General features: G+C 44.7%; 7 protein-coding genes across 11 annotated transcripts in view; 5 read left to right on the forward strand and 2 right to left on the reverse strand.

Annotated features, from left to right (window-relative positions):
* The window catches only part of glis1b (GLIS family zinc finger 1b), a gene marked incomplete at its 5' end in the record, with an annotated part of 65,611 nt that extends 62,086 nt beyond the window's left edge, over nt 1-3,525 (reverse strand). Inside the window, one exon of the mRNA XM_079740046.1 lies at nt 3,255-3,525. Within this exon, the coding sequence (XP_079596172.1) occupies nt 3,255-3,525 (271 nt within the window). The remainder of the gene's footprint in view (nt 1-3,254) is intronic.
* Nucleotides 3,526-5,578: 2,053 nt separating this feature from the next.
* On the forward strand, nt 5,579-7,689 carry LOC307077692 (type I iodothyronine deiodinase-like; the record flags this gene model as incomplete). The annotated part of the gene is given in 5 exon segments (XM_079739142.1): nt 5,579-5,915; nt 5,994-6,081; nt 6,083-6,135; nt 6,477-6,676; nt 7,258-7,689. Coding segments are annotated over 5 exon segments (744 nt in total). The 3' UTR covers nt 7,324-7,689.
* A 2,717-nt stretch (nt 7,690-10,406) lies between these two features.
* On the forward strand, nt 10,407-13,935 carry LOC307078245 (type I iodothyronine deiodinase-like). The gene is made up of 4 exons (XM_079739966.1): nt 10,407-10,811; nt 10,890-11,033; nt 11,399-11,598; nt 12,183-13,935. The coding sequence occupies exons 1-4, from the start codon at nt 10,475-10,477 to the stop codon at nt 12,246-12,248; spliced, it is 747 nt and encodes a 248-aa protein (XP_079596092.1). The 5' UTR covers nt 10,407-10,474; the 3' UTR covers nt 12,249-13,935.
* Nucleotides 13,936-13,952: 17 nt separating this feature from the next.
* Nucleotides 13,953-28,823, reverse strand: ssbp3b (single stranded DNA binding protein 3b). 2 transcript variants are annotated; one of them, XM_079739962.1, is made up of 18 exons: nt 28,680-28,823; nt 27,920-27,992; nt 27,660-27,721; nt 27,482-27,566; nt 21,779-21,868; nt 19,247-19,321; nt 18,900-18,962; nt 18,739-18,802; nt 18,461-18,534; nt 18,250-18,314; nt 18,109-18,157; nt 17,415-17,450; nt 17,245-17,299; nt 17,062-17,126; nt 16,245-16,323; nt 16,038-16,066; nt 15,840-15,941; nt 13,953-15,580 (listed from the first exon to the last, which is right to left on the reverse strand). In XM_079739962.1, exons 1-18 carry the CDS (start codon nt 28,733-28,735, stop codon nt 15,551-15,553), a joined length of 1,152 nt encoding a protein of 383 aa, XP_079596088.1. In that variant the 5' UTR covers nt 28,736-28,823; the 3' UTR covers nt 13,953-15,550. The 2 variants fall into 2 exon arrangements, with proteins under 2 accessions (XP_079596088.1, XP_079596089.1); XM_079739963.1 differs by lacking the exon at nt 19,247-19,321.
* Nucleotides 28,824-29,597: 774 nt separating this feature from the next.
* acot11b (acyl-CoA thioesterase 11b) lies at nt 29,598-36,236 on the forward strand. Of its 3 annotated transcripts, none has more exons than XM_079740279.1 (16): nt 29,598-29,677; nt 30,665-30,863; nt 31,151-31,220; nt 31,642-31,702; nt 31,838-31,939; nt 32,180-32,315; nt 32,479-32,635; nt 32,742-32,861; nt 33,020-33,158; nt 33,328-33,383; nt 33,510-33,576; nt 33,680-33,763; nt 34,033-34,166; nt 34,471-34,602; nt 34,812-34,938; nt 35,213-36,236. In XM_079740279.1, the coding sequence occupies exons 2-16, from the start codon at nt 30,674-30,676 to the stop codon at nt 35,369-35,371; spliced, it is 1,734 nt and encodes a 577-aa protein (XP_079596405.1). In that variant the 5' UTR covers nt 29,598-29,677; nt 30,665-30,673; the 3' UTR covers nt 35,372-36,236. The 3 variants fall into 3 exon arrangements, with proteins under 3 accessions (XP_079596405.1, XP_079596404.1, XP_079596406.1); XM_079740278.1 differs by having other exon boundaries at nt 29,648-29,789; XM_079740280.1 differs by having other exon boundaries at nt 29,648-29,789; nt 32,482-32,635.
* Nucleotides 36,237-39,971: 3,735 nt separating this feature from the next.
* On the forward strand, nt 39,972-42,946 carry fpgt (fucose-1-phosphate guanylyltransferase). Its single transcript, XM_079739175.1, has 4 exons — nt 39,972-40,109; nt 40,259-40,426; nt 40,519-40,611; nt 41,001-42,946. Exons 1-4 carry the CDS (start codon nt 40,040-40,042, stop codon nt 42,425-42,427), a joined length of 1,758 nt encoding a protein of 585 aa, XP_079595301.1. The 5' UTR covers nt 39,972-40,039; the 3' UTR covers nt 42,428-42,946.
* Nucleotides 42,947-43,340: 394 nt separating this feature from the next.
* Nucleotides 43,341-57,816, forward strand: tnni3k (TNNI3 interacting kinase; the record flags this gene model as incomplete). 2 transcript variants are annotated; one of them, XM_079739174.1, is made up of 25 exons in its annotated part: nt 43,341-43,380; nt 43,648-43,756; nt 43,923-44,008; nt 44,838-44,935; nt 45,327-45,437; nt 45,536-45,634; nt 45,998-46,136; nt 46,435-46,579; nt 46,945-47,049; nt 47,168-47,262; nt 47,658-47,807; nt 47,899-47,982; nt 48,069-48,125; nt 48,357-48,449; nt 48,557-48,614; nt 48,845-49,039; nt 50,180-50,284; nt 50,697-50,749; nt 50,857-50,909; nt 51,883-52,015; nt 52,564-52,673; nt 54,829-54,888; nt 55,365-55,534; nt 56,744-56,823; nt 57,558-57,816. In XM_079739174.1, 25 exons carry the CDS (start codon nt 43,341-43,343, stop codon nt 57,635-57,637), a joined length of 2,508 nt encoding a protein of 835 aa, XP_079595300.1. In that variant the 3' UTR covers nt 57,638-57,816. The 2 variants fall into 2 exon arrangements, with proteins under 2 accessions (XP_079595300.1, XP_079595299.1); XM_079739173.1 differs by lacking the exon at nt 57,558-57,816 and having other exon boundaries at nt 56,744-57,173.
* Nucleotides 57,817-70,159: the final 12,343 nt, after the last annotated feature.

Raw genomic sequence — 70,159 nt, forward strand, 5'->3', positions numbered from 1 at the left:
ACAGCGCCATGCCAGACGCAACTTTAGGAAGGTATCGGATGATGCGAGTTTGCGCTTATTCAAACATTTCTGTATCAAGTCGACAGAGTCTCCTGCAAGCTAAATATTTTCTTTGCTAGTGGGCAAGATATTATTAGCATAATGGACCGATGAGCGAACTGTGTTTTCGCTGAAGTAGACACAAGACTACATTTAAACCAGAACATTAAATGGCGAATCAACAGCTGTAACATTTCTTACTTTACTTGTACTTATATACCTAGTATACTTTTAATATTATACTATACTATCTTGTAAATATAGTTATAGTTGTGCTTACATACTTCAATATACATATATGTATGCTCATGGATGTTCTTATACTTCTAATGTTACTTGTGTGCAAACAATTTAGTTCTAATTCTACAATAAGATTTGTACCCATGATACTTCAGATGATCGATGGGACTTTATTGTTTTATTAATCCAAACTGTAAAATGGGGGAGTTGTCAAACATTGAGCTCCTGCAGCCAATCAGCATCACTCATTCCCCCTTCCAGCTCACCACATGTCTGACTGAGGCATGACATCACTGCTTTTCAACACTCACCCTGGTTCACATCACTCAGTCAGCCAATTAACAGCCAGGCAAATGAATCCTTACCTAGACAGTTTCCTAGACTAACTTATCTTGTCTCCTTGAGCCCTTAACTCTCTTCCTCACGCACATCCTTGGTACTCGTCACTTATTTAATCTCTTGTTAACCTTCTCTTGAATCACTCACTCACTACAGCAATCACTCACTCACTCTTGCTTACTCACACTGCTTCACAAGCTCTCTGCACCCTCTTTCAAACCACACTCGCTCACTTTTTCCCAACACAGCCACTCCTGAGAAAATCACACTGCACATCGGCACACGATGCTGCTGGCTAGCTTTAGTCCAGCCAAGCGGTATCATCCTCCAGCTAGGAGCTTTAGCATGGCACACACATGGTAATGATTTCCAAAGTAACTTATGCACTGCTGAAAATGTAGCTTGTATGCTCATGGTTGTAAAATTTATAAATTGGCATGGTTTGCAACAGAGGATTTATTTTAGCTCAGCATGTTCAATGTTTTGCAGTTGCAGGGTCAAGTGGGAGGTTGTGGTTCATGCTTTGCTCTGAACCAGGCAAAACGTGTTATTATCAATATTGTCATAGGTTATATCTACAATGAATTATTATTTTCCATATATTCCTTTCAGATTAGATCCTTGGAAAGCAAGGAGAATTCAATTTCAACAGTGGTATCCCCATACATAAATGAATAACATCATCATTACCCTAAAATGAATTATATAAGAATTGTGATTTGTGATGTCAAATTTATAATCTATACCCATCAAAAGGTAGGTGTTATTGTCTAACAGATGGCTGCCTGTAATTATGATGTTACTTGTATTTATGATACAGATAATGACCATATCATGTCAATTAGATGAACAAAGAGGCACTGTATATATTGTTGCTTCAAATACACCGCACAATAAATAAGGAATTCCAATTCTGTCTCTCCATCAATTAATGACAGACAATTACATGGAAACCATATTTGTTTTGTTAATGTATTTTTTGTAATAAAAATATTAGCATATCATTCTACAATGACAGTGTTTACACACTGTTTTGATTTACACATCCTTGTTGAGAAACTGTTGCTAAACGATGTAGCCACGCCAAGCTCTGATAAAGGGAGGGCTGTGAGTGACACAAACAAAATTAAATCAGATAAATTAAATATTAATTTACATCGACATCATTCCTCAAGCACACGCACACACGCACACACGCACACACACACACACACACACACACACACACACACACACACATCTTGCCTTCCCACAATTTACGGGGAGTCCGTGTTCAATAACGCCGCACAAGACAATGAGACAATTCATGGCGGGGTTTGGGGATGCTGGGGTGGAGGGCCTAAAAGACACAGTCGTATATTCCAAGAAAACACATGAACGCTGAACAGCACCCCAGCAGCCATATGGTTTGTGTTTAGAGAGGAGGAGAAGAAGAAGACGAGGAAGAGGAAGGAAAAGAAGAAGAAGATGAGGAAGAAGTAGGAGAAGGGCAGAGGATGAAAAGAAGAAGAAACAGAAACAATAATCACTCTGTTGATTCTCGTGTTTCCATTTGGCTGACTTCTTATTTGAGAGGACAGTAATTGTACCTGACACACGTCCGATCACTGTTGCACCCATGTCTAAACAGGACGGAGGATGCACGAAGACAGAGAGGTTACAGCATGCCTCCCTCTGTGGATATGTGCATGACAAATGTTTATTTATGTGTGATCGTGGGACTTGCACTTTATTAATTAGCCAATACTGTCAGAATGCTGAAGCTAAAAAACAAACATGAAACTAATCATTTATATATACAAAAACGAATTAATGGGAAATTAGTGTATAATAATTTCAAATATGCCAGATTCTGATTTCAATGTGTTAATAATTCTATCGTTCATTTATTAGGATGCAGATGTTTGTTTGAGGGGGGTATATCTCTGGGTTGTCTTAATAACACAGGAAGCTTCTCCGGCTGGTGCGGCCGTCTGCATCTTGACATGCATAGGAAATGCGCGGTCCCTTGGCAGTTGATCCCCATGTATCACCTCACATGTGCTACCCGGTGCTAACTTTGATTCTGGTAGTATTTATGAATCGGCCCCGGATCCAAGAAAAGCTCTGGCTCTAATTAAGGCGCCTAATCCACAACTGCAAACAGGATTCTGTCAACAGCAAATAGGCCTACAGTGCAACTGGATCAAAGACTGAAAAGAAAAAGAAAAAGGTGCTGCCATATGGAACCAACATCGGCGTTATTTGTGAAAATAGCACCGAGTTCACTTCAGTTCAGTTCAATCAGAGCTGTTGCTGTTAGTACCCCATGCGGCTCTTTTGTTTTCCTTTTTTTTTTTTTTGGGGGGGGGGGGGGGGGGGGGGGGGGGGTGCAATCCAAGCAAAAATAATCTTAAAGTTGTCAACCTTTTCTGCTATTTATGTGGTCCAGTGAAGTGCGAACATACAGCATGTTTGACAACAGCTGTGTCTCTTGTTTTGTTATGATCAAATTATTGGCACATGGCAATCAGTTGAACGACTTACAAAATGCAGTCCTTGATTTACGGTTATGGATCAACTTTGTTATAACACAACACTTGTCTAAGTGAGTCAATGCTATTTCATTGAATTGTTTTGATGATTGTTGGGCTTACCTTGCTCCGGTGAGAGAGGGAAGCAGGCGCTGGAAACCTTGGCGATGAGCTGCGCTTTTTCTTGCGCTCCATAGCGATCTTCGTACGGCGCGCCGATCCTCTTTGAACCGTAGCAGTTCACGTGAGTCGAGGTGTGATGATTTCGACCAATCTGAGATCCAAAACCATCGTTTCCGGCGCGTCTGGCACACAGTTCTGTCTTACTGCTGTACATTGAAAGCGCAAAGCCCGTGAGATCAGTGAAGGCTTGGGGTTGACAGTGACTGACCATCCCGAGGAGCGCTGATGAGTTCTGCATTGATTTACTCTGCCTTGTTTCTGTGAGCACACGTTGTTGGTCACATTACCTGCACACAGGACATACATATCATCAAGGACAACATGCCGTGACAACACTAGTACGTTTTAAAACATTGTAATATTACGCAAACTTATCACACAAGGTCTATAGGGAAAAAATGATCTCGTTCATTAACTTACCGAGTCAAATAACTCTGCACCACAACAACATTGAAGGAAATTACCCTAAGATGGTACAGCCTATATAAGTATATTTTCCGTCATGAAAGAAAAATGCATTTAATGGTTTCGGCAATAGCATCCTCTCGGTCCGGTGTTAGTATCCCCTAGCATCCAGAATGCGCGTTGCCCCCCTGATTGACATCCGATAGATACACTGTCCGGTTAGATCGGGAAGTGAGGCGAACTGAAGTCTTTGCTTGCCAATGAGCTACTGTCTCGATGGTGGGAGGACATCGATCGAGACGAAGTGCATCAGGGTTGAACAGTTGAGGAGCTCTGGGATGACGAAGACTCGCCAGAGCCTGTGTGTCAAGTCCTGGACCGCAGCCAAGGTGATTACAAGCAGAAATCAAAGTGGTGTCTGTGCATCGCAGACATGCCTGGAATCAATGCGCATAGTAGGCTGCTCACAAACATGTGTAAGAATTAAGGCAGGGTTTGCTGCGCGATAATAGGTAATGATAAATGTGTGAGATTATAGGAGCGATATTATGCTATTATGAACTGAAAAAAAAGCCAACAATAAAACGGCATCAATAAGAGACGGGCTGTTTTTGACCCAAATTACAAATAGGTTGTACGTGCCTATTTCTATAACCGAGAATGATTTTTTTAACCGGTCTAAAGAAAGTCTAAAGTAGTCCAAAGAAATTTGGCAATAGCCTATAATAAAAAAAAATGCTTCAAGAAAAATACTTCAATATAATTTTTACAGGAATAAGATATATCATTTAAGAAAGACAAATTGTTGTTAGGGTCAACATGAGACCTGTTTACATATTAAATAATTGCAATTCGGTCCATTAATGCTCCTAGGGTAAAAAAAATCCTACACATAACCGTCCTAACAAACTTAACTTTACTTGTTAATTGCATGTTTTAGTGAGCCCAGGACCAGCCTTCATCTGGGCATGAGGACCTGAGAGATATGGGTGTAACCTTGCCTGGCTGGGGATGTTTTTTTCATCATCTTAATCAATCATCTTAAGGAAGACATTTTGGGAGTACCAACGTTAGCTCAACGGTGCGCCCACCTAATTTATTTTGAAACGCTGACCTTAATTACAAGCGCCAAAGCATTATTCTGCTTATTCTGGGTTTCAAAAGGCGTACAAGAACCCAGAATAAGCAGAATTCTTCGAGGTACCGAATATTCCTTTCTTGGATGAATGATTCAATAACGCTTGTGTTAGACTAGCGGTCACTAACTATAGTGTATAATTGGTAACAAGCAGCCAAGAACATCAACAGCGAGGAATTTGTTGTTTCCTCACCGGTTAATATGATCCAGTTGAGTAGAGCTCCATCTAGCGGAGGTAAGGGGCAAGCTTCGATATCTACCAACGATGTTCAGAATAATGGGTTTAGGGTTACAACTTGCACAAAGGGGATATGGTTGCAACACTGAGAACAAGCCAGCCTATATCGTGATGTTAATTTAGTCAAAGATGTTTTAAACGAAGAGATGTTTTTAATTCCGTGCACACAAACTGTTAAACTGTTACGGTAAGAAATGGTATTGATAAAAACGGAGTAGGCCTCAAAAAAAGAATGATAATATATTCATGTTGCGCTTTTGCTACTGTCAAATACAGTTTTCAATGGTAATAGTCAAAATAATGTTCATTTTTATTTTCTTTGCGCGCATAATTTAAACATTACGGTATAACCGCACAATAATAAACACTGGAGGGGCAGGTCAAAGTTTTTATAGTGAAAGGTTTGCGAGTGTCGATTATCTAGAACCCTGACTGTAGCCTTTTTGGTGCAAGGGTTCCCTACCCATACCTGAAAAAGAGAAAATGATTTTACAAAAACTGTGGATTTATCTCTCCCTGGGATGTCTTTTCTTTGGCTCGATTTTAACCGTTTTCGTCATTCGTGTTCTGTTTTTGGTTTGGCCAGCTCTGGCTAAAAAACTTCTGCTTAAAATCGGCGAACAGTGCACCATAACCCAAAATCCCAAATTCAGGTTTGAAGATTGGGGTCATTCGTTAACGACGTTAATTTCCCTCAAAACTATATTCAATCACCTTTGGCTCTCTCTTGGTCAAGAAGCTTTTGTGGGTTGGGACGCACCAGACTCACAGGTTGTTACTTTGGAGGGTAATACATCAACCATACTGAAGCACTTGAACGGTTAGTAAACTGACGCACTTATTCATTGATTGGTGTCTTCACCAATTGCATTCTTAATGTGAAACTTTATCTCTTCAGGGAACAGACCACTTGTTCTGAGTTTCGGAAGTTGTACCTGACCCCCATTTCTGTTCAAACTTGATGAGTTCAAGGAACTTGTCAAGGACTAGAGATGTGGCAGACTTCCTAGTTGTCTACATCGCTGAAGCTCACTCGACTGGCAAGTACTGAATTACATTGAACGCGATAGTCGAAAATAGTAACTCTATAAATAAAATGTGTTGCCTTTTTGATTAGGACTGTTGATGATAGAAGTACAGGCACGAACCACCCATTGCATTTCAATTAAAGTTGGTTAAAATTTAGCTAAATCTTTATTAAATTGTTTGATGTTATTTAGCTGAGCAGACGCTATATAGTGACAGGGAATCCTGGTACCTTCAGGTATTGGGATGGGGTTAAGGCATCTTGCTCAAGGACACCTACAAGTTAGGCCGTGGTATTCAACCCAGGCACCCTCGATGTGAATATATCAATATTGGACCCATATCCCCTCCTCAGACGGTTGGGCATTCGGTAACAACGTGGAAATCAAGCGGCACCAGACGCTGGGCGACAGGCTGGTGGCTGCCCAGACTCTAGTGGGCCTAGAGCCAGGCTGTCCGGTAGTGGTGGACGACATGAGCGACGTCACCGCCTGCAAGTACGGCTCTCTCCCCGAGAGGCTGTATGTACTGCAGGCCGGCAAGGTGGTCTATAAGGTACGGGAGTTCTCCCAATACAACAACCATCACCATGAGGACAGGTCTTTAGGGAGGTCTGCTGTTGCACCTTCCTGAAGGTTGAAAATTGGTTAAATTCATCGTCTGCCCTGTCTTTGTCTGTAGTTCTTATTCCTGGGTATCTTTTTTTTTTTTTTTTAACTCATTGCCCTTACCTTATGGGCAATAAAGTTTCCTGAGTTATATACAAGTTTGGATTGTCGTAACAATTGAAAGATGTTCAGGTTCGCCAGTCGGACAACCAGTCTTCCTAGAGTGCGATTGCGTGACCTTCGATGAAATGCTTGCGTTTGGAACAAAGTGAAGTGTAGATCTGGCATGACGCCAGAGGCCTCGTCAGTGAGCGTTTATGATTGGAAGCGGATCAAAACAAACGGGTTGTACATGGGGAGACAAAGTGGCACGCGATGTGAGGAGTAGCCGGCCTCTCACTGAGCTGAACCTGTTCTGAAAACATGACAATTAAATGCAAAAATAATGGATGTGTCTGTCCTGTTTATCTTAAACACAAAGCGGTAAGATCTTTGTTAATACGTTTATGTGTGTGTTTGTGTTACCAGGGCATTGAAGGACCTTGGGGATACTCGCCCTCTGAGGTGCGAACCTTTCTGGAGAAGATGAAATAGACACACCCACACACTATTGGATGTGTTCAATGTTTTTATGAATGAAAACGATGGATCAAACCCCATGCGGTGTCTGTAGTCCGATAAATGTAAAAAAAAACCTCACATTCCAATCAGACCAGCTATTGACCAGCTCCTGACTTTCTGTCTCATCTCTGGCTTTGGCTCAGGTTTGTTAAGTACTCACTTTGCACCACAACTCTAATGATGACCTGTAATTTACCACTTTGTGATAGTTTTCTGTTATGTATCCAAGTAGGCTATTCATTCCATGCTTTTAAATAAGACAGCTTTCTTTATGACGGTTATAGTGTAAACCTCCGGTGACTATAATTTGATGGCTATTGAAATTTGTCTTGCCTTGAAAGTGAAGTGGAGCCTTAAGACTTTGGCTACAGCTCAATCCTATGCATGTTTACGTATTAAGTCATGACCTTCTCAAACACTTAATCAAATATTAAATATACCTTGTTAAACGTTAATCATCAAATGATGATGCTTGATGTGCGATCAAATAAATGTTAACGTTTGGACGTGTGTTTGTTTGCACGCCCTAATAAAGGACAGGGAGGACCTGCTGGTTCACAATCAGTTTGGAGTTTCTATGAAATAATAAAAGGAGCAGCCTGATGTGGCTACAGGACGTTCATAACATCCACTAAGTGCCTCTAAACTTGAAGGGCTGGTTTGGCTTGCATTCAGCCAGCCCACATCCTATACCAATCAGCCAATACTTCCATTTGAGCAGACCAGCCTGCCTGTGTAATTAGATACCAGGCTCTTGCTAATCGCTGTGAACAGGTATATTGATTAGGATATATTGTGAAGTCATGTCTGAAGCTGATAACAAATCTGACACCAAATGTTTATGTTATGTTGTTGCAATACATGCATTTTTATTCTCGGTCCTCCATAGACCAATAGAGGTGTCGAGGTGGGATGATTTCGACCGATCTGAGATCCAAAACCATTGTTTCCGGCGCGTCTGGCACACAGTTCTGTCTTACTGCTGTACATTGAAAGCGCAAAGCCCGTGAGATCGGTGAAGGCTGGGGGTTGACAGTGACTGACCATCCCGAGGAGCGCTGATGAGGAGTTCTGCATGGATTTACTCTGCCTTGTTTCTGTGAGCACACGTTGTTGGTCACATTACCTGCACACAGGACATACATATCATCAATGACAACGTGCTGTGACAGCACTGGTACGTTTTAACACATTGTAATATTACGCAAACTTATCACACAAGGTCTAAAGGGAAAAAAAATACCTCGTTCATTAACTTACCGAGTCAAATAAGGCTGCATCACAACAACATTGAAGGAAATAGCACTAAGATGGTACAGCCTACATAAGTATATTTTCCGTCATGAAAGAAAAATGCATTTAATGGTTTCGGCAATAGCGTCCTCTCGGTCCGGTGTTTAGTATCCCCCAGCATCCAAAATGCGCGTTGCCCCCCTGATTGACATCTGATAGATACACTGTCCGGTTAGATCGGGAAGTGAGGCGAACTGGAGTGTTTGCTTTCCAATGAGCTACTGTCTCGATGGTGGGAGGACATCGATCGAGACGAAGTGCATCAGGGTTGAACAGTTGAGGAGCTCTGGGATGACGAAGACTCGCCAGAGCCTGTGTGTCAAGTCCTGGACCGCAGCCAAGGTGATTACAAGCAGAAATCAAAGTGGTGTCTGGGCATCGAAGACATGCCTGGAATCAATGCGAATCTCAGGCTGCCCACAAACATGTGTAAGAATTAAAGCAGAGTTTGCTGCGCGATAATAAGTAATTGTAAATTTGTGAGATCATAGGAGCGATATTATGCTATTATGAACTGACCATAGTAAAATAAAGCGATAAAAAAAAGGGCATCAATAAGGGACGGGCTGTTTCTGACCCAAATTATAAATATTGTACGAATTGTTTATGTGCCTATTTCTATAATCGAAGAGGCTTTTTTAACCGGTCTAAAGAAAGTCTAAAGTCTTAAGTAATTTGGCAATATAATAAAAAATACTTTAAGAAAAATACTTCAATATAATTTTTACAGAAATAAAATATATAATTTAAGAAAGACACATTTTTGTTAGGGTCAACATTAGACCTATTCAATAATTGCAATTCGGTCCATTAATACTCCTTGCGTAGAAAATCTTACACTTAACCAACCTTCAACAAACTTAACTTTACTTGTTAATTGCATATATTAGTGAGCCCAGGACCAGCCTTCATCTGGGCATGAGGACCTGAGAGATAAGGGTGTAACCTTACCTGGCTGGGGATGTTTTTTACATTAAAAATATCTCATGGAAGACATATTTGGGAGTTCCAACGTTATCTCCACGGTGCGCCCACCTCTGAAACGCTGACCTTAATGACAAGGGCCAAAGCAGTATTCTGCTTATTCTGGGTTTCAAAAAGGCGTCAAGAACACCTTCTGAAACCCAGAATAAGCAGAATTATTCGAGGTACCGAATAGCCTTTCTTGGATAAATGATTCAATAACGCTTGTGTTGGGCCAGCGGTCACTAACTAGTGTATGAGTAACAAGCAGCCCGGAAGGAACTTCAACCGCGAATAAGTTGTTCCCTCACCGGACAAGATGATCAGGTTGAGTAGAGCGCCATCTAGCGGAGCTATGAGGCTAGCATCAAGAACTACAACGCTTTACAGAATAATGAGTTTAGGTTTACGACTTGCTCACGGGAGATATGTTTGCATCATTGAGAACAAGCCAGCTCATATCGTGATGTTAATTTAGTCAAAGATGTTTAAAACGAAGACATATTTGGAGCTTTGCAAGATTGTTTTTTTTAATCCCGCACACAAAAACTGTTACACTGTTACGGTAAGAAATGGTACTGATAAAAAACGGAGTAGGCCTCAAAAACAGAATAATACTATATTCATGTTACGCTTTTGTAAGTGTCAAATACAGTTTGCAATGGTAATAGTCAAAATAGTATCAATGTTAATTTTCCATTTTTATGCGCGCATAATTTAAACATTACGGTACAACCAGACAATAATAAACCATGGGGGGGCTGGTCAAAGTTTTTATAGTGAAAGGTTTGCGAGTGTGGTTTATCTAGAACCGTGACTGTAGCGTTTTTGGTGCAAGGGTTCCCTACCCATACCTGAAAAAGAGAAAATGATTTTACAAAAACTGTGGATTTATCTCTCCCTGGGATGTCTTTTCTTTGGCTCGATTTTAAACGTTTTGGTCATTCGCGTTCTGTTTTTGGTTTGGCCAGCTCTGGCCAAAAAACTTCTGCTTAAAATCGGCGAGCAGAGCACCATGACCCAAAATCCCAAATTCAGGTTTGAAGATTGGGGTCATTCGTTTACGACGTTTACTTCCCTCAAAACTATATTCAAACATATTTGGCTCTCCCTTGGTCAAGAAGCTTTTGTGGGTTGGGACGCACCAGACTCACAGGTTGTTACTTTGGAGGGTAATACATCAACCATACTGAAGCACTTGAATGGTTAGTAAACTGACGCACTTATTCATTGATTGGTGTCTTCACCAATTGCATTCTTAATGTGAAACTTTATCTCTTCAGGGAACAGACCACTTGTTCTGAGTTTCGGAAGTTGTACCTGACCCCCATTTCTGTTCAAACTTGATGAGTTCAAGGAACTTGTCAAGGACTACAGAGATGTGGCAGACTTCCTAGTTGTCTACATCGCTGAAGCTCACTCGACTGGCAAGTACTGAATTACATTGAACGCGATAGTCGAAAATAGTAACTCTATAATTAAAACGTGTTGCCTTTTTGATAAGGACTGTTGATGATAGAAGTACAGGCACGATCCACCCGTTGCATTTCAATTAAAGGTGGTTAAAATTAATTCGTCCGGTAATCATTGTGCTATTTAGCTAAATCTTTATTTAATTATTTGATGTTATTTAGCTGAGCAGACGCTATATAGTGACAGGGAATCCTGGTACCTTCAGGTATTGGGATGGGGTTTAGGCATATTGCTCAAGGACACCTACAAGTTAGGTGGTCTTCAACCCAGGCACCCTCAATGTGAATACATCAATAATGGATCAATATTCCCTCCTCAGACGGTTGGGCATTCGGTAACAACGTGGAAATCAAGCGGCACCAGACGCTGGGCGACAGGCTGGTGGCTGCCCAGACTCTAGTGGGCCTAGAGCCAGGCTGTCCGGTAGTGGTGGACGACATGAGCGACGTCACCGCCTGCAAGTACGGCTCTCTCCCCGAGAGGCTGTATGTACTGCAGGCCGGCAAGGTGGTCTATAAGGTACGGGAGTTCTCCCAATACAACAACCATCACCATGAGGACAGGTTTTTAGGGAGGTCTGCTGTTGCACCTTCCTGAAGGTTGAGAATTGGTTAAACTCATCGTCTGCCCTGTCTTTGTCTGTAGTTCTTATTCCTGGGTATCTTTTTATTATTATTTTTTTTAACTCATTACCCTTACCTTATGGGCAGTAAAGTTTCCTGAGTTATATACAAGTTTGGATTGTCGTGACGATTGAAAGGTGTTCAGGTTCACCAGTCGCACAACCAGTCTTCCTAGAGTGCGATTGCGTGACCTTCGATAATGCTTGCGTGCGGAACAAAGTGCAGTGTAGATCTGGCATGACGCCAGAGGCCTCGTCAGTGAGCGTTTATGATTGGACGCGGATCAAAACAAACGGGTTGTACATGGGGAGTGGCAAGTGGCACGCGATGTGAGGAGTAGCCGGCCTCTCACTGAGCTGAACCTGTTCTGAAGACATGACAATTAAATGCAAAAATAATGGATGTGTCCGTCCTGTTTATCTTAAACACAAAGCAGTAAGATCTTTGTTAATACGTTTATGTGTGTGTTTGTGTTACCAGGGCAGTAAAGGACCTTGGGGATACTCGCCCTCTGAGGTGCGAACCTTTCTGGAGAAGATGAAATAGACACACACACACACACACACACACACACACACACACACACACTATTGGATGTGTTCAATGTTTTTATGAATGAAAACGATGGATCAAACCCCATGCGGTGTCTGTAGTCTGATAAATTTAAAAAACAACACAGTCCAATCAGACCAGCTATTGATTTTATACCCGCCTGACTTTCTGTCTCATTTCTGGCTTTGGCTCAGATTTGTTAAGTACTCACTTTGCACCACAACTCTAATGATGACCTGTAATTTACCACTTTGTGATAGTTTTCTGTTATGTATCCAAGTAGGCTATTCATTCCATGCTTTTAAATAAGGCAACTTTCTTTATGACGGTTATAGTGTAAACCTTCGGTGACTATAATTTGATGGCTATTGAAATTTGTCTTGCCTTGAAAGTGAAGTGGAGCCTTAAGACTTTGGCTACAGCTCAATCCTATGCATGTTCACGGATTAAGTCATGACCTACTCAAACACTTAATCAAATATACCTTGTTAAACGTTAATCAGCAAAAGTCTGCTTGACATGCGATCAAATAAATGTTAACGTTTGGACGTGTGTTTGTTTGCACGCCCTGATATAGGCCAGGGAGGACCTGCTGGTTTACAATCAGTTTGGAGTTTCTATGAAATAATAAAAGGAGCAGCCTGATGTGGCTACAGGACGTTCATAACATCCACTAAGTGCCTCTAAACTTGAAGGGCTGGTTTGGCTTGCATTCAGCCAGCCCACATCCTATACCAATCAGCCAATACTTCCATTTGAGCAGACCGGCCTGCCTGTGTAATTCTTAATGTTTGGCAAGATACCAAGCTCTTGCTAATCGCTGTGAACAGGTATATATTGATTAGGATATATTGTCAAGTCATGTCTGAAGCTGATAACAAATCTGACAGCAAATTTTTTAGGTTCTTATGTTGTTACAATGCATGCATGTGTATTCTCGGTCCTCCATAGACCACTAGAGGGCGATGAGAATACAAGCCTCGTTGCGTAAGGATTTATTTTTTTGTGGTTAAAATGCAACCGTGTGCCGTGCAGTATAACTGCCTTCAGATCGAAATTGATCATGTTTGGGCATCTTTTGCCTAGAGACAAACAGGTCAAAATTTGAAAGCACTTCATTATGTCTGAAAAATAATCTATACTTTTCAATGACTTTCACCATCATGGAATTTACATGCGCCACTATATCCATTCAAGCATGGATATCGGTTGGACTGAAAAGGGAAACCTCTTCAATTAAGATCCACAAACGTAATTGCAGTGTGGTGTGCACGGCATCAACTGGCCCCAAGATGTGCGATGGATATGAGTTGGGGGTCAAAGGTCACTATATCACTCAGTTTAATCTGGCTAGTGATTTTCCCTCTGATGAGAAGGCCATTGGCCTGGACCCAGGCTTGCACTGCTAGAACTACTTTGGTATGGAGCATTCAGTGACAGGAAACCATGGGCCGTACAGGAAGTGATGCTTAAGCATAGAAAAACAAGTGCCAGAAGGTAGGCTGCCTCCAAAACAACATGGACTGGTTCAAATTGTGTGGGATATGGCTAGAAACTCCCTTATTGTAATAAATGGTTATGTGTCACAGAAAATGAGCACTTTGTAAAGCACACAATGTAAAAGGTACCCGATTCCTTTGTTATTTTTAACACGCCCTTATGAGAAATCCATTTACAGCAAAAGCTCATCACACCAAATCGTTTCCAACAGTTTAACAATAGTTTTATTTTAAGTTCTTTATTTAAATCTAGCCTTGGGTCATCTTGAAGCTAGACCAAATTGTAAAAAAGAAAAAAAAAACTCATGGCAAGTAAATAAGTTACTGTAAAATTATATTAACAAGCAATCTTTCCTCAATTTGAAATAAAAAAATATCCGCAAATAAAGGCAACATAGGACAGAGTGTATAATGCTCAATGCTCACAAGAAACGAAAAACAAAAAGTCAAAAACAAATTTCTCATCACATTAACAAGACTGCTGCTAAGTTTATAATAATGCCTACTCAAATCAGTTTAGAAAGCCGTAACTAATTCTGAATAACTGGGGCAATATACGTAGTCAAAGTTTGTATCAAAATATAAAATAAAAAAAAGGGACAGGAAGGTTTTTTTTTTTGGGGGGAGGGGGGCTAGGGGGGCAACCAATGATACAGAGGAGAAAATACAAATGACCTATACGCATGGGAGATTACAATGGGCAACTTATTCATAGCCATGTCATCATGTAAAAACAAAACGAGTACGCCAATTCAACCGGATTGGGGTATAAACACAAAGGCTACAACACGGAGCACAGAGTGTGAAGCACACGCAGATCAAGGAGGATATACATGTCTTAAAGCAGGTGTCCAAACAGAGCAGAGCAGCACTAGGTAGTATGTTGTACAGATTCTCAGCATTCATGCACGCACTTTCTGGCGCTCCGGTTTCAGATCGCGCCCCCCGCCCTGGGACAGAACTCAATGGGCTAGTTTGGTTTTCCCCCCCCCAACCCCTTTAGAAACTGATGGTGGCAGCAAAGAGATGAGGGATAGGGGGCGGGGTTATGGCATTGCTCTCAGAAAGCAAAGTGAACCGATTCAAAGAAACTGGGCTCAATTTGATGATTTGAAGTTTTATAACCCAATCGGGGCAGTTACAAACTTGAAATGCTGTCACAATAAAAGCATTTTTATAGCATCTCCACTCTATAAAATAGGGTAAAATAGCGAGGTGGCCATAGGGAGAAAGAAATACTCATGTTATTTTGTTGTTTAAAGGTGGACATTAACAGGGTAAATCTGAAAACATATGTCCACTTGACGGTTGCGTGGTGCAGTGAGTGTAGCTGTGGGTAAGATGGTCTTATTATCCCCTCGCGCACAATACATATACACTCTCCAGTGTTATTCAAGGACAGAAAGCAGAAACATTTCTTTCACACACCCTGCACCACAAAGCAATAATTAAAATGCACAAGGAGGTAAACTTCCACCTTCAACCCTTTTCTTTCCCTTTGCTTTGGGGGAGCAGGCGGGGGGCTTGCAAAGAACCTAAAACGTGTCATATATGCATTTCAGTAGCTGGTTTTGTCAACCTTGGGGTTGTGATGAATGGAGAAAATTGTCCTTCATTTTTTTTGTTAGCAAGGAGCAGTAGTCACCAGCCATTGCATTTCTGCCGATCAGCATTCTGGTGTTTGTTTGGAACCAAAATGGCGCCTGTCCCTGATTCGCTGCTGATGTTTTTGGCCTTGTCCTATTATGAGTCCAGATCCTTGGAATGATGGCAAATTAATCGTCAGGAGGGGCGGGGTCACACACTCATCGTCATGGTTGGGGAGTACTACGGAGACACAGAACCAGTGTGTAAATACGGTATATAACAAACATAAGCACAAACACAAGTCATAACAACTTTCTTTAGTCAAAGGCCCAGTACACTGTGGTTTTCTTCACTGTATTCAATGATGTCAATCTGCAGCAAGCAATGCTTTGCAGTACGGTCCACAACACTGTACTTCAATACCATTAAATGACGACCAACCGTGCCTTGTGAGGCCGTCTCCACAGAGATGCTAGTTGGCCGAGGGGAGTGGACTTACGTTCTCACTCTGAAAAGAGTGGAGGAAGTTTCCACTCAGCTCCCCGTCATCCCTCGGAGTTCCGGGGGGATTGCTCATGCCACTTAAATTGTTTGGGGAATTCTGGGAAAGAAATAACATCAATAAATTCCATTTCATTTTTTATCCAAAAAACCCCGAAAATAATTGCTTAAAAAAGGTTGGATTAATCAGTTTTACCTTGTTCAATCCATCCATGTCACCAGAGCCTAAGAAAGCACAAAGACATGTAAATATCGGAGGACAATGTTTACATTCCATGCGCTATCTTTCTTGCAGGTCAATGGCAATGGTTCCCAGCAGGAACGTCGCAGTGGTTATAATGGTGTGAACACATTGTTGCCACGCCGTGTTTATCTGCAGTGCTGCGGTATTGCATGGGGTTACCTAGTGATCCGTTCATGTGGTGTGGTTCCATGCCGGCCATGGCCCCCAGGGGCCCATCAGATCCGGGGCCCATGGGGAACTATGAAGAAACAGAGAGTGGAAAGGCTTCTTAAAACACAGTACCTGGCAAGGCAGTCAGGTCTTGACATGGTTTTAGTATAAGAGTCAAATGTGCAGTGAAGAGATCTCTAGGACATTTGATTAAAGCTAGTGGAGTTTAGGAAAAATTAGTTTTTTTGCTTGAATATATTCAAAGTACTTAATTGTTTAGCAACAATCTACAGTAGCTGCTTTCGTTGCTTTACAGGGGGAATGGGTTAGCCTAGCGATTGTAATACTTGCACTTGGTTCTATGAACATCTTTACTGTACCGACAGCGATATATTGTTTCACTTCTTATGACAAATGCACTTATTGTAAGTCGCTTTGGATAAAAGCGTCTGCTAAATGCCCTAAATGTAAATGTAAATGAATAATTATTTGTTTGGAAGAAGAAAAAAATAATCCTACATATAAATAATTTAACCTTATATTCAAGTATAACTTCTTTACCCCTAAATCCTGAACCTCAAATATATGAATGAATCAAGTGTTTCTTGATTTTACTGTTTACAATGGCAGTTGCAGCATTTGCAGAAGGCATTTCTAAAATAAGGTCAAAGAAGAGCCAAATATTTATAGTGCCCGAGTTCTAAGTGTGTTTGAGGGCTTACAGTTACAAAACACATGCTCTGCTGGAAGCTAACAAACTATCGTTTCCATTTTTGCAAACAAGACTCGTAGCCCAGGAATGACGGAGGAAACATCTGAGGCTTACGTTATTCCTGTTGCCTGGTCCAGTGTTGATCATGGTGTACAAGTTGTCGCCCGAGTTGTTGGAGTCTGGAAGTAAAGCAAAGACAAAGAAAAAGCAGTATGGTCAGACTTGTGTATTTGAATACATGATACAGCATGGATTGGTTGAGAGCCATCGGCTCAAGATGGGAGCCGGATCGCCTACCTGCAGGGCTTGGCATGATGGGAGTTCCTGGGGGACCACCACCTCCAGACGCCCCCTTTGATGAGAGAAATGCATTAGCAACATACACATTAGCATAGAAAGCATCTGCACGTTACATGATGTACTATTGGCCTCCAACACTACAAACTCTAATGTTGAAATCTTCTTACCCCGTATGCACCGGGAGAGGGAGATGAGTAAGGCATCTGAGAAAACAAAACAAGGACAAGGAAAATAAACACTGATGGCTGAGAAAGTAAATTTAAACTATGCTAATTGCCGTAAAAAAAGTAAATAAAAAGAGCCGTGATTATTATTTGATCAGCCCCAAACATCATTGCTTCCCATGCACGGGTAGTCTTAGTTTACACCAAGACACAAACTACAATTACAGCCTGTACTGGACAGCCGAGGCACATTATAACAGACACTTAATCTCTAACTAGGAGAAGACTGCACCGCAACCTGAGCCAAGATGAATCTGGTCAGAAACAGCCTTTGAAATGTGGCTCAATATTCCCCAAGACCCAATAATTGTTTAGAGGATGCATACACAGAGGTGGCACAGTGCGTACTTAGTGTGCTAAAAAAAACAATTTGCAAATTTGAACCACACTTGTTTGGAGTGGTCGTCTTGTCACCATTTTGTGACTCACCGGTCATTATCCAGACCTTTGCAAAGCACTAAAATATTTTTTTTCTTTCTACTTGCAACAGATGATGGAGGATGTAAATGTTTCGCCAGATTTAACCACGATTTTGGCCACGTGAAACAAAATGTCTGCCTCCGAAAAAGCTTAATTGAAACCTTAAATAGTGAGTCATTACAGATGCATTGGGGAGTGTGTGCTGGTATGTACTCACAGAATTGGCATTGTTGGGATTGGGCCATGGCCGACCGGTACCTGGGCCCCTGGATAGTAAGGTCACTTTGGTTAGGGACAACATCCTCATGATTAAAAGAACAAAAATAACATTAATACCAAGGAAATAAAAGAGGCTTACATGTTCACTCCTGGCATCCCGGGGCCCATGGCGTTATGTGGGGGCCTCATCCCACCCCCAAAGTTCTGGGGAGACAAAACCGTTTAACAAACTTTTAAAATCATAGCTCATCTATGGCCGTTTAGAGGAATACATTTTGTATTGAATTCATGTTGACCGACAATGCTGCTTAAGGAGTTTAGCTAGTAAAGTGGATTAGGGTTGAGTTTACCTGAGGGCCGGGCCCCATGGGTCCCATGCCTCGGGGCCCACTCATTCTCTGCATTGGCCCCAAGTTGGGATGGCCTGCAAGAGGGAGAAGGGCATGAGGGATTGTTATTCTTAAAAATATATTCGTATTCTTTTACTTTATTATTTGTCAAAAACAAAATAGAACACAGAAAAAAAAAGGGTACGCTGTATATGATTCCAATGATAATTGAAATATTGCCATGATATTCCTAAGGGATCTAGATTATGAAGAGTGCGCATGCACACTCAGGGGCTCACCTTGTGGTCTTGTGGGGTCCATGTTGGCCAACATGGGGTGAGGACCTGGCCCGCCGCCAGGTGGCTAAATAACAACCACAAAACAACAACACTGGTCAATCCACCTTAAACCGCCACGCGGTGGTTCTGAATCCATCAGAGTGGATGGAGTGGGAGTGTACCTGATTCCCCATCCTGATGGGAGGACCTCTGGGGCCGCCGGCGAAGCGAGGTGACATGAAGGACTGAAAATAAATGAAGAGGATCACTTTTGCATTCGTTCACAGTTCCATAGGGACTCTACAGGTGTAAGAGTCCATAAGATAACAATACAAAAATAAAACAATTTTATGGATCCGGCGCTTAGACAAAAACTGCCAAAAGCATGGTGCGGAGGAACGTGTAAAGCATGAAGCATCAGCAGCAACAACAACAAAAACAACAACAACAACAAGAGCTCTTCGTGGTGGCAGCAAAGAGCTGATGGGACAGAGGAGGGAGAGCCAGGGAGGAGGGGGGGGCGGTGTACCTGGTTGTGGGGTCCCATCATACTGTTAGGGGGAGGAGCCTGGGGGTGAGGGGAGCCTTGGGGACCTGGCGGACCCTGCAGCGCGGCACGAGAAACCAGGAACAAGCAAAACGACACGGGGGGGGGGGAGAGAGAGCGAGAGAGAAAGAGAGAGAGAGAGGTGTAAGTAGGAGGGAGAGGTGGGAATGCGAGAGAGGGCGAGAAAGAGACAGAGGGGTGGGTAAGTGGGAGAGAGACAGAGACAGACATAGAGAGAGGCCGAGGCAGGTAAGCAGGAAGGAGAGAGAGTTGGATACAGAGACATGACAAGAGGGGGGAGGGTGGTGAAGAAAGAGAGGCGGGGTTACTGCAGGGCTGAGGAGGACACTTTGGAATAGGCCGGATCAAAAGGGTAGCGCCATTTTACAAAAGAAAAAATAGAAGGGGAACTTAGCAGAAAAAAATAAATAAAGCATGGTTATTACGCCGATTTGACTTCACGACACAAAGGCAGCGAGGCGGGAGCAGACAACAAGACGAGATGTTGGCAGCGGCGGCGTTTGAGAGGATCCGTGCCCGACCGCCTGTCAGTCAGGGCTATTAAGGACCCCGCTGTACGCAACGTGTCATCACCGCTTATCTCTCCCCCCCCCCACCCTCCCCCAAAATGAACAGCATCAATTAAGCCCTGTGTAATTAGTTCTAAAACATCCTTCCACACTGGGAATGTGCCACTAATGTTGCTGATCTGACAAGACTGGGGGGAGCCTAATTGAATCTACGCCAATACATCCTGCTATAGAACGAGCAAGTGTTTGAGTCGGCAAATGAGACGCGCGTGTGCGTACGTATACATGTGTACGTGCGCGTGCGTGCGTGTACGTATGTGTGTGTGTATGTGTGCGCGCATGCGTACATGAGTGTATACGGGTGCGCTTGTGTGTGCGTCATGAGAAAGATAATTCACACTGAGAGATAAAATGTCTCCCTCTGCACTGGGTTTACTGCGATCGCTGTCCTGTCGCCTCCTCCTCCCCACCAGCTAACCTGCTCGGTGGAGAGTGCAGGCGGGGGACTTTCTAGCGGTGGGCGGCAGCGCCATAATTTAGGCTTATGTCACCTTCTAAAGGCAGTTCTGCACGCTTGCCTGCCAAGAATTAATCTTCATGGAGATATTGATTTATGGTGGGAGCTGCAACTTTCGATTTCTACATTAGGGAAAATGGCCTGGCCACGCCTGCATGTTTACTACACTGGAGAGAGGGCCAGACTCTATGTCTGCTCCCCCGTGCTACGCTTCCCACATGCACACCAGCGGAACAAAGCGAGCGGCAAGGCAGGATGGTGGCAGCACGAACAAGGACTCACGCTTCATATGAATCCCATATATTTTTCGTATGAAAAACAAATGTATTTCACGTGAACATATGATTGATATTTTGTGAGTGAGTGAGAGAGATGTATATATATATGAAGGCCTCAGTGTCAGTGAAGACATTAACGAGTTGGCATTGGCATAGCAGCAGATAAATACATCAATTAATAATGGATGGATGCATTAAAGACGCATAGGTAAAAATAGGAGAAAGCGTAATATAGCATTTATAATGTATGTGCAAATTAGGCCTTCATTAACTCTCCCTCATCCCACTCCTCCTGCACTATCGTTAGAATACCAGTCCAGTGTTTCCTCTCCATTCATCCAGCCCAGCGCCACTGCAATCAGCCATGCAAATTTAACCCCTTTTTATTCCAAATCTTTTTGGGGCTTCAAAAATACATTCTTCCATTGACATTATTGTCATTGTTGGGAGAAATATCTTGGAAAATAATGAGCAAAATGGTATCTAGTATAAAAACGCATGATGCTACTGTAGAGGGAAATTAGCTCAGCCTTAGAATGAATGTAGGACGCATTAAAAGAAAAAGCAATACGAAAAGAGACTTAATAAGCGTAAGTAGCCTAGATATTTGATCATGTAGAGCAGAAGCCACAGTGTTATGAAACCCAGACGGTGGGATGGCTATAAATTGCAGACTGAAAACTGAACATTAACGGCAAAAACATTGGCCTGGTGCACATTAGTGCGTTCGCATGCTATTGTTGTTCGGTTTTATTGTTCTACCATTTCTGTTGGTATGAGAGCACCAGAGACTTACTGGAATAACTGATCACACTAAAACCTCACCCCGTACAACAACAACACACACACACACACACACACACACACACACACACACACAGACACACACACACACACACACACACACACACACACACACACACACACACACACACACACACACACACACACCTCAGGGCTTCTGCTGGACAAATATTTGAGGGGAAACACTGCAGTGGGATAAAAGATAGTCTTAAAGCGACGTCACAGGACAGAAATGCAGTGCAGCATGCTCTGCTAGGCCGGAGTCACCGCAGATACATTAGCTGTGGCTTGGAGTGAAGACAGACGTCGGACGGACGGAGCAGAAGAGGAGGTTGTACAGGGACAGACCATAATGAACCCATAGAGGAAGTGCTGGCAGACTGACCTGGAAGAAGCCCGGTGGCATGGGCCCTCCTGGCATGCCCTCACCGGGGGGCATCCCTCCCATGACAGGACTGGGGGCCGCGGCCGCACTCTGCAGGGGAGGGAGGGAGGGAGGGAGGGAGGGAGGGCACCGGTTAGCTCCACTGGGATGACACAACACACAACGCAAATCAGTGAAAACATTTTAGGGGGATGAAACGACAGCAACGCTCGAAGAGATATACACTGGCTTTAGCTTGGACTCAAATTTGTAATTACAGTAGAGTGGAATTTTTGCACTTTGTTCGTCCTCCGTTGCACCACCATGGCAAAGAGAAATGAGAAAAAAAAAAAAGTCCATCCTTGATCGTGATGTCGCCCATCGTGAAGCATTGGGATTCTGATGCATTGAAACCATTTGGATAATAAATCATTGAGATTCAACCCTGCAACAAATCCACATAAAAAGTAAACGTTTTACAAGACCGCATTTTCGGAGCTCAGACGATCTAGAATTCAGCCAATCAGATAAACCACGGTGGGATTCGCCATCGGCGGCCCCTAAAGTGCTCCAGCACAGCATGGGGGCTTCACTGGGCCGATTTCCGGCACAGACCACAATTCCTAATTCACTAATGTGCCATTTGCTTCAGTCACACACACTCGCACTAATTGACCGAGTTGTCTTCCCCCTCAAGCCTGAGCAATATGAGATGAGCTAATGTCCCTCTGCAGCCCACCGCCCACCCCCACCCCTAGCGTCTGAGCAGCCAAACCCAGGAAGACGTGAGGCTAGCCGTGACTCAAAAGTGTTACGTTCACTTTAATCAAATGGTTTTTATTATCTCTCACACACACACACACACACACACACACACACTTCAAACCGAAAAAGGTTTCAAGGAAAGAGCCGTTTATAGTTTGATGTTGATCATACTATAGAATGATTTATTGCTTTTGTTGAGAGAATAATACAGAACATAAAGGGACTTTAGAAAGAAAGATTGCAATATTGCTCAAAATAATCACAATTAGATTATTTCTCCAAATAGTTCGGCCCTAACACACACACACACACACACACACACACACACACACACACACACACACACACACACACACACACACACACTTTGGTAGCCCTATAGCTGAGCTCGACAGACAGAAAAATGCTGGTCAACAGCCAGCCCACTCCCTGGCATTGACTGCATCTTCGCTAATGATATCAGCGCAGGCTGCAGCTGCAGGGCCGCTGTGAAATACCACAGCAGGCGGAGAAGTGAGGCAGGGAGACGGAGGCGCGACCGCGGAGAGGACCGGACCAAACAACCACCACGGTAAACGGGAGAGTCTTCAGGTCAGGCTCTAGGGGCCTAAAGGAATGCTTGAAGATGGCTTTGTTGTTTACAAGGCTTCCCCCCCCAAACTAAGCCTTGTGTACAGCATTACCGTTCAACAAAAAGGACACTGGGAAGCAGAATGTCTCACGGTGATCTTTTTGGAAGTGAAATCTTACTGCAAAAAAAATACATTTTAAATCACACAAGCCTGATTATTCAAGTAGTATCGTTGTGTATAAAATACTGGGTTACTTAAGGTCATTCAATGGGGGACAGTATATTGTTTGTATCCTTGATGTTATATAGTCCAACGTCTATTATTATAGAGACAGATAAGAGAAAGAGAAGGAGGGTGAAATAGCTAACAGCCCATAATCTCGTCCCAACACTTGTGCTTCATAACATGCTCTTACAAAGATGGCAGCGTGTTGACAATAGAGTTGTAAATGTTTTGATTCACCATTGCCTACAACAGATACAGCGGTATCAGAACACATCGTAAATGTGTTCCGATATGATAACTTCAGAAATGGTGTTGATTTATATATGAAATCACCTCTTTGTAGATCCTCTATTGTGGTGGTAAAAGCTCTCTATACTTTAACAGACCACAACCGTACCAACACTGAGTTTTAAATCATGTTCTGTACGAAGGAGAGTAGCTCCTCCCATACTGTCCATTGGTTCCTTTGGCTCATGATTTTGCTGCCGTTGCGCGGCCCTAAGCATTGATGGAGGGGGAGCAGCAGACCAAGGTGCTGCTCCACCAACAGGATACCACGCTATGTGTAGATGGAATAAAGGCCCATATATATCATTTTTTACTCCCTTTTATCAGTCATTGAAATCCGTTGGGCTCTGCAAATCCCCAATTTAAAACAACTAAACACAGAATCAGCCAGGAGTCATGGTTGGGTTTCTAAAGTGCACCGACCTCCACCACATGTGAAGCCTGTGGATTTTGAAGACCTTTCTAACATCGCCAACATCCTTCGCCACTTCCTGAAAACACACTTCCCAGGTTGTCTTTAACCATGTCATCACAATACTTTGCAACATCCTTTAAAGGGCTTTGATGAACGTTAAAAAGCAGTTTTTAAAAAGGCATAAACATTCCCTGTCCAGACCCTGACGCAGCGCAATACACACCTTGTGTATTCGGCACAATTGCAACACCAAATCAACCCTCTGGATTTCAATTAGATATTAAAACAAGGCTAAAAATACAGAGTCGGTCGAGCTGCTTTGAAACTCGAGGACTGTTTGTCAACTTGTAGAGTAACGTGCATGTTGTGCAAGATCTTATCCATGTCCCATTACTACTCCACTGTGCTCAGCAAAATGTCCTGGAGTGCAGCCTGCGCGCGCGCGTGTGTGTGTGTGTGTGTGTGTGTGTGTGTGTGTGTGTGTGTGTGTGTGTGTGTGTGTGTGTGTGTGTGTGTGTGTGTGTGTGTGTGTGTGTGTGTGTGTGTGTAAAAGGGGGCAGATGTCTCAGCCAAGCCCAGGGCTCCTGTCTGGGTTCTACCTTAAACCTCCCCCCCACCCCCCAGGGACCTTCTTTATGACAATCTAAGCCCGCCCGTCCCCCACAACCCACTTCAGCCTGCATGTAGCACGGGCAATCCTAGCCAAGCAAATTTCCCTTGAATCAGAGGAGGTTACAAAAGGCCAGTGCGAGTGCTCCCTTCTACAAAAACAAAAAGGGACAGGGAGAGAGTAGACTAGAGAGAAAAATGCAGAGACAGAGACAAAGTGGTTTACTGAGGGAAAAAAACACACAGAGACGGCAAAAGAGAGAAGAAAGGACAGACACATAGCCTGAGAGCGAATGAGATCAACAGTTTTTATTAACGTGCCGTAGATGAGTGTAGCTGGGGTGGGGTGGGGAGCAGAGACCACCCAACCACCCTCGCTCCTGACCTCACTTCTTCCCCTGGAGCCCGGGCTCTGACGGGGGCCGCGGCCCTATGTTTAGCTTGTAAATGTTTAACCATCAATCAACATCATAAAACACCACTCTGGATCCAGCGGAGATGTTTCTTCTTCCTCGATCCCACCGTCTCAGACTCTCTTTTCCCCCCCCCCCCCTCTCTCTCTCTCTGCCTCCCCCCCCTCTCCCTCTCTCTCTGCCCCCCTACCACCCTTCTCCCTCTCTTTCTCTGCAGCTACGGACAGCAGAGCGGCCTGCAGCAGGCCTAATTCATTCCCTCTGCCTTCCCCACCTCCCCCTGCTCCTCCACGGTGTATGCCCGGCATATGCCACAACCTCCCGCCCCTTCCCAATCTGCCGCTCAGTTTCCTGACAGCCATCAATCAAGCGCCGATGCCATGGCGACCAGGGCCCCGGAGGGAGCGTCCGTCAGGGCCCAGTGTGTGAGAATACACCAGGGCTTTACGAGCCCTGCTGGCTAGCCAGGCAGCCATCACCTTCCCCCACAGCTGAGACAAAGGCTATGGCCCAAGGACTTGTACTGTCCACACACACACACACACACACACACACACACACACACACACACACACACACACACACACACACACACACACACACACACACACACACACACACACACACACTAATGCTTTCCATGATAGGACAACATCAGCTGGATCAAGTGCAGAGGCTTAACAGTTCCACTTTGTAACACAAAGCAAATGTAATGCTAATGTGAAAAACATCAAAATCATTTGAAAACTCAATTTTCTTTCGGAAATGAATAATTCCACCGCTCTCATTTGTGTTTGCGTCAGGGAACAACGGTACCATTTTGAGCCAAAACTCAATTAAAGCGTTGAATATAAACTAAATTTCCATCCATCAGAGAAATAAATTCTTACGTGTTAGCGAGGCCTTTCTGGACACATTCAACACTCGCATACAAACATACTGAGAAACGGGCCACAAAAAGCCAACGAGTGAGTGCACTCACTTTTAGACGCATTTCGCTGCTCTTAAATGCGAGCAAACAGAAACACATGTCGTGAAGTGTGCTTCAGCGTCTGCGTGAGAGAAGGAACCGGGAGGAATGTTGTCGTGGAGCGAGGCCCCGCTCCAAGCCTCTCTACCGGCTCCCAGGTCACCTGCCCGATCAGGAGGCCTGTTGCCCCTGACAACCCTATCTGCAAGGAGCAGGGCCAACATCTACCTTTTAACCCCTTCCTGTTTGCAATGGCATCTCCCTAACAACGTAGCGGGCCCGAGTGGAAGTCGCGCTAGAGGGGTTAGAGAGGTTTCCGTTCCTTCAAGCTTCTCACATTTAATCTGATATGACGACTCAAACTATGAACTGCACAGTCACGTCACGTGTCTCAACTGCTTCCTGGAGCGTGCAAGACAAATTCTAATAAAATGAGGACAGGGGGGGGGGGGGGGGGGGGAGAAACAAACGGTTGAGGTTCGGTTTGAACCAGTTTATGATAGATTAGGGCTGCCAGTCAGCCCGAATAAGGACACGTTCAGACTACATGGCTAATGATTTAATGTGCAATAATCACTGAAAGATATCATTCATACCACGTTAACAATCCAACATCATGCAATTTAGCCGGAGCCACAGACTGAGAACTTAACAATGAGTGACTAATAACATGGTCGTGTCCAGCGCATCTTACTCCATTCATAATTTCATTTCAGTTCTGCTGGTTTTTTGTGGACACAGGGCTACTGACCGGCAACTGGATGTTCACGAAGGTTTCAGGTTTCACCATATGCTTAAGCCACCAAGCCAAGTCAGACACATCTAAACACACAAAACCAACTTAGGCGCACACTATGTGGATATTTGCTTTGATATAAGGAGGAGCACTGTGGGCCCGGCCTCCTCTGGGGAGTGAAGCAGGGTGCTGGAGTACAACACAGCCCAAGGGGGGAGAGCACATGGACAGGTTTGACTCAGGACCGGCCGTCAGCAGCTTTTTCCCTGAAGCACCTAGGTGACTAGTTGGGAGGATTCTTAGGCCAAACAACATAGCCATGACCAAGAGTGGCTGACAAAAACAGCCCCTTTTGTACAACCTTAAAATTGGCCAACTTTAGAATTATAGGACATTATGCATGACTCAGGGAAAAATACAATAGGTATTTCCTGAAGAGTGTGGTGGCAATTTCTTTTTACGAATTACAGAAAAAAACTGTAATTAGACAACATCTGGAGTAAATAAAATAAAAAGTGCTCTACCAAAGTTCTCAGAGAATAAAAAACCACAACATAAATGTAAGGTCTTGGAATTGCTCGTAAGAAAGACTCAATGTTCTTCAAGGACAGGCTTTTCTGTTGTTTTTTTCTGTTTTTCACAGTAAAGGCACTGCCTTCCTCATTGCGACCGCCACAACTAGACTGAAACATATGGTTCCCCAGGTCGCATCGCGAGGACAAGAGACTCACGTAGTCGTGGAAGGCCTTCGCTTCACTGGAGTGGTCGCATGTCTCTCGTCTCTCTGGAGCAGCACAATAAAGGTCCCAGAACACACTTTGGTCGGGAGGAGAAAGAAAAGGAAAGATAAGACAATAAAAAAGGTACCCCTGGACATGTTTACACAGAGATGTGAACATCTTTACTCACCACCACCAGGAATGTAGGAATCCCGGCGGTTCTCCAAGAGTTATGTTCTTCTCCCATCGTATCTATAATACCAAAATTCACAAATAAATTGAAAAACTCTTAGATGTTAATATCCTAAATGCATTGGTAAAAAATATAAAAAATATGTTCATATTTTTATTAGATTTTTTTAAGAAAATACAAGATTTAATTATTCGATATTTGTTGAACTAGGAGTATAAAATAGGCCTGTACTTTTACTTAATAAAAATGGCTCTTACCTCAGACAAAAAGGTCTGTGCAGACTTCTGTGCCCCTATGTGTAACAAATATTCATAGACGTATAGGGCCAACCTGCGTGAAAGAAAACATTAAAAAAATATAAAAGATAACGCCAACATTCGGTCCATACCAAATTACTAATTGGCAATAACGCCAATTGGTAACATTTCCTCCACACACAGAACGGTGTCGGTACAGACTCTGAACAATGGCTGCCAATAGCCTATGCCAAACAATTAAATGAGGGCTGTGTAACCAAGCAAAACCCTGGCAAGGTTTCACCATACTCAAACATGGAAAGTGACGATGGAGTAAAGTATTGCTTAAAAATATTTTAAAAAAAACCTGCAATACTATCATCATCGTAACATAGATAACGCTGGTGTTTTTACGTTGTGGTCTACAGAAGGTAATAAAACGTAACCCATGAAAAGCGCAACAGAGAAACAATGTAGCAAGGCGTTGTTATTGTTTTCGATTGCGAACAATCGCGAATCATTCAAACTGAATACATAAAGAAACGCCAAGCAGTATAAAACAGCGACACGCACAATCTTTGACGTTATTAAATCGATAGCAGTGAGCCAAAGACGGCGGAATACAGCTCAGAGCAGGAATGGCGAGCTGCAGACAAGGCGGTTCATTCAATTCCATTCTCGGCAGGAGGAAATCGCCTATCGCAGGCTCTCCAGAATACAAGAGAGGCTACATAGAACAACTTGCAGGATAAGCAAAAATAAAACGAGTTTAGGAGCTTACTTTTCTCTTGCTTGGCCGTCTGACGGCACGGGGGTTCCTTTGCCTTTGGGGAACATGATTTTGTGTGGGAGGACGCCCGCCTTCTCTTTCTTTTCGCTATTTCATCTGTCAGATCATCCCCGGCCGCGACCCTCTAGCGCTCCAACCGCACTCCTCAACCGAGCCTGGTCAAGGGGATGTGGCTATACGGATTGGATTGGCATTTCATCTAACCAATGAGCAAGCAGTATTGCCTCAAGGGCCTTGCCTTTTAGCCTGGTACAGTTACGGTAATGTGTGCGTGTATTACAATTAATAAACTGCATTTCCACTTTATTTTAAATACTTGTAACTAAAGAAAATATATGACGTAATGAATGGGTGAAGTAATAGCTTCTGGCACACCTTCTACCTGATCATGGCTTAGAAACTGAGTAGAACTTGTCATATTTTTTGGGGAGAAATTAAAACTAAAGCAATGAAGCAAACATACAGTCCTCCTCATAATATTGATGCGAGTTTTGATTGGAATGAAATCAATTCTGCCGAAATGTTATTAGACTGATGCATTGTATAAGGATATTAAATTCATCAACATACAATTATTTAACATACAATAAATAACATTTTAAATATAGATTATATTTTCATCAAACCTTTAATGACACTTTTAATATAGCTTTCTCTTGCTTTTTCTAGGTTAGGGTTAGGTTCCTTAGGTTGCCCGTACCTGTTAAAATCATAAACTAAGCAAATAGGATGCAAACTCCTCTGCAAACTGGGCGACAACGCCATTTATTTATAGTCTAGTTTTTCTTCTTTTTTTTCAGTCGGCGCTCTGAAGCCTGTAGGCGAGAGGTAAACTTAAGGGGGAATTCAAAGATGTGCGTTGTCTGTTAGAACCCAGCGTGCCAAGTTATTTCCGAGTCTACCTTAACAAACTGGCCAAAGCGGTCGCCTCCAGCGGGCAGTAAACCGCCGCTGTGCTACGACAGAGGGAGAGGGGCTTGCGGAATGGGGTAAGCGAAAGACACCACGGTATGGGGTACAGTTATTTTCCTCGGCCCGATTGTGTGTAGTGTGCTGCCTCGCACCTGACTACAACATTTATATAGCAGTTGCAACAATAGGGTGAGTGTTTTTTCCCCAAATACCTTTGTCGTATGTGTACGTTGGCAAGTTTTAGCCTATATCCTAGGAAAACAAAAAATGTATTCTATCTAAGTGATTTGCCTATTTTGACTGGACGTCTATTTGATGTTTGTGCACGTACAGTTAGTTATGTTTCCACCCTCGTGTCGCAGTTTCAATGTTGTCAGAGTAGAGGTCACTAAAGCTATGTGAATAATGTCATGAAGTTTGACAGCCTGATGACCAATAGCATGTGCCTCTCAAGTGGAAGTGAAAGACTACACACTCAAAAAAAAAAGTATAGTCTGAGTGGATATATTTATATATTTATTCAGATATATTTTATGAGAAGTATATTACATGATCAAGTATGCCTTGTCACAACGTTGTGTCCTGCCAGATTTGGAGCGATTTGGGGAAATATTTCATTGAAGTTCATTCAATGAGATCTGTTGATTATGTAAAGGACAAAATACAAAAGCCAGTATTGTGTTCCGCAATGGGACCGGCTAATATGAACTGGATACTTTTTAACCCTTTTTCAGATTACAAATGCTAAACGCAATTACAAAACGCTTTTTAGTTGGTATTTAGCAACTTTATTTTCAGTGATTGATTATTTCTCCTCTGACATGGCCAGCTGATGTATGTTGTGAACCTTTTCAGTTAGGACTCTGGTCAAATAATGTAATTGAATCCCCTGATTCTTGCACAACAATATCTATTGTTTCAACTAGGTCTTTGGTGGAAATATAAACTTATCAATCAGATATTAATACACTAGCAATAATCAACCAGTGCCCTTCAACCACGTCTTCAAACTACCTTGCGGCTACGGCTGAGTTCCCTGTTTAACTTCCAAGCTATCTTTCTAGATAACAGTGATGGAATCACACAAGCTGGGAGTGGGCTCCCTGAAGGACGCCCTCTTCATTCTGGAGAGCGGGGAGGTGTACAGAAACCCCACAGAGGTCAAAATGAGTCAGATTGTGCTTCCCTGCCACGCCAACCACTGCGGGGAACTGAGCGTCGGACAGCTGCTGAAATGGATGGATTCCACTGCCTGCCTTTCCGGTAAGCTGGTATCATACACACGAGAACTCGCTACCACTCATTGTTTTAAGGTTGACTGGGAATTCATTAGCCCGGTGCACTTACGCCTTTGGCATTACTTACAAACAAGCACTTGTTCAGCATTGCGCGCTTGGCTGCGTCGTTGTATCGCTGACTGGTCATGGAGGGATTGATTTGCAGTATTTACATGTGAGGCACTGTTGGGTTTGGACCCAGAATGACTCCCTGAGATCAGGAGATGTTTTAATCAGGCATTAACTTCTTTTTTTTTATTTTTATCTCTCCAGCCGAGAGACACGCCGGCTGCTCCTGCATCACTGCGTCCGTGGATGACATCCACTTCGAACATACGATAGGGTAAGACTAGGCTGACCTCACATCCACTTCCAACATACGACAGGGTAAGACTAGGCTGACCTCACATCCACTTCGAACATATGATAGGGTAAGACTAGGCTGACCTCGCATCCACATCAAACATACGATAGGGTAAGACTAGGCTGACCTCACATCCACTTCGAATATTCGATGGGGTGAAGATTACTCAGACTTCACATCCGATTTGTCATAGGTTCTCAATCATCTTTATGTTGTTAATGCGGAGGTAGGTAAGCGATGATAAAAAAAACAACTTAAAAACACAGTCCAAGGACAATTACCAGAACAACTTCTGACCTCATTTTGTCCCAGCCGCATGGGCTTCCGCCACTATTGATACTATCATTGTTGCACACTGTTTACACTAAATAGATACTGTATGCCCCTGTCTCCTCTACAGGGTGGGACAGGTGGTTAATATCATCGCGAAGGTGAATAGAGCCTTCACATCCAGCATGGAGGTGGGTACACAATTATGATTTATTTCCTTAAACCTTAGATTGTCCTTCATTCTATCTAAATTGTCTAAATTGTAGTCGGTACTGTAATGGTCACACTTGACTCCCCCCCCCCCCCCCCCCCCCCCCCCGTTCCAGGTGGGTATTTTGGTGACTTGTGAGGACCTCTACATTGGTAAAGATTGGAAGGTCTGTCACGCCTTCGCCTCGTTTGTTGCAAGGCGCACAGAGATGGGAAAGGTGAGAGAGCAAAGTAACGGACACAAAAGACAGACGCTTCTTTACGTGCTCCTCAGTCTAATTTCACGCACTAAACGTCTATTATTTTCCGCTCTCGCTTGACACGTGTGGCTGTCTGTATGTGTGTGTGTACGCATGTGTGTGTGTGTGTACGTGTGTGTGTGTGTCTGTGTCTGTGTGTGTGTGCGCCAATGTGCTTGGCTTGCTTCTGTGCATGTGTATGTGTGTGCACACCCACAGGTGCAGTTGAAGCAGGTGATCCCTCATACACAGCTGGAGCAGGTGGAGTACAGTCTGGCTGCGGAGCGGCGGAGGATGAGGCTGATTCACGTTGAGATCATTACGGACCTGCTGAGTAACTGCGCGGCACAGCTAGGTAACGGCACCAGAAGCACCGCAGTGCAGACGCCAGCTCTCACAATGCTGCACCTCACTGTGTGCCAGTAACACTCTCCCTCACTCAATCACGGTGGATTTTCTCTTTCTCTCTTTCTTCCCCCTGCCTCCCTTCCCGCCCTTTCTCCCTCCCTCCCTCCAAGCAGGAGAATGCCAGGAGTACAAGGACGCCATTCCAGCAGAGAAGACGCGAGTGGAGAGTGTGGAGCTGGTGTTACCCCCCCATGCCAACCACCAAGTCAGCACCTTCGGGGGCCAGATCATGGCCTGGATGGAGAACGTGGCTACCATTGCTGCCAGGTGGGTCGGCGCCGAACACCATTTGCATTACTGGAATATCGAGGTACGGGGAAACAAAAGAGTGAGTTCAAGTTCTTACTGCTGTTCTACCTCTGTGTTCCTCCAGCCGGCTCTGCAATGCTCACCCAACGTTGAGGTCCATAGACATGTTTCATTTCCGTGGTCCTTCTCACATCGGCGACCGTTTGGTACTGAAAGCGATCGTCAATAACTCCTTCAAGACCAGGTGAGTACACAACAATGCACTACAACAATGAAAACGACCAAACAAACAACTGTATGCACATAACCCATAGACGTTATATCTGAATTGATCCTAGCCCATTGTTTCGATGTTAAACTTGGATGTATGTGCCTGTTTTGTACTTTTTCGCATCCACCTAGTATGGAGGTGGGGGTGTGTGCAGAGGCCTATAAAGGTGGAGAACCTCTCCGTCATATAAACAGCGCTTTTATGACCTTTGAGGTGCTGGATGGCGATAGGAAACCTTGTATGTTGCCACGGATAAGACCTGAACCTGTGGTGAGTTGGGAAAATAGCCGCTATATCTAGCCATTTTTCAATGCAATAAGTTATTTATTAAGAAAACTTGACATTCGTAACACTTTACATACATGGCAACGACATCAACAGTTGTTATAGTTTAGTGAATTCTGGATAACAACTCCAATTCTTCGTAAATCTCTTACAGGATGGGAAAAGGCGCTACCAAGAGGCATTGGCAAGAAAGAAGATTCGCTTGGATAGGTAACTTCACATATTACTATCTCCTCACTCGAGATGAGTCATGTGAACGCTCATGATCGAATGTGTTAGTTCCTCTATTTTCTTTTAATGTAGTTTTAACCGTTTCCTTTTTTTGTTTTGTTTAAGGAAATACATAATCACCTCCAAGCAAACACAAGTGCCCTTATCCGTTCCCTGGGACCAAAGTAACCAGGTATTGCCATTTCACGTTGCTAACACAAGCTCTGTAACATTTTGCTATTTTGCATGTCAAACAATTGAGCTTTCATTAAAATCATGGTTTCTTTGCGCCCCAGATGTACCTGAGCTTAAACAACGTATCGGCGCTGAAGATAATGGTCGCAAAAAAAAACTGGGTGTTGACCTCCGAGAAGAATAAGGTGACAGGTGACACTGAGCTGATAGGGATAGGGAGGTGATACGCTCACCTCTGTCCCCATGACAATGATCAACATACCTCTGTGACTTGATTAGATCATTGTCTTATACTAATACGTAGTTGTAAAGGGCATGGCCGACAAACTATTCATCCCTGATCAATCTTCCATCTTATGGAATGTTTGTGGTTTTGATTTTATCATCAGAGGCTTAACAAGTGTCGGTCAGCACCAGTGGTTTACGTTCTAATGCTCATGTTGTGACGTTCCAGGTCAGTCTGTACACTTTGGAAGAGAACCAGGTGCTGTGTTTTAAGGTGGAGATGAAGGTCAACATCCCAGCAGATCAGACCTTCCACCTGCTGTCGGATCTGAGGAAGAGGATGGAGTGGGACAGGCACTACGAGTGAGTCTGTCACAGCAAGTTTTTGTAAATATTTAAGTGTCCCACGACAACTCAAAATAACAGTTAAATAATGCTTGAATTGTTTCAACTTTAAACTAAATTTATAATATATTATGACAGTGAATATAAGTATTATAAATATAACATCCAGGGAATGTCATAATATTATCGACATGACACTACGTGGCTTTGGAAAACACAAAACGGTGAATAAATCGAAATACATTGGTGATTACACGATACTGTTAAATTCACTGTAAAGCATCGTTTCACATCTCAATGTGTCCCACTATGTTGACAACAGGAAGTGTGAGGTGGTCCTCCAAGCAGATGAGGAAGATACTATCTATCGTGTGGCCTCGCCATCGATCACTAAAGGGGGAAAAGGTCAAGATTTCATCATGTTGGCCTCAAGGAGGCAGCCATGCGATGCCAGGTATTCCCGAACTGCTTTTAACCTGTCTTGCTACAAGCAGATGGATATTTCGAGATATTTATTGTTTATTGTTGATATGTTATTGTAGCCATGTTTTTGCCTTTTATTAATCCACTTTTACACCTTATTCTTTTATACTTGTCCCTTTTTGAAGAGTGCGCTATAAATACATTCCTGATGCAGTGCTGACATTTTGCCTCCCAACATAGGGACCCATATCTCATTGCTGTGCGCTCAGTCACCCTGCCCACCCATCCCCCCACTGACGACTACACCAGGGGAGAGGTGCTCTGTGCTGGCTTCTGTATCTGGGAAGAGTCCAGTTCAGTCACCAAGGTGGGCCAAATGACGAGGCGACTTTCTATTATTATGCCTGATTCCTACTCTTTTTCCACATTGCCTGCCATGAGCCCACCCAACCCACATCATATAACTGCTGTTGTCTTACACAGATCAGAAAAATGTCTTCTATTGTGGACCATTCCTTTGTTGGTACATTTGAAAAAATAGCCGTAGAGGAAGTAGTCTTTAGAATGTAAATGTAGAGTTGTATCCAATAGAGAAAACTAGCTTCAACCATTATTTCCCTGTGTGCTTGGTTTGGTTCCAGATCACCTACTACAACCAGGCCAGCCCTGGGGTCCTCCCCTACATCTCCAGAGACATTGTTGGGCTTTCCTCCAGCTACTACTGCATCTTCTCCGCCTGCAGTGACTTCCTGAAAGCGAACAAGAACTGCCTAGGAGCTCCACCAGCTGCTGCTCCATAAAAGAAAATGCTGCTGGTGGAACCCTTTTCTTCTGTCGCTCCCTCGCTCACTCCCTCTCCTTTCAAGTAGGAAACGCTGCATTATAAGGAAGGAGGGTTAATGTTGGGTGTCCGTACCGTTCTTTGGGAACATAGATGATCTAATGTGACCTTTTAACCTTCCAATCTTGCACTAAGCTTGAGATCTTACAAAGGGCGATGATGGCTTTTAACATAGCAGGTCAACTCTATTTAGGCCCCGTCCACACGGAGCCGATTTTTTGGTGAAACCGCATAAGTCTTGTGCATTTCGGCCGACCGACAAGACGGAGCCGGCGAATCCGTGTGACGGGGCCTTAGCCAATGATCTGGAGGGGCTTGCTTCATTGTTGAAATGACCCATATAATGCTGTACAAATGCAGGCGAGAACAGAATGTGCTATTGCCTCCAAAAGCTTATTGTTGTGAGGCAATAGCTTTTCGTACTCAAACCAGGAGCTTTGAGTCCTTTTGGACTCAAAGCTCCTTATGTTTTATTAGAACCAAACTTCCATGATGTGCAATATTAATCCACAAATCGTTACACAATATGTTGGTAGTATATCAGTAATTATGCCTAGTGTACGAAGAGTAATATAAACAAAATTCATGACTTTCAGATTGGCATGTGGCCTCATTTTATTTGCATTGCGTTACATTTACTCGAGTTTATAGGTGTGAACTAAAAGTATTTTTTAACCTACTGTTTTTCTACCTCGACTAATGTTTGAACCTATCTGATCAATGTGTTTAGGTGTTCATGTAAATGATTGTGATCACTGTGTGCAATTTTAGATCTTCATATTTGCGAGAACAATCAATGGGAAAGGCAAATTGCCATCATTCTAATAAAGTGTATAGACGTTAACTTATTATCTTTTGTCTCTTGAATTCCCTTTACATTCATAGCAGTGCACTGCATTTTTCTACTCAACAATATCTACAACAAAAGGCGTTTGATGGGCTGGTAGCAGTGGTTACAGATGTGTTCCTGCAGGATAGAGGAACAGTCTAGTTGTTTAAACGTGTTTAATTGCAGAACCTCCACTCGAGCCCCGCTCGCAGAACAGAACCGGTACTGGGTTTGATACCCAAGACCTGCAGTCTACCTGTAGGCATCCCTGAGCTAGAGGCCTTACCCCTACCAGCTCCTTAATATCCTGCATTTTAATTCACCTTTACTAGCTTTGGATAATAGCACTCAAGTGGTTCAAAATAGTAATATGCCTAATTAAGGTCATATTTGAGTCTTGGCAACAAAAGGCAATGTGTCAAAAACTACAATAACTTATTGAAATAATAAACAAATGATTTGATTGTGTTATAGCTTTCATTGCTCTTGTTGACCTGCGTGGTAATCCACTCACGCACATGCCAAACTGACGGTTCTCATGGTGCGTCTTCTGGGAGTACCTGGACAGGTATCTGTTTAGGTTCCGGGGACCCCGGTTTCCCCCTGGACCTGACTACTCTCTTGCTCGTCGTTTGTCTGAGGGCGAGTGCTTTCTGCTGGGCGCTGTATTTGTCCATGATCTTGGACACCGAGGCTAGCCGCCAGCTGAACTCCCTCTCCATCTCCCGCTCTAAGGCCGCTCTCTTCTTCTCCTCAAGGAAGGCGAAGTGCCTCAACCTTGCGTCCTCCACCTCCCTGTCCAGGCTGACCCTCTTCTGCTTAACGGCGGCCTCCATCAGAGCCCGTTCCCGCCTCCCCTGCCCCACCGCCTCCATCCGTTTGCTCTCTATGAAGCTTTGCCGTGCGGTTTTGGCGCCTTGCCTCCACTCTAAGGATCGGGTCACCCGCTCTGTCTTTAGCTTCATGATCTCAGCTCTGGTCTCCAGTAGTTTTCCGCAATCTATCTCAACCTCGTTGAGAACTCCCTGAGGGCAGAACATCCATCTTTTCTCACTGGCGTCCATATGTACGCCCGCGCAGAAGCCAACGTGTTGCATGGAGGGTCTGGATTGGTCCTCTCGCCGGGAGTGGACGTTCTGAACAGCGTGGTGGGGGGCTTGGCTCTCCCGGTGCCGGACGGGGGGCACGTCTCTGGGAGGGTGGACGTTGAGCAACGCGACCTTGAAGCAGTGCATAGGAAACGACAACACCTTGGGAACCTCTTTAGGTTTTCTTCCTGCCGAGTCAACCCAAAGAGAATTGAGAATTGAGTGAACCTGGTTGAAGTTGAAAAACTCTCTCAATGGTGTACTACTTAAATGTGTCACCTCGGACAGTTTCAGGGCTTCCAGAAGGTTCATTTCTTCGGTTTTCCGTTGTGTTTGGCAGAGGATTATTTTTGATCTTGGCCTCCACTGGTAATTCTATTTGTGAAACCTGTTGGAAAACATAGTAGCTACCGTCAGCCAATGAAATGTGTCCTGGATAGGAGTAAATGATCAACAATGGGCAAGGATAATGACGTACTATCTTCTGAACTGTGGAACATTAGACGTAGTTACCTCTAGATTGCCTTGTAGAAGTTTACTCAAGTTCAAAGTTATTCTTCTGGGTTTCACACTGTGATTATTGAGCCTCTGAAACACAATGCCATTTTAGCTGCAAATTATCTCATACATATTTTTGCCTGTGCCATTATTAAACTATTAGAATATACCATAATATAATACATTGGAATAGCTTAATAGTGTCAATGGACATAAAGATCATTAAAAATATATTTTCATCCAATTCAAATAAACTTTGTTGTCTCATTCATGACAACAAAGTGGGCTTCCTCTTGGCTGTAAAATGACCTTTAAGCAAAACATGTGACTCACTGCTTCTTCGTGGTAAACATAAGGAGACCAGTATTGGGCAGATCAGGCTGTTATAAATACGCAGACATTTATTTACTTTGTTGTCTAGTACAGACCTGCATTCCCTCTTCGTCCAAACACTCACTGACCCAGCTATGCTGAGTGGTTTGTTCAGCTGCGGAATCCAATGTAGCATGGGGGCTTTTCCTCTGTTTAGGCCGAGGTGCTGCTTTGACTAGTCTGGATATTCAACAGGCAGTATTACAGTAATGAGGAGATGGATTTGATAACATCAACAATCGTTTATTCAATTTCTTAGACAATTTCTAAACTCACCCAAGCCTTTTTCTTGTCAAGTGACCTCTAATCCAACGTTGGATGATGAGAATGGGGCAATATGTTGCCTGAATCCTGTGAATCTCCGAAAGGATTTTGTGTGTTGACTTAATTTCGCCCTGATATTGGTCCTGTGTGTAAAAACACAAATCAATTCATTCAAAAACGCACATTCTCCTACTTAGTAACTAATCAGGGCACAGCTCTCAATAGTTCCAATATTAGCATTTAAAGTAATACGTTAACGAACGGCAAAGACAAACCAGTGGCACTGATGGACTACTAAGGTTTACTAAAAGGTTTGGGCTGAAGGCTTTGAACTTTGGGGGGAAGTGGAGACTGGCCAGCTCCTGGTCTGAGATCACGTGGCGGTCCAAGGCCCTCAGTGACAATATGCTGTAGACCACAGTGCATCTGTAGTCCCCCTTCAGACTGAATGGGGTGTCGTAGAGGGTCAGCCCAGTGAGCTTTGGGCAGCCAGCCAATCCCTTGGTGTTCTGTATTGTCTCCATGTGGTTGTCATGGAGATTAAGAAGCTGCAGCTGTCCCAGCTTTGCCCAAAACAATGCATCTGGTAGTTGGACAATCTGGGAGGAAAAATAAGTGTTTTTATAAGCCATCATAACTGTTACAAATATAGAGGTATGCCATAACAGAGAGAGTGGTCTATAGGCTGGTCTATGTTGCATGTCAAACCCCTTGAGACTGTACAAAATTGTCTTGACTGAGATTTTAGCACTTGTACAAATATTAGTATATATTTTAGATGTACTATAACAATAGGCCTATGGGAAATAGTGCTAAATGAACTGACCTGGTTTCCTTTGAGGTCCAATTTCACCAAAAGTGCACATTCTGCGAGAGCATCTATTGCTGTAATAAAATTGTCGGGCAAAGAGCAGATCCTAAGTGATTGAAATAATCCCAAATCCTTCACATCTTCCAGGAGCAAGTGGCCCAGGCTGGCCATCAGAATGTCTTGAGGACCCGCAGCTGAGACCTCGCTGTGGAAACCGTGCCCATGGCCAAGTACCAGGGACTCAGTGCAAGACAGGAGCGCTTTCTGGACAACATCCATGCTCTGAATGATAATAATAAATCAACAAAAAACTCTGCACCTTGAGTGATCGAGCGTGTGCTTTTGGTGTTGCCATGGCGACACCACACACTACTCCCTTTCAGTCTCGTTAACACTTTCAAACAAACACGCACACGATTTGTTCTCAATTAATGTTGTATCGTCGTCATGTTTTATTATTATTATTAGACCTAAATTTCCATCCATATAGGTAACAACAAACATGGTTTAAACAATAAGCCTGTAAGATGGTAGCTACCTGATGGTTTATATAAATAAAATAAAGAGTAGATAGTTCAGCTTGTACACAGCTGGTTTATAAAACGTTCGGGTGTAGTTGATGTATTCTGTGCGCCCAATACTAGATGCAGTGTCAACAATGAACCACGTGATCACACCCGGATGTAGAGCGCTATCCGGCGAACGTAAAAAAGAGAAACTGCATTTCCCTGAGTGCTAAACACGTTTTGCATATAATTTAATACAATGAATGACCAGGGCAAACATTTACAACATGCAACGCGGGAAAAGCTAAGAAAATTCAATGCTTTGCGTGGTAAGATTGACGAAAAGCTAGTACAATAATACAATAGTGTTAACTGGTGCCTGGTTTGAGCTGCATATTTCATAATGCACTTTCATATTGCATATCCATATTCATTTTTTTGTGAACTTATTACAAACAGCTTTATGTATGAAATACAGGTGAAGAGGTACAACCTGGTGATTTTTGGGATCTGGTGATTGTGACCGCTGTCGATGAGAGCCAAAGAGTCGCGTACGAACTTCAGATCAGAGACAAAATAGCCAGAAAAGAACTTCCTCTAGGGGTCGAGTATAAAGTTTTCTCAGACCCACCTGGTACCAAAATAGGTGAGTCCTCGACCTTATGCGTTGTCGCCTTGTACTGTAGTGTACTTTCAAAGGATACCACTGTGCACAAGTAATATGTTTTTGCTTTCAAGGGAATGGAGGCTCAACCCTTCATGTATTGCAACGGCTGGACAGCATCTATGGGAAGGCACTTGGCAAATTCAGGGTTATCCTGATCCATGCAGGTTAGAAAAGCTAAATTAAGGCAGTGTTTATTACAGTCACATTACTCATTAACCAAGTGAAATCAATGCTTATTACTGTGTGTAATTATGTGTATCACAACATTGCGTTGGTAGTATAATTATATTTTGTCCCGTAATGTACGTTTTGTAAGTCATCAAAAGGAAAACATTAGTCACTGGCAAAAACGTAAGGCTTCTGGTGCTTAAAAAATAAAAAGAGGAAAAGCAGATCTTGAATCATCATCTCAAATTCAATGCAAATGTATTCCAAAGTACAGGTTGTAACTCATAAAAGAAACTATTACAATTTGCTCAGTGAAATTTGCCATTTGGATATCTCTGCCAATATGACCCGTGGCTATTTTCTTAAACCTTGCCTCTTGTTCCAGGAGGGTTCAGCCAGCGGTTGCCGAACGCCAGTGCTCTGGGGAAGATTTTCACCGCCCTGCCTCTGTGTGAGCCTCTCTACCAGATGTTAGAACTCAAGCTGGCCATGTACGTCGATTTCCCCTTGCAAATGCGCCCTGGCATTCTGGTGACGTGTGCGGACGACATAGAGATCTACAGTATCTCTGAAGACGACAGTGTACGGTTCGACAAGCCTGGCTTCACTGCTCTAGCCCATCCCTCCCCGCTCTCTATCGGAACCACCCATGGGGTGTTTGTGTTGGGGAGCGATGACAAACACGCTCGCAAGGAAATGGAATATGTTTCCTGCCTTCAGTTCCTGCACAAGCCGAGCATCGCGAAAATGCAAGACACGGGTGCCGTTTGTAAAAAGCGCGGAGATTGTATTTCTTTGACTGACAATCAATTTGTCTACACGGACAGCACTTACTATGTGTGCTACACCACTGCACTGCTCCTTCTCTCCCTGCTAAAAGACATCACGCCGCTGAGGTGCGAGGTCGACGCCTATGGGGACTTCCTCCAAGCCCTCGGCCCCAAAGCCACCGACGCGTACACTCACGATGGCGCAAACGTCCACAAGCGTGAGGAGAGCCTTGTGGAGGTGCGGCAGAAGATCTTCCGTCGCCTCAGTGGAACTCCGCTGAACGTCATCCTCCTCAACAACTCCAAGTTCTATCACATCGGCTCCACTGCCGAGTACCTCTTCCACCTCACCGAGGACCCGGCGCTGAGGACTGAGCTGGGCCTGGTCGCCTCCGCCTTCAGCGCCCATCAGGCTGACGGGCCTCCGGAGAGCACCGGCGCCGTCTCCTGTGTGATGCACAGCACCCTGGAGCCCAGTTGTTCTGTAGCCCAGAAGACAGTGTTGGAGTACTGCAGACTGGAGGCAAGGGTAACCGTAGGAACAGGCTCCATCCTCAGCGGTTGCTGGGTGGACCAGGGCCTCTGTGTGCCCGCTGAGGTCTTCATGCACTCGCTGTGTGTGACTGTCAACCCCCACCAGCCGGAGGCCCAACCCGGGTTTGTCACTGTATGCTTCGGTATCCATGACGACCTGAAGCGGAGCGTGCAGTCCCCAGCGTACGTGGAGGAGCTGATGTTTCTGGGGTTAAGCCTGACGAAGTGTCTCTCCCATTGGGGGATGGGTGAGGAAGTCCTGAAGTTCTCTGGGGATTGTAGCTTATGGAATGTCTGCCTGTTCCCTGTGTGCTCTGACCTGCAGAGTTCTTTCTCCATGACTTTGGACCTGCTGCAGGCGGTTCTGAAGGGCTCCACCTTTACCGTACCAAGCACCACCAAGCTTATGTCAATGCATCAGGCGCTACAGCTGAAGAACCTCGAGGAGATGTTGACGTTTCGGAAGGAGCTGTACAATGACATTAAGCAGATGAGATCTATCCACTGATGGACAGAGTGTATTTATGATTACGTACACAATCCAATTGTAGACATTAAGATTGTGTTTATTTGTAAATTCCATATTGACATCTCGACAATTATAACATTAATAATATTTTCAATTACTACGAAATTATGAATGACAATTTTTTTCTCTTATGTTGAAGTAATTTATTTCTATCCTTCAAATTAGCAAATGCAAATAGTTACTATGCAAACAGCTTGATGAGCAATCCGATACGCTATGAATGTGTTTTCTGAATTCATGATTAAGTAACTTATAGGACACCTTTATCCGAAAGTTGGGTTTTTAGAGATAAGTCATTAAGGAGCAGGCTGGGGTTCTGCACTTTGCTCAGGGACTGCATGCAGGTAAACCGCACACAATGGGATTCAAACCCATAATCTTTCACCTTGGATTTAAACCCCCAACAACGGTTATCTTTTAATAATGTTTTCTATGCCTCCATCTGTACACTATATTGAATCAAAATGTTTGCTTTTATAAATGTATTTTTTTTTATAAATGTGTGTATTTTACGGACATTCTACTATTTTTGTTTTTGTCATTGTTACAAATAATAATAAACATCAATGGAAAAGCTACTTTGCTAGCCACTTTACCTTCTGCCTATCGTACAGCCCTGAGGTATATTTAAGTATGTACGATGTAATAATACAAATACATGGCTCTTGTACATGGACCCAGATTACTTATTAATACATGGGCACTGTTTCAAATGGGGGGTCAGTTGGTGTTGTGTGGCATGACACTCAAAAGAGGGTTATTTTTAGCTCAAACTGATCCCCTTTATCTGGCCCTATAGCAATTGTGTTAGAGAGTAGGATTGTGTTACTGCTTTCCTTTAGCTCACCCGAACAGCACTACAAAGACTCTCAGAGAGAAACAGACCCTGTCAATGGGAAATTACAAATCAAGGCCAACCCAGACATGTACAGGTAATGTCTCTCCCTCTATCTTCACCATGTTTTGCATCTGGAATTGTTTGTGTGTGTGTGTGTGTGTGTGTGTGTGCGTGTGTGTGTGTGTGTGTGTGTGGGGGGGGGGGTCTGTATTGGTGAGTCATAACATGTTTTGTTTTCCACTGGAAAGGGTTCAAGGAGGTGACGTACCTCGAGGTACGTCACCTCCTTGAACCCTTAGCAATGCCTTACAGTCACTTTCCATACAATTTGTTGTATTCTTGGCATGATGTTGGTGAGAAGATGAGTGGAAGAAAAAGGTGAGCGAGTCGTACACAGTGATTGTGGAGAAGCTGGAGGATGACTGGCACATCAAGGAGGCTGAGCTTGCGGAGCTCAAATTCGCTTTTGGGTGAGTGTGGAATAATGGTGTTCTTCAAAAAGGGGACAATCTGTAACCTAGCTATCTAATGAATGCACAGAGCAAACATGTTCAAGCAATTTGCATTTTTTGCAATTTTTTCTTCTGCAAATATCATCAAAATTACAAGGCCTGTATGTCTTTATCTGTGTGGTAGCTCTGAGGAGGCCTTCCAGAAGGTGAACGTGAGCTACAGAACAGAGGAAGGCCTCTCACTGTTGCATCTGTGCTGCGTGTGTGGAGGTATGCTCACTTAGCGGATGACTATTTATAGCTCCTCACCAAAACATTACACCAGAGAGACAACTGCTTCTCTAGGGCTTCTTTCTACCGCGCTCAATGTAACATCCTTATTGATACAGGTTATGGGTTATATTGACCAACTCATATTGAATTAAGAGTATTTGTAATGTCAAAATAACCTTGTCACAGAGGGGTTACTGTAGGACAAGCAGGATTATGGGTCTGTTTACTCTAATGTACCAGGGCATAGGTATTAGACTTCACTAGGGAAACATACACTGACCAGTACTTTGACACTTGCTTATCTTTCCAATGGTAAAGTTGTGGGTTACTCATGGGTTTGGCCTGCTATAAAAGCTCTGTGAAAAGGGTCTGTGATGTGTTATCCTCCCTAGTTTATCCTATAACCATGCCCTGGTCGATACAAATAGCAGACCAACAATTAGTGTTATGATCGACATCTGTGTGTTTCATACGATGACACCTCTGAAAAAGGTATAACACACCCTTCTAATAAGCACCAATAGTACTCAGTACGTCAGAATGCCTCGTGGTTTTTTTTATGCCGATTTTGAGAGGATTCAAGCCAATATCAATATTGTTCTCCCTTACCAAATGCTTTGGACATTTCTGTAGTCTATAGGCCAAAACAGTCCACAAGATCTCATGTGAGACTAATATATGCAGAATCCTCATTCCTACTATTCTATACAGCAAACTAATAGGCTAGATGCAACAGAAGGTACTACAGTACAACACACACACACACACACACACATACACACACACACACACACACACACACATACATGTGTATGTTTGTGTCCAGGGACCAAGGCTCACATTCGCACCCTGATGCTGAAAGGCCTGCGTCCATCCAGACTCACGAGGAATGGATTCACGGCCCTCCACCTCGCCGCCTATAAGGTAGGACACAATAGATCTACTCTTCTTAGATTACTTTCTATTCTACTAGGTTCTATCCCACAGAGCCGATGGGAGCAATGTGTCATCGGATTACTGCTTAGCCAAAGTTAACCACATGGTGGAGTGCAAGACACACAAACACCAGCCGTCACTCAAGCCTTTAGTAGTTCATGTGTTTGCTGTGAGTGGTTATTAAAGGTTTACCATAGCGTGTGGTGTATACTTTTTCAATGAATAATACTGTTTGAAGGTAACGGAGTGTAGGATGTGACTTTGACTGAAGAAAGAAGGTGATTGCAGATGTAGTGGTAAAAGTTGACACATAACAAAGGGCTTTGCCTCAGTCCCCGGACCAGGAAACAAGTACATTTTGTCTGCTTGTCTCCAAAAGGACAGTGCAGAGCTGGTGACGGCTTTGCTCCACGGGGGGTCCGATGTCCAGCAGGTGGGCTACGGTGCGCTAACGGCCCTCCATATCGCCACGATAGCAGGGCACCACGAGGTAAACAACAACACAACCTGCTTTGTTCTTCCGTTCTGTTTGTGAGGGTCCAGCGACGCTTTTAGGAAACTGGTGTCTTGATTTGAAACTTCTTTCAGACGGTGGATATTTTACTACAACATGGAGCAAATGTCAACGTACAGGACGCTGTCTTCTTCACCCCCCTGCACATCGCTGCCTACAACGGCCACGATCAGGTCATTACCAGCCTCGATCGCACACTCCGGACTCCTGACTGCCAGGATCGGGAGGAAAATAACCAAGCGCAGCCAAACGTTCCCACTTTTGGAAAGTGGTATTTGTTGGGTCAACCAAAGAAATTAGGATTATGAGAAATGTATACAATACAGTTACATTTAGTGATGAAACAATTTGAAAGAGGATACAATATTGATATTCAGCCAGGAATTATTATTATGCATTCATATATTGTTACACACATTATACATGTTTTGCACACTAAAATAAAAATATGTCTGAGGACTGAGATCCTTTTTTTTGGTTTCTTCACCCCTTTTTTTGCTTCTCCCCCCTTTCTGTGCTACTCCGTCCTGGCGCAGGTGGCTAGGCTGCTCTTGAAGTTCGGGGCAGACCCCAACGTGAGTGGGGAGGTGGGCGACCGACCCCTACACCTGGCTGCAGCCAAAGGCTTCCTGGGCCTGGTCCAACTGCTGATGGGTGAGGGCTGCAAGACAGACGGTGAGTGCCGGACCCCAGCACGGAGGTTCACACCCTGCAAGGATCACGCCTAATGGTAACAAATGGCTGTGACAAAAAATCACATATGCATACGTCCATATGTAAATGAACATATGTGCCTCTGCAGTGCATTCATCATATTTCAAGCAATGCAAGCAATCCAGTTCCTCTTTTTATCCTGAATAGGCGAACATAGTTGATGTGTGTTTTACACCCTAGACTTGATTTATAAATCAATTTATTGATAGATCCATTACAGCACCTTAAGTAAGTATCTTGTTTCTATGCGTGTTCCTAGTGAATGTTCTGGATAATGAAGACCACGTGCCTCTTCACCTGTGCTCCCGCTTCGGCCACCATGAGATCGTACGGTTCCTACTGACGGGCCACGGTGAAGCCCAGCCACACTCTGTTAACATCTACGGAGACACACCGCTGCACCTGTAAACGACCCCAGACATCCACTACTGTATACACGCTGTCCATCAGGCTGACTGATGAATGAGGAATGATACAACGCGGATGTGTGTTGTGGTGGCAGTAGCGGCAGGGCGGCAGTAGCTCAGAAGGTAGTCAAGGTTGACTGGTAAACGAAAAGGTTACTAGTTCGATGCCCAGCTCCTGCTCGAGTGTCGAGGTGTCCCTGTGCGAGACGCCTCATCCTGACTGCTCCTGACAAGCTGGCTGTCCCCCTGCATGGTTGACTCCGCCGTCGGTGTGTGAATGTGTGAATGAATGGTTGTAAGTCGCTTTGGGTAAAAGCGTCGCCAAAATCCCCTAAATGTAAATGATGGTTGTGTTTCAACAGAGCCTGCTACAATGGGAAGTTTGAGGTGGTGAAGGAGATCATTCAGCTTTCTGGAACGGAGAGTCTGATGAAGGAAAACATCTTCAGTGAAACGGCGTTCCACAGGTATACTGTAGTAGTCCTCCGCTTTCAAGTTATTCATGTCATTTAAAAATATAAATGATTGACATGTTTCCCTTTTCCGAGCTGTAAAGTCATGAGAACGTTTGTGTGATTTGGACAGTGCGTGCACCTATGGTAGAAACCCAGACATGGTTAAGTTCCTCTTGACCCAAATCCCCATGAGCATCAACCATCAAGGCAGAGATGGACACACGGGTACGTCTTCACAATACTAGGCCGGTTCTTCTAGTATGGGCCGGATCTTCTCAGCCACTTAGTTCTGGCCTCGATTCATAATTTCTGCATTCTCCCTGTAGACATCCTAATGTGAGACCCCTAACCCTGACTCGATCCTTCATGGCGTGTCAAAACAACCCTTTAAATCACTTTGAATGTCAAGTCTGATGGTTAAAAAGTCAAATAAATCTTTATTTTAATTTTTGTTTATTTATTTGAGAAATCACTCTAAAAGGACAATGACATGGTTTCAACACCAACCTATAACTCACCAGATTACACTACTGGTGATATTTCACCTCTTCCTATCAATCCCTATCAAGTCCTTCCGTTCAGTATGCGCTGACCTGTCCCTCTGCCGAACCCCTGTCCAGCCCTGCACAGCGCCTGCTTCCACGGCCACATCCGCGTGGTGCAGTTCCTCTTGGACAGCGGGGCGGACATGAACCTAGTGGCCTGCGACCCCACCCGCTCCAGCGGGGAGAAGGAGGAGCAGACCTGTCTAATGTGGGCCTATGAGAAAGGTCTGTACGACGATGGATGGGTGGGACTGGCCTGTCAGAGGGGCAGCCTTGTCACTGCTCTGTGTTTTGGTTTTGTATTTTTTTGTGACAGGTCACGATGCCATTGTGACCCTACTGAAACATTACAAGCGCCCGGACGACTCCCCATGTAATGAGTACTCCCAGCCAGGAGGGGGTGAGTGACCTGGAAGCGCAGCTAGCAGAGGAATTAAAGGGACGGTATTTAATCTAGTTTGCTTTAATCATGTCTTTTTCATTCAGATGGCTCCTATGTGTCAGTACCGTCCCCTCTGGGAAAGATCAAGAGCATGACTAAAGGTACCGCTGACTTTATTAGGTTGCTTAGGGGACTTTATGTGGCAAAAGGCCTTAAAATAGAATACTTATACTACTACAATAGTTTTTTTTTAAATACTAAAAACGCAGGTAAGAGGCAACAAGTCTGTCACTTAACAATAATAAGGTATAATAGCATAATCCAATTTTCTAAGGCCCTAAACACATGCTAAGAGGTTTATTCAAAATTTTGTTTTTTTTCCACCCTTTCAGAGAAGGCTGATGTTCTTCTACTCCGGGCCAGTCTGCCGTCTCATTTCCACCTTCAGCTCTCGGATCTGGAGTTCAATGAAATCATTGGTTCAGGTTTCTGTCTTCAGTTGTATACTGTATATCTTTGTCTGTGCTGTTTGGCAGTGAAAAGAAAATAGGCTTTAGTCCACAGTCAAACATCAAATCTCTCTCTCACCCAGGCTCCTTCGGCAAGGTCTACAGAGGGAAATGCAGGAGCAAAGTTGTCGCCATCAAACGGTATTTTGGGACGGGACGCACATCTACTTAATTCACTGTCCAGTGGATTGTAATGAGTGAATTAATGCAGTAGCCAGTTGATTTAAAACCTCCTAGACACTTTGCTAAGGTTCACTTCTACTGCAGAGTTTGTATTCGAAACAAATGTGCCATCAGCCTTAAGATAAGAATCTATAGTCTGACTTTTAAAACTTCCCCTCAACGATGTAAAACGAGTCCTTCTCCCTCAGCTACCGAGCCAACACCTACTGCTCCAAGTCGGACGTGGACATGTTCTGCCGCGAGGTGTCCATCCTCTGCCGGCTCAACCACCCGTGTGTCATCCAGTTTGTGGGGGCGTGCCTGGACGACCCCAGCCAGTTTGCTATCGTCACCCAGTATGTGTCCGGGGGATCCCTGTTCTCCCTCCTCCACGAGCAGAAGAGGTGAGGAAGACTACCGGGGAGGCAGGCCCCTGACTGACCCGGTTTACCGCAGGCAGGGTTAGAGAGTTACTTACCTGATTAAGTCAATCTTTGTTTATATATCGCTTGTGCAAAAAGCGCAATATCATTGTGGAGAGGGAAATGAGACAAAATCAAGAAAAACATTAAATCATCGACATAATCATCAATCATAATCACAGAGATACATTTGAGAGGAATCAACAACACACATGGATTATGAGAAAGCTAAGCCAAACTTGTGCTGCAGACAGTTCCGGGGGGGGGGGACCTTGGACACTAAATGCTGCTTCCCTTCAGGTCCTGGTCTTCACCAGAATGACTGACAGGTCGTAATGGACCTGTGTGTGTACAGGCTGTATCCGAAGACATAATAACACAGATGCATTTCTAGGTCAAATAACCTTCATCTAAAGTTATTTTCTCATTGACTGTCGTCGAATCAATGTTCTTATTTTTCCCGTTTACGTGTCACTATACCACAAATGCTGCCATTGTTCAAAATGGATTCTACAGTAATGGCAGCCATAGAGCTGTAATTGAGCAATCAGTCCGGGGAAGCAGTACCTTCGGAACTCACAGGCGTCTGTTTACACAACATAGCGACACATGTCTCCAGCTCTAATTACTGTCCTTCTCCGTAGCGTCTCTGCCTCTCATGCACACACACATACACACACACACACACAAACACACACACACACACACAGACACACACACAGTCTCTTATATCCCTCGCCCCCCCACGCCCCCCCATCATTGATCCAGATAAAGTGTTCCAGCAAACTCTAAGCTCAGGTGCTTTCTAAGATAGACTACCTTCATTGATCCGCGGGAAGTGTGTGTGTGTGTGTGTGTGTGGGGGGGGAGTGTGTGTGGGAGTGTGTTTGCGTGGTGCGTGTGTATATTCAGTGTGTGTCTGTATATGTGTGCGTGTCTGTGCAATTGCAATTGCGTCTGTGTTATTGGTGTGCATTATGTGTGCGTGTGCGTGTGATCTGTTGTTCGTGCGTGTGCGTGTGCCTTTGTGTGTGCGGGGGTCAGGTAGCCTGATTGGCAGGGTCCATTGATCTGCTAAAGTGCTAAGTGGGCATCTGCTTTAATGATGTGTCCACGGCGCAGGCTGATTGACCTGCAGTCCAAACTGGTAATCGCCATCGACGTGGCCAAGGGCATGGAGTATCTGCACAACCTCACCCAGCCAATCATACATCGGGACCTCAACAGGTAGATGCAGATGTTAAAAGGCAAGGAAAGGCAAGGCAACTTTATTTATATAGCAGACTCATAGGGCTTCACATAGAAACATCGTCATGCAATAAAATGTAATGATAAAAATAAGATATGTAAAAGTAAACAAAGGCATTATAGAAAGTGCAATGTATTTAAGATTCAGCAGAAAGCTGAAGCAAACATACAATAAAATTAAAGGAATAAAAACAAAAATCAACAAAGGCAAAGTAAAAAAAATGCATTGTAGAAGGTAAAATTGTACATCGTACATTGTACATGTAAAATTTAGCAGAAAGCTTAAGCAACAACAAAGTCTTCAGTCTTGTTATAAGGGACCACCCCCGTGGGTGTGGGGATTGAACATCCCACAAAAACGCTTATGCCGTGCGTACTGTGTTCCCCTCAGCCACAACATCCTGCTCTACGAGGACGGACACGCAGTGGTGGCTGATTTCGGGGGTGAGGGCAGCAGCCGTCTCTCTCCCCTGTGTCATTGACTGTAAAATATGCTGATTTGAGGCAATTTTCTGGCATATGATTGAAGACGGAGTCTTCTTCTCCCGCAGAATCCAGGTTTCTGCTGTCGGTGGCGCAGGACAACATGACCAAGCAGCCAGGGGTCGGTCGTCATGGTTACACCTTGTTTTTTAACATTGTTCAGGAAATCTAACTTTAGAGCACGTAAAGGTTGTGACGTTACAACACCATGTCGGTCACTGTGTTGCACTAACAAACCTTAACTCAGCATTTTTTATTCTATGTGTTAATTAATCTAGACGTACAAGATTCATTTTATCAATCCCAGAAGGGAAATGTATACTTTACATTTTTGCAATTTTTGGTTACATCTTTAATTAAAGAAGAGAAATAGTGCTCACGGAAAAGACAATCATTCAACATATAGCGCATTTTTTTAAAGGATGTACAAGGTCACATACAGTAATCATTCTCCAAGAGATACTACCAACAGCCCTGGGCCCTGGGCTAGCTCCAGAAGGCTGCGTGTGCAGGCTGTGTGCGGAGGGGCTGACTCAGCAGCAGCACCCAGAGTGCGTAGCCTACTCGGGGGGGGGGGGCTAAGTGTGCTGTCTCCCCTGGGGACACACATGTCCTTAAGAACCACAGGGAGCGCCCTGCTTTACGGCTGTAATTGGACCTGGATGACAGTGTGTGCTTTAACCCTGTCTAACTCCCAAGAAATATATATTTAATAATGTGTGTGTGTGTGCCTGCGGGTTTATGTATGTGTGGTAAGATAGATAAGACAGACTTTATGGGTCGCAAAGGGAATTTCTCTCGGACACGTGGAAAGTGCATTCGTATATAAATTACATTTGACATACAAATAATTTGCATATGAATATGGTTGTTTGTGTGTGCATGTGTGAATGTGTGTGTTTGTGTGAGTGAGTGTGTACCTGTGCGTTTGTGCTTGTGAGTGTGTGTGTGTGTGTGTGTGAGTGTGTGTGTGTGTGCGTGCGTGTGTGTGTGTGAATGTGTGTGTTTGTGTGAGTGAGTGTGTACCTGTGCGTTTGTGCTTGTGAGTCTATGTGTGTGTGTGTGTGTGTGTGTGTGTGTGTGTGTGTGTATAGAACTTGCGGTGGATGGCTCCAGAGGTGTTCACCCAGTGCACGCGCTACACGGTGAAGGCAGACATGTTCAGCTACGCCCTGTGTCTCTGGGAGCTGCTGACTGGGGAAGTCCCCTTTGCCCACCTGAAGCCTGGTACCTCCTCAAACCTCCTCACTCCTCCTCAAACCTCCTCACTCCTCCTCAAACCTCCTCACTCCTCCTTACACCTCCTCAGATCTCCTCACTCCTCATCAAAGCTTCTCCCTCCTATTAACTCCTCCTCACACTGTCTCCCTCCTCCTCACTCCTCCTCACTCGTTCTTCCTACTCCTCACATCTCGTCACACCTCCTCGCTCCTCCTCGTCTATCTGTGTATAAAGACCTCCACATAACAATCGTCATGTGCACGTCCTGAAATCTCCTGAATTCTTGTTTCAAATATTATACAAAATATTAAGATAACCACAGTGTGATCATAATCATAATCATGATCATTATAACTACAGTGTATTATATATTATTATTATTTTATATTGTAAAAATCACATTTCAAACGAGCTAGTGTTTCTAGATGGCCAGACAAGATACAGTGAAGTTATTAAATAAGAGTGATATTTATTGAAAACATGATTACATATGAAGGTTTGTAATCCCGTGTGATTGGCGTTCAGGCTGATGCCATCGTTCATGTTCCCCTCAGCGGCCGCGGCTGCAGACATGGCCTACCATCTGATCCGGCCTCCCATTGGCTACTCCATCCCCAAGCCCATCTCAGCACTCCTGATGAGGGGATGGAACGCCTCTCCGGAGGCAAGTGAATGACTAACTGACTGACTGACTGACTGACTGACTGACTGACTTGCTACATGATCAACTGAAGTCTTGAATGACTGACTAAATTAATAACCAAGTCATTAAATAACTACTAGTTATGCGGTAACATGTGATAACTAGCAATGAACTAACAATTACTTAACAGTTAACTAGTGTCCTAGTAATCCAATGGTGTCATCAACGTTATACTTTTGCTACCTGCATATAATGTGTGTGTGGGGGTTTGTGCGAGCGTGCGTGCCTGCATGCATGCATGCGTGTGATAAACTAGTGAAAACAACAGGCGGCCCACCAATAAAAAAACATATTTCGTCGGCTACAAAATAAAAACCGTCTGGGGGCCAAATCAGCGCGTCCCACGTCAGCAGCCGAGCCCGGTTTGCATGTTCAGCAAACGACAGCGTTCCCGGGGGGCCCTCTTTATTGCAAAGCTATTCACAATCTACCAGCGCACACGTAAAGCCCCCACTGTGCAGCGCCTGGGCTCTTCATAACCGCCTCGACTTACATATTTACCTCTAATTATGATGATCATTAAGGCAGCCAGGCAGGTCCTTACACCACCCCACCCTCCTGCCCTCCCTTCCCATGACCCAGCTAACAGGGATGGTGAGTCAGGCAGGCGGTTGGTTAGCAACCCACCCCCACCCCCCACCTCGGAGGACCAGAGGCAATCCTCCCACTGGTTGTCGCCAGCTCCCATAGCACCCGGTGGGTGCCACTGTGTCGTGTTTAGTGTCCCTCATTGGTGTGCTACAGGATGCTGTGCACACTCATCGTTCAAAGACCCCTCACCCCACCACACCCACCCCTGCCTGCCGCTTGCACTTTGCCGAATTGGTATCCCATGGGTTGTGAAGGTGCTTGAATATGCTCTTGTAGTTGCTGGTTGGTTACTGAAGAATCTCCTTGATGCCACTAAGCCACACCTGTTTCAGTTTTAAAACGTATAACTTTTGCTACGTTAGCGCCTGGCGTCCACAATCCTCTTGCGTTTCAGAACCCCTAAAACTAGCCTTATTCAGTCTGGATGGACTGACACTGAGACTTTGGAGCACTACCATTGCTTAATGTAAAAGTGGTTCATGGTTTTGTCATTGCTTTTATTCCAGCGTCGTATTTCCTGCAACTAAGCAACCAATCGCTGGATAGACAATCTGCTTCATGTTTAGTCTGTTGCGCACGTGCCCAGTGTACGTGGATGCACATGATAAGCGTTTTTTAGGCGTGAAGTATCGACAGAGGTTATTTCTCAAACGCTGCTAAAACGCACGACTGGACGGAAACTAAAACGTATTAGGGTGGATGTAGCCTTGAACATACAAACAAATAAATGTAATACAAATATAAAGAAAATACATCAACAATAATTAAAACAACCTAACAAAAGAGCTTTTGACAATAATAGGAAACTACAAACTAAGAAACATTAAAATATTCATAAATTAATTATCTAACATTACTTATATCTATTATATATGTATAATATCTATTATATATATATTATGTTACAATATATATGTTTTTATGTACATACGTAGATAGATAGATCGATTGATCATTATAGATATAGCAATATCTATATCTATCTAATCTATAGATAGCTTTTAGTTTATATTCCAAAACACTAAAGGCTGATGTGCGCTGTGTTCCTTGGGTGTAATGTATTGAAGGCTACCTACAGGCTGGGGATGTGATGTATAATTGAGAAGCTCTGGGGTGGCCCGGGTGTTTGTTGTTGTGAAGTCGGGGGAGAGATCTGAGGACAGCTCCCCAGCCTGGCTTCACCTTTTGCTGCGTGTGTGTGGGCGGAATAAGCGGACCATGGAGTGGAAGCACATGGGTGTGTGTTTTGTGTTTGGTATCTTTGATGTTTGACACACCTTAGAACACTGGTTGGTGAGGTTTGTCTCTTGAGATGCAGATAGTCCGCTCATAAAATAAAATGTACTCACCTCGTCGCTTTTTCTGGCTATTCTGCACTCAGGGATGCAAAGCTAAACTTGGCCATGCAATTTCATTTTTTTACATTTTACAGCACGCTGTTCTCAGCCTCACTTGTGTAGGTCACTTTGTGTGGTGACTGAATGACTAAGTGATGAAACGTTGATATCAGTTCCTCATCACGTAGGACCGACCTGAGTTCTCGGAGGTGGTGAGCAGCCTGGAGGAATGCCTCTGCAATGTTGAGGTACGGCCACGGAGATTCACAGCTTAGTAAAGCAGAAAAACAGTGAACAATTACTTCTTACTGACTTTAATGATATGTATATGATGAATATCTGATTCTCTCCTTCTACGGATCTATTTTTTGTGTGTGTGTGGATCAATGGCTCTATGTTGGATCTGTGTGTGTGTGTGTGTGTGTGTGTGTATGTTTAGTTTTAAGTTTAGTTTAGTTTGGTTTATTTCGATCACATCGATTCACAACATTACATACAGACATAAGTAAAGAAAAGGTTAAAAAAATAATAATAATTATAGTTCTCGTCTTAATTTATGCATTGACATTTCTTATCAATAGTACTGATCGAAAAGGTGTAGGATGAAGCCCTTGCTTATTGCACCTACCCTTTTTACGTTATGTTTTATCTATTCGTTTTGCGTAGGTCCCTCAGGATCTTTTATTTTTGTGTGTGTGTGTGTGTGTGTGTGTGTGTGTCCCAGCTCATGTCTCCGGCCTCCAGCAACAGCAGTGGCTCTCTGTCCCCGTCCTCCTCGTCCGACTACCTGCTGGGTCGGGGGGGTCCCGGCCGGAGCCACGTGGCCGCGCTGCGCTCCCGCTTCGAGCTGGAGTACGCCCTGAACGCCCGGGCCTACGCCGTCTGGACCCAGAGGTACTTAGTTATCGGCATACTTATTCAACCTAGTTTCGCACTCTGGGTTTTCTACCTAAATGACTCCCAAGGGTCAAAGCCAAACACTCTAACTTCTTCTTCTTTCTCATGTCCTTCTCACGTGCGAACAGCAGGCTATCCTATCCTCTATCGTTCCCAGGCCTGTGCTACAGTAATTGCAATGTGCTACAGTAACTAAGACCGTCTTGCTGGAAGTGATAGCAGTGGCCCGTGCTATTGTTCATCCTGGCACCTGTAAACCACTAGTGGTAGTTTCCTGCAACACAGAGGAATGTGGTTGCTCAGATACAGGAGCCAGGCACAGGAGGGGGGAACAAAACAAAGAAAAGCGCAATAAAACATGCATGGCCTTCTGACCCGGAGCACTCTTTTTACCGAAGGCAATACGTGTGTATTGTGTGCACTTGTGTGTGTAAATGTGTGTGTGTGTGCGTTTGTATATATATGCGTGTGTATGCACATGCTTGTATGCACACATGTACGTGTATATATGTGTGTCTGTGTGTGTTTATATGCATGTGTGTGCAAATGTGGGTGTATGTGTATTTATACACATGTGTATATGTGTTCCCATGTGTGCAGCACACGTGTGTGTGAATGTGCGTGTGCGTGCGTGTCTGGCAGACGGTTTCAGAGGTAGGGCAGGCTATTGTGGAGCAGGGGCTGTGACGCTAGTGTCTGTCTGTCAGACATTCCTTGGCACCACATCAAGTCTGTCTCCCTGTTACCACCAGAGAAAGTGGGTGGCATCACTTGCGTATTACAAATCCCTAGAGATATACGATCTGGCAGGATAGTCTTCTTGTGTGTAGCCCACCATATCTGTTTTTTTCCATGATGTTGGGCTATTTCTAGTACAACTCATATTGGTGTGTCGAAGGAGGCATCGGCCTCCTACTTGTTGTTTGTTGTTGCTGGTAGTTAATGTACCCACTTATTGTATGTCCTATTTAGTTATAGTACTTAGTTATGTAGCATATTATCCTAGCTATCTTTGTTGTATACAGGGAATGGGTTAACCTAGCGATTGTTAGTGCTTGGCACTTGGTTGCTTGAACATCCTTATTGTACCGACAGTGATATATTGTTTCACTTTCTTATGACAAATGTAGTTATTCTAAGTTGCGTTGGATAAAAGCGTCTGCCAAATGCCCTAATTGTCAACGTAAATGTATTAATTGTCCTCAGCGAGCAGCGCCGTGCGTCCGGAGGTTTGTCCCTGGAGGAACTGCGAAGGAACATGCAGTTTGCACCCATTGACCGCAACGGTTTGTATTGTGTTTGCTCTGTTGGTATATCTACGTATCATCTGCTATTGCATCTCTATATCATCTGTTCTATATCCACATATCGTCTGTTATCATAATGGTTGGTAATGGGAGAACAGAGCTCATTACTTTAACAAAAATGTTTTGTACTGGTTTAAGGAAAGATATGATATGATCTTATTATGATATAATAAGAATATAAAAACAAGGGAGCTCCTCTCATCCTTCAAGTTGCATGGCTGCTGGCTTCTGTAAGTGTTGTATGACTGCAATTTCTGGACTTTCCCATGTCCCATCTATCCCCGAATCTATTCCATGTTTGAAAGGGCTGCAAGACGGAAATGTTCCAGAACGTAACTGCAAGTGCCTGAGAGTTTTTCCCAGTAATCTGCCAGGAAGGTGTGAAAAGGGGCTTGGTTAAAGGTGCATTATTATACCACCAGGTGTGAGTGTGATTAGCCGTTACCTACTTGTGATGCCTCTTCTGACATCACAAGTGGGCATGTCCACTTAGATGTGAGTTGGATAGATCAGTCTACCAGCCTACCCATTGGACCGTAGCAAACGTTGCTCAACTATCTGTCAAACATCTGGGTGGCCACTTGTGATGTCAGAAGAGGCCGATTTCAAAACGGCTTGTAACGGCTATTCACCCTCAGACCTGGTGGTATAATATGACACCTTTAATATCAGACCTCCATGTGGTGAACCTGATGTTTGTTCACGGTCTCCAGGTTACGTGTCTGATCCCATGAGCACCATGAGGTTCCACTCGTCCTGCAGCAGCAGTGGCAGCTTCGAAGACAGTAACTAACACCACTAGCAGGGCCGTCCAGCACTCTAACCTAGTTAAACTGTGTCATTTTATTACCCATACTGTTGGTAAGACTTTTAAGTAAGGGATTGGATGACCTTTTGCCGTGAATATGTGAGACACCTTTTGTGTCCTTAAGTTTTGCAATACAAATATCCTTAATGATGTATCCATACAAATATGATCTTTTAGAGTACTCTCATAGGGACTTCATGTAAATATTTCTTCATTCAAGTCTTTTGTGTGTTTATTGTTTAAGATTAATAGAATCCGAATAAAAATCTGTCTTGTACAGAATTAGAACTTTAAGCCTTTGATTCAATCACTTTTTTTTTTATTTTTGATGGCCAACTCACACAAGCATTTGCAATAGACTCTGCCAGAGATTACATTTTTGACTTACATTGTTCAGAATAATCACACCAATAGAAAATCATTGATATAACTGGAAACAAACAGAGAAAGAGGTAGTTTAAGCGGCAGTTACGACACAAATCAGTGCCTATGTAAAACATGTCATATGTTACATAGCTACAGTAATTAATGCCTGTGTAATACTAGTGTGCCTTTTTAATTTACAATGTTAGTGACTCTCCCAACTAGCTCTATTTGTTGGATGAATTACATATCTTATCAGGATATCATTATAGTTAACCAAAGAATTGATTTAAATATCAAATGACTCAACGCACAGGCTTTGTGGCTAAACTTTGTGCATAAGAGATGCAATACGATAAAGCCAGACACACTGTGAAATAGTGCTTCTAGCAGCCAACGGAGATGTTGAAAGTGTGTTCGGTCCAAAGCAAACTCCGGGAGTCGTAACAATGATAAATTATTCAATGATTTGTGGGGCCTGAGTAGGACGAGTATCTCTTTACAGGGGATAGCAGGAGTGTGTGTGTGTGTGTGTGTGTGTGTGTGTGTGTGTGTATGTGTGTGTGTGTGTGTGTGTGTGTGAGAAAGGGGGGGGGGGGGGAGAGACTATCGGATACCACCCACAAGCTTTGCCATATTGTTTGTTCAGGACAATAAGAGAAGAGATGAGCTGTTCAACAATCACAACTCATTATCGAGCTTCTTTTGTCGCCTACTGATGGATTAAAACCGTTTGAGTTTTAATTATAAACAAACATACCAAGTGTCTTTTCAGGGCTTCCTTAGTCCTTAATAAATATTATATTCTTGGTCATTCAACCAAATCAATTTCAGTACAAAAATATCTGCTATATTGGGGTCCTTAGGATTGTGTTGGTAGTTTCCTCATTACCATAAGATTGCCTTAAACGCTGTACAAAAGAATGCACAATATCTTTAAATCTAATTTTAAAAAGTGCTATATATGCTGTGTCAAGTGCGGTGTCAATAGCCACTTCCTGTCTGTGTTGTAAACTGGGGGTATGAACTGCGACCAAACAGTGAGGTCTCTTCCACTCTATAGGTGCTCAACTGGTCCTTACTTACAGTTGGTTTGAAATCCTCAATCAACTGAACCTCTTTGTTTTCGCTGCTCAAACTACCGCTCCTATCCAACGGTTTTGACTGGACCCAAGGTTTATTTTGACCGCCCTCGTCTGCACCGTTATCGGACGTCGAGGAAGACGTGAGATCGGTTACAGCTATAAGATCGGTTACGGATGTGACTTCCGTGTTGTCTGCCTCTTTGCTTTCCATTGTTTCTTTGGTGTCGTCAAGTTGCGCCTCTGGCTGGGAGGCTGTCGGTTCCGACGGCCCTCCTGGACCCTGGAGGGCCCCATTTTCAGTGTGGTCAGGCTGAGGTACATCTTTTATCTCCTCTACCGTTGTTTGGTTTTCCTCTACCTCAGGTTCATCTTTCACTTCTTCCTTCTCTGTTGGGAGTTCAGAGTCAGGCTCGGTGGTGCTCTCAGGTTGGACAGACTCTACGTTATTGTTTTCTCCAATGTCTTCCGTCTCCATTTTGGAACTGTCGAAGTTTTCAATGTTCCCCTTGGTAGAGGCATTTTTATCTCTGTCTCCTTCCGATGAGCCAGTGTTGTTTTTGTGCTTCCCTAAAGTGTTCTCTCCCTTGACGTCTGTCCGGTTTGACTCTTCGGTACTCTGGTCTGCCTCTGAAGTGGGTACTACGGTTTTCACTTCAGTTAGCTCCTTGAACTTCTGTTCATCTTCAGCAGGTTCTCTCTCCTCCAGGCCTTCGGAGGGATTGTTTCTCAGGTCCGACCGTGCAAGTTCAACTTTGGTATTGTCGGGAGAGCTATTGCTATTTTTTAACAAGGGTTCTCTCTCCTTTTGGTTCTTCTCAATATTTTCCTCATTCCTCTCAGACCTGGTCATCTTTTGAGGCGGACTTGCTGATTGCAATAGCCCATAGTCAGACGCACCGGCACTGGCATTCGATGGCAACTCTTTCATGTCATCTAGAGATTCAACAAATGTCTCAAAGTACTTTGAAGTTTGATGTAACGTCACCCAGTCTGTGACAAGATTGTCCCTGTTGTCTTTACTCTCCAAGACATCTGCAGTCACAGATTCTTTCTCATTAGTTTCATTGACCTCCAGAAAGCCAGGATTGTCCTTGCCCAACTCTCTGCTCTGTGCTGCATGACGGACAGTTGGCTGGGCTAGGTCTGCTTCTGGTTTGAACACCACACTTTCGGCTTCCTCCGAGGGTTTGCTTCCTTCTTCTGTGTCTGCACTGTGTTCTCCACTCACAGCAGTGGGCTCAACAGCGACAACGGAGTTATGATCAGTGTCTGTGTGGTTGTCGTCGGTATTCAGAACAGACTCTATGATAGATTCTACCTTTTCATCATCTACGTTGTCTGCTGTATCCACTACTGTAGGTCCGTCAAGGGAATCAACTTTTACGCCGTGATTCTGGTCATGCTCCTTTTTTGTGTTCATTTCTGAATCTTTGCCCTGATTTTCATCTGGGCTTTCATCGTCAATATCTGTGTCTTTTTTGTCAGGAGGTTCCTGGGCTTCCTTGAATTCAGCAGATTCTACAACTTTAGAAGCACTCTGCAGCTGTTCTTCCTCCAGTTGAGCTACTTTTGGAACTTGATCAACTCTAGGTCCCTGATCAACATTTTCCGGTAAACTTTGATTGTCTTTTTCCTCATGGTCATTAGTGCGATCCTCTTCCTTCTTCTTCTCTTCATTTGGTTCCTCTGAATGCTTAGGATCTATCTTCTCTTCTACCACAATGCGTTTGGCTTGATTTCCCTCATTGCCCCGATCTTCAATGTTCTCCTTTGTTGCAGCAGATGTCCCCTGTCCTGCTGCTCCTGAATTTTCCGCGACGACTTTATCTTCTTCATGATCACCATCGGACCCAAGCATGTTGCCTTTGAGTTCTTTAGCTTCGTTCTCCGGTTGAATCCCTATGGCCTTGTCTGCTTTGAGAGCATCGCCAACATTTTCTGTTTCAACATTGCTTTCATCTGATGTCTTTTCAGCCTCCGTCACTGGTTCTTGATCCACAGTTTTTTTGGCCAGTTTCTCAGCAGTCTCAGAGGCTTGTTTCTGGGGGTCATTCTCTTCTACCTGTTCTGCCTGTTTTACAGCTTGGTCTTCAGTAGATTGAGAACTTTCTTTGGTATCTACACTGTTTTCTATTTCCGCCACCTGTATTTCGGATCCCTCTACATCAACTTTATTTGGACTGTTTTCATCTCCTGTTTCCTCAATGTCTTTCTCTGGCTTTTCCTCTCTGTGCACATTCTCTTCATCTGCAACTTCACTAGCTTTGTCATATGTTACTTCTAATGTTTCCTTTGCTTCAGCCTTTATGCCATCTTTGGTCTGTTCTGTTGCTTCCATGGCTTCAACTTTCTGCATTGATTCTTCCTCTGTTTTACATTCTTCCTCCTCCTCCTCCCTGTCATTTCCGGTATGTTCTTTGGCCTTCAAATCACTCCCCTCTTCAACCTGCCCTGCCTGACTCTTTTCTACATTATTATCCTTGCCTTCCTCCTGCTTTTCAACATTGTCCTTTTCAACATTGCTCTGCGGTACAGACGTCAGACTTCCGCCCTCCCCTCCTGTATCATGTGTCATTCTGCCTGTTAAGCTCTCCATCTCCTCATGTGAAGCACACTCTTCATGTAAATCCTCCACAGGCTCGTCATGGTCTATTTTAGTCCCACTTGTTTCCGCTGCTGCTGCTGTCTGTTCGGCTTGAAGCACCGTGGCAGCTCCACTCAGCTCTGATGAGGTGCTTGAACTCTCTGCCGGGACTCGGGTCCCTGCCGTCTCCACGGCGGCCTCGCCTGCACCCAGTTTTCCCCTGCCACTCACAGCTGTCTCTCCGCAGCCGATGTCAGCCGGATCGTCCGAGAGCGGGGTGTTTGTGTCCGCCGTTTGACTTGTAGCCGCCGCCGTCGGCTCCTCCGAGGACTGGGTGTTGGTGTCCGCAGTTTGACTTGTAGCCACAGTCGAGGGCTGGGTGTTGGTGTCCGCTGTTTGACTTGTAGCCGAGGTTGGCCGCTCCTCCGAGGGCGGGGTGATGGTGTCCGCCGTTTGACTTGTAGCCGGCTCCTCCGATGGCTGGGTGTTGGTGTCCGCCGTTTGACTTGTAGCCGGCTCCTCCGATGGCTGGGTGTTGGTGTCCGCCGTTTGACTTGTAGCCGGCTCCTCCGATGGCTGGGTGTTGGTGTCCGCCGTTTGACTTGTAGCCGGCTCCTCCGATGGCTGGGTGTTGGTGTCCGCCGTTTGACTTGTAGCCGGCTCCTCCGATGGCTGGGTGTTGGTGTCCGCCGTTTGACTTGTAGCCGGCTCCTCCGATGGCTGGGTGTTGGTGTCCGCCGTTTGACTTGTAGCCGGCTCCTCCGATGGCTGGGTGTTGGTGTCCGCCGTTTGACTTGTAGCCGGCTCCTCCGATGGCTGGGTGTTGGTGTCCGCCGTTTGACTTGTAGCCGGCTCCTCCGATGGCTGGGTGTTGGTGTCCGCCGTTTGACTTGTAGCCGGCTCCTCCGATGGCTGGGTGTTGGTGTCCGCCGTTTGACTTGTAGCCCCAGTCGACGGCTCCTCCTCTGAGAGCTGGGTGTTGTTGTCCACCGTTTGACTTGTAGCCGGCTCCTCCGAGGGCTGGGGGTTCTCGTCCACCGTTTCGGTTGCAGCTGCAGTCGACGGCTCCTCTGCGTCTTGTTGCAGAGCGGTTTCAACATCTTTCTTTTGCTCGGGTTCTAATGCTGGTAAATCCTTATTGGCTTCATTGTTTTTGGCCTCTGGTTGACTGTCGGCCTCCATGCCTTCTTCCTTTTTAACCTCCTCCACCTCCTCCTTCACCTCCTCCACCACCTCCTTCACCTCCTCCACATCCTCCTTCGACTCCTCCACCGCATCCTCCACCTCTTTCACCTCCTCCACCTCATCCTCCACCTCCTTTACCTCCTCCACCTCCTTCACCTCCTCCATCTCCTCAACCACCTCCTCCTCCGCAGCCTTGTCCCCGGGTTTCGCCGGTTCATCCTCTTGAGGCGTCGCTTCCTGGTTCTCCTCCTCCACCTCCTCGACCGTCTCCTTAGGCTCCTGGGGTGGAGATGCCTCCATGTCTTCCTTCTCCTCTGAGTCCTCCTTCTCTGTCTCTATCGTTTCCTCTATGTGATCTGCTTCCAATGCAGGCGTCTCTTCTTCTGCTTGGTGTTCTTCGTCCTTCTCCTCGCCAGCTTCTTCGTTGGTTTGCTTTGCTTTGAGTTCTTCCTGGTCGTCCTGCTGCTCGTCTGTCTCCTCTTCAACTTCTGCGGCGTCGACGAGGCTTGCCTCACATTTGTTCTCCTCTGGCTGGGTCGGTTCTTGCGTCTCCGAGGTCTCGCAATCAATAGGAGTAGCGTCTAAAAGAACATGACGAAAACCAAATGTTTGTTATAGAATTGCATTATCTTTAATCGACAAAGTCAAACATCCAGGAACCCAATCCTGCATATAATGGCTTTATTCAGGATGTAATTTGAGTACTATAGGAATATATTGATTGTTAATTTACTGTCAACTGTAATGGAGAACGGCATTCAGAACTTAACCTTTATTGTTTTGCTGGTTGTCTTTACCAGTGAACTCCTCGTCTTCCTCTGTGGTGGTGTCACTAAGTTCTGGTTCAGAGTGGCACTGGCCCTCCGTTAAAATGGCCTCTGCTAGCTTCTCCTGAACAGACTTGGCTGGAGTTAACCGGGGAGAGATAAGAACACTGCATGTGCAACACAATCATTCCAATGACGTTCTGCACAGCATGCACAAAGGGAAACGAAAATCACACGTGGATAATGTTTATTTAATATTGATACATGCAAACAAAATAAAATACAAACACTCAAAGACATGCAAAAGAAGAATAACATGCTGCAAAACATATAAAATATATGAAATACAAGCTTCATTCTATAGCACACAACACGATTACAGGACTTTATATGAGCTGCTCCATTTAGTTGTGGATATTATGTTAAACCTCCAGATGAAATTAATATCTAAATCCTGAAATAAGAGGCCTTGGTTGGTCTCGTAGTTCTACACCTACCAACATAGGTTTGGTTTCCAACACTAGATAGTGTTACAGTTGTGTGGGGAGGTTATGTGAATCTAAAATATGTTATGCATTAAGATATCAAGATAATGATTCATAGAGCACAATTACAACACGACACGAGAGAGCAAACGGACAGGCTCTTGCACAGTGTAATATAAACTGGAAACGTGGGAGCACACAGAGCAGAACAACAGAACAAGCAGTTGAACGCCAAACACAGAAATAGAACAAATCAAGCTCAATGTTCAAAGTGTTTTTCCACTATTAATATCAGAATCACATCCACACGAGACCCATACCAGATTCATCAAACAATAGTCTTTTTTTTTGGGGGGGGGGGGGGGGGGGGGTAATAGTGGAAAAAGCCGACACTGCAATCCAACCAGGTTCACCACAAGGCCACAAGGACTAGGCAGGCGGAACAGAGTCCGTACGACCCGCTGCTCACTCACCTCTCCCCGGCTCCGCGGGCACGCCTTCCCCTTCCCCGTCTTCCGCCGCCGAAGCGGGGGTGGGCGTGTCCTCGTGTCCCTTACCCTCGCTCCCGGGGGGGACGCTGGTCTCTGACTCCTCCGGCGCCGTCTCCCCCGTGTCCCTCCCCGTACCGCCGTGCTCCTCCGCTTCCTTGGAAAAAGCAGGGGGAGCTGCGGGGGGATCGGGTGGGGGGGATGGCGGCACAGGGACCTCGGTGTCGGGGGTATCCGCCTCGGCCGGGGGGCCTCCGGCCGCGGGTTCGGCGGGGGGTTCCTCTCGGCGGGGCTCCGGAGGGTCGGCGTCTCCTCGGGGGTCTTCAGACTCGGCTGCGTGCTGGAGGTCCTCTTTGGGGTCTCCGTCCTCGCTCGGTCGCTCACTGCTGGAGGACCTGGAGGCTGAGCGGGACCGCCTGCCCTCTGGAGAGGGGGAAGCGGTGTGAGGGAGATCTTTTATTACCTGCGTTTTGTTTTGTGAGCTTTTTACCCCGAAGAAAACCAATGGTGTGAAAGCTAAGGGGTTTCTTTGCGAGCTACATCTTCTTGAGGTACAAAGTTGAGCCCTTTATTTAGAACTCGTACCCATTCACTCTTTAACAGAATAAACTTCAACTTAAACATTAAGAAAATTCCTTGCAATATATCTACGCTCAAGTTGAGCAGCACATACGTTAAATACACTTTTCTCAACGTTAAAAAAGGGTTTGCGAAAGACTTATTATGTGAGCAACGGTAGGTGACTATTGTTTTGTCATACTTTGCTCACCATCTCCGTCATCGTCTTCACTGTCTGAGGCGTACTGCTCCTTCCTCTGCTGTTCTTTGTCACTGGAGTGCGACGGAGCTTTGCTCTGTTTCGCCTTGGAGTTCTCGTCTGCCTCGTCATCTGCTTCAAAATCCTCCTCATAATCTGCAAGAACATACAAATGTGTGCGTTTTTACAAATGTTGTTAGCAGGGAAAGATGGCAGATATGAAGATTGTGCTTCATAAACATGGCCTTTGGTCTATTGTCCGATGCCGATGATGCACTCGATCCCTTTCTGTCATTGTACCGTCTCTGGGCTTGTCCTCATGTATGATCTCTTCCTTGATGTCCGTCTCCATGTCTTGGGAGTGAGGTGTCTGTGGGTCCGCCGTGGAGGCAGTCCTCTCCTTCCAGTCCTCCCCCACCTCCTCCCTCTCCTTCTCCTCGGCGCTCTCCTTGTGGGCGTCACTGGGACTGCTGGTCGTCTCTGTCTCCGTACCGTCCGTCACCCTCTTGGGAGGAGGGGTGGGCTTCTTGTCCAAGCCCATCGCTATGATACACCTGGACAGGAGAACACATGCCGCGATGTCATCCGTGTTCCGGAGCCGGGGCGTGGCCACAGCGGGGCCTCGTTGGGGCCCATGATTGGTCGCCCAGAGTGCCACTCCAACTAAAATGGCTTTTAAATAAGTAGCATCAAACAATAATCATTTTGCAACATATATTACACGCACTGCAACGCCCTGCAGAGGTCAAGGTGTTTGAAGGCCCCTCTTATTCCACCCCTACTACATTAGTTGCATTAGTCTGGACACATCACTGTTCAGGAGCTAATTCCTTATGACGCCAATGCAACATTAATTTGCAAAAAAGTTAAAATGTTTAAACTCGAGCGAACATGCAAATTGCGCAAATTGGCGTGGGTGGAATCACGTGAATAACCGGCGAGAGATTTTGTGTCTATTCGCGTCTTTGCGTTGACTTTAACATGCACTTGTGCATTTTTGGTGGCGAACGCTCCTTTGATTCTTACTTGTAGCAGGGAGATGCTCCCTCCACTCCGGTGAAGCCGAAGTGTTGCCGGCGGCCGGTCAGCCGCGAGCCCCTGCGGTGTTTGAACTCACAGCAGGAGCTGATGCGCTCGACCTGCAGGCCGTTCAGGAAGAAGGTGAGGCTGAAGGGGAAGCCTCGGTGCCGGCGAGACACGAACCGGAACGCTTCTGAGGAGCGGCAGGAGGACATAGGGGGGGGGAGAGGGGTCACTATGGTGGGGGGGAGGGCGCTCGTAGAAATAACACATAACAAGGTTCATCGATATTCTGGGATGGAATGGACACATTGGTACTCGTCGCAGAGTTTAGCTCTTTTTAGAATTCATTGACATCTACAAATGGTCATGACTAAGAACAAGGCTGTCAGGCAAGGGTCTTCCAGACCTACCAGCTGTGATTGTATAGTGAATATATTCACTGAACAATTGTATGTGATACGATTGTTCTTAGACATTTATTTTTGCTTGGTTGTTTTGCCTTCTTTCTTTTTTCTGTAAAGCACTTTGTAACTCTGTAAAGAAAAGTGCTGTATGAAGATTATTATTAGTATTATTATACTTATTATATTATTATTATTATATTTAGGTTATCGTGTACATTAAAGGTGACATATTATACCACCAAGTGTGAGAGTGATTAGCCATTACAAGCCGTTTTCACAGGTGGGCGTGTCCAAATAGATGTGTTTTGGATAGATCAGCCTACCCAGTGGACTGTAGCAAAAGTTGCTCATCTATCTGTCATACTTCTAGGTGGACTCTCTCACCTGTAACGGCATCTCGATTGACACTGACACACACATGTACACACACGCACCCTTGCACACACACACACACACACCCACACGCACACACACACAAAGTGTCCTCCTCACCCCCCTCTTGGAGCCGGCCCTTGTACACACAGAGGTTCTCCCCCCCGCAGTGCTGCTGGAAGACCTTGACCTCGTCCCTCTGGTCCACCAGGTCCCGGGACAGGTGCACCGTCTTGCCGCAGTACACCATGTTCACGCCCACCCTGCTCTGGTGTACCGAGCCGCGCAGCATCGGGGGCTCCTGGGGAAGGGACGGGGACTCTTCACATCAATATTACAATCAGACATCTGCTGCTCATTGTGCAATAGTCTAGTCCAACAGCATTCACATGAAGCACATTATATACATGAATCATGAGATATACATATGAGAGAGTGAGAGAGTGAGAGGAAGAGAGAGAGAGCGAGAGGGAGAGGGAGAGGGAGAGAGAGAGAGAGAGAGTGAGAGGGAGAGAGAGAAAGAGAGAGAGAGAACGAGAGAGAGAGAATGAGAGAGAGCGAGAGAGAGAACAAGAGAAAGAGAGCGAGAACAAGAGAGAGAGCGATAGAGAGAGCGAGCGAGAGAGAACGAGAGAGAGCGAGAGAGAGAGAGAGAGAGCGCGAGAGAGAGCGAGAGAGAGAGCGAGAGAGGGAGAGAGAGAGAGAGAGAGAGAGAGAGAGAGCGATCACAGGTGGATGACCTCATTGGCGTTGGCTCCCCCGGGGGCGGTGGTGGAGCGTAGCCGACGCCCCCTGATGGTTCCGTTGGAGGTGACCCTCGTCCCCCGGTCTCGCCTCTTGGTGGTGGGGGGCACGGGGGTCACAAAGTTGTTGATGACCGGGAGGCAGTAGGGGGAGACGCCCTGGCAGAGCTCTGCGGTGATGCCGCGCTTCAGTGGATTCCTGCCGTCCTGGAGGGGGTCATGTGACATGTTTAAAAAACACATGAGCTACGGATGGAGAGATGCAAACAGATGGATGGGAATTCATTTCTATTCAGCCACAGGCGTAGCTTTGCCCCTCCTAGTTATAAAACAACGGGCATCCAAACAACTTTAGCACATGCAACCTCCTATGTCAGTGTTGCTTTACGAATACTACAGCATATCGGATTATCGAAGAAAATAAATAAGTGTGTGTGTTGTCATGTAGGCTATAGACTGATTGTCTTGGCTTGCATCCATTCAATATTGTAATGTTATAGGCAGGGGCGTAGGAATGAGTTTAACATTGGAAACGTGACAGATCTGTTAATGGTTTGAATAGAAATATGTCATAAATTAACTACACGGAAAAAATTAACAAATATATTTTATTCTACTAAAAAGATACATTTGTAAATGTAAAGGAAAACACATTTTGAATGGCAGAAATGAACTGATAAATATCAAATCAATTCTTTAATTGCATGCTCAATCATCCAGTTTTTTGGAATAAGAAGCGGTGACAAGATGCTGTATTGCGCTTTCAAAATAAAATAAAATATTTTTCTCCCCCCGGTATAATTTTTAGGTGGGACAAATGCGCCTGTCTCCAATATTGGAGGGGACACGTCCCCTCCGACCCCCCCGGTTCCTACGCTCTTGGTTATAGGCCTTACTGCCTAGTGAGACATTTTTGATCGGTATTGCGCAACAATCGGGGGATGGAAACCCCCACCCGAATATATTTATGGGTATTTCACACTGGGTGTAGGTCAAGGCATGACAACACTATAACCTGAAGCTATTATACCATCAGTGGGGTAAGGTGTGGGGTGCATGCTGGCGGGGCCATCCCTTTATTTGTTTTATTTTTATTTTCTCATTTTTTATTTTACTTATTTTATTGTATGACAATGTTTCTATGTGAAGCACTCTGAGTTTGCCTTGTGTATGAAAAGTGCTATATTACTAAAGTTGCCTTGCCTTTGCCTTTATGAGGTATTGCGTCTAATGGGTGAAACTTCTAATTGCAAAAAAGCACGCAATAGTTGTAGAAAATAACCTATTAAATGTACGGCCACGCCAGTCTCCTCTCTAGCAGAGTGCCCAGAATACTGTTTCACAGAGCCTTTTAACACATTTTCAAAAAAGAGCCTGCAGCATAGAGATTCCCCATAACAATGCGCACACACACTTACACACGCCTGTGTCCACATTGTTGTATGTGTAAGACGGGTTTTGCATATCTGTGTGTGTGTGTGTATGTGAGTATATGTGTGTGTGTGTGTGTGTGTGTGTGTGTGTGTGTGTGTGTGTGTGTGTGTGAGAGCCTATCCAGGTGTCTGAGTGTGTGTGCCTCACCGGGTTGGTGCTGTCCAGCGGCTGCCGCTGGCGGGGGTCTGCGGAGCCGCGGTGCCTGCGGGTTGGCCGGCGCCGCAGCGAGGCGGCTGTGCCGCTGCTGGTGATGGGCTGCAGGCGGGCCGGCCGCTGCATGGTCTCCGGGGCCGTGTGCGGACGGGAGGAGCCCGGCTGCACAGGGAGCCAGGTCAAAGGCACAACTCGTCTCTGGTCTGGCACCGCAGTGGTGGAACAAGCTCCCTTCCGGTATCGATATTCTTAAATGATTATGTAATGCTAATGCTAATGACGCTCATCATTCTAATACGACTGATACTAATAATGCTAACATTGATGCTATATGTGTATTCAGTTTAAGAAGATAGGTGCATCTTTTATTTTTTCAAACAAAACATTTCTGCTTCAGTATCCAGAAGGGCCGGTGTTTTTATATGCATAATTGGATTTAGACGATATCTAATGAACAGAAATGATTGACTCAGGCCAAAAGAAAGTCTGTATAGAAGTATGAAGCTTCTCTCCAGGCAGCGGCTCATAGACTAAATGTCATACAGTCATCAGATCCTGAACAAGCCCTAACGTGCCGAGGGTTTGAACTGGCTGACAGATACGAGATGAGAGAGGGGATTTAGAGTGGGTAAACAGCTCTGTTTCAGCACCAGGTTCAACCACA

This window comes from Pollachius pollachius (assembly GCF_949987615.1).
Source record: "Pollachius pollachius genome assembly, chromosome: 7".
NCBI lineage: Eukaryota > Metazoa > Chordata > Actinopteri > Gadiformes > Gadidae > Pollachius > Pollachius pollachius.

Bases quoted from the DNA above. Each gene is read 5' to 3' on its own strand.
- acot11b (XM_079740279.1), top strand. From the start codon at position 30,674: ATGGAATCACACAAGCTGGGAGTGGGCTCCCTGAAGGACGCCCTCTTC. The intron at 31,703-31,837 runs GTGGGTACACAA...CCCCCGTTCCAG, and splicing joins CCTTCACATCCAGCATGGAG to GTGGGTATTTTGGTGACTTG. The intron at 33,159-33,327 runs GTGAGTTGGGAA...AATCTCTTACAG, and splicing joins GGATAAGACCTGAACCTGTG to GATGGGAAAAGGCGCTACCA.
- fpgt (XM_079739175.1), top strand. From the start codon at position 40,040: ATGAATGACCAGGGCAAACATTTACAACATGCAACGCGGGAAAAGCTA. The intron at 40,110-40,258 runs GTAAGATTGACG...TATGAAATACAG, and splicing joins AAAATTCAATGCTTTGCGTG to GTGAAGAGGTACAACCTGGT. The intron at 40,612-41,000 runs GTTAGAAAAGCT...CTCTTGTTCCAG, and splicing joins GGTTATCCTGATCCATGCAG to GAGGGTTCAGCCAGCGGTTG.
- ssbp3b (XM_079739962.1), bottom strand. From the start codon at position 28,735: ATGTTCCCCAAAGGCAAAGGAACCCCCGTGCCGTCAGACGGCCAAGCA. The intron at 18,963-19,246 runs GTACACCGCCCC...ATTTATTTTCAG, and splicing joins TGATGGGACCCCACAACCAG to TCCTTCATGTCACCTCGCTT. The intron at 17,451-18,108 runs GTGAGTACATAC...TTGTTTTCTCAG, and splicing joins ATCCCAACAATGCCAATTCT to ATGCCTTACTCATCTCCCTC.